We start from the raw sequence: 51,800 nt of genomic DNA on the forward strand, positions 1-51,800 counted from the left end.
GCCCTCTCCAGATTTCAGGAGATATCATCAATATTGATATATGGTACCAAATCAAACCATCTTGGCCAAAGCAGCTCCAGATATTGAGACATCTTCTCTCTGTAAAATGAACTAACACATACTGGCAAACTGACACCTCAGAACAATTCCCTCATTCCTGCAGATTCAGAATACTCTTTTTAAAATGTTCTGTGGAAAGGAAGAATGAAGTTGTACGATGATCTAACTTGGTAACATCAAGTAATTACTCCACCCATATTCTGTTTTACGTAAACAATAGGAACTTGGGTTTTATACATGCATGTATTTACATCAAATATGTATCTGTGGTTTCGTGGTGAGTTCAGTTATCTTTTGAATTTTCACAAAACTTTTCAGAAGTGAGTAGGCAGCAACTTTATTCTTCCATCTGTCTAAAAGAGTATTTTCTTAAACTAAACGTCAAGAAACAATTAAAAAATATAATCCCCCAAAATTGGATCTGTCAAGAGATATAAAATTTGACTGTGCCTTGGTAGTAAACAGATAATCTAGACCGATCTGACATGCAGAAAGATAATTCTGGGTACAACTTGCTATTGTTAAAATGCCACATCAATAATGCACTGGATTTGGGATCAGTCAGCTCTTCTGGTTTTAATCATTTGTCTTATTTTCTTCCATTTCGTAACTGAACTGTTGCTGTAATCCTACCCCATGTGAATGCTAAATTCAGAGTTTCACAATAAATGCCATCTAGACCAGCATGGAATAGCCACACAATGTAATCTAAGGTGCCCACAAAAGTTGGAAGAGGAGTGGGCTCCTGATGTAGCCAATGGAGTCTCCAAGGAGCAATTAAATTCTCAGCAAATTGCTTAAATTTTGTGTCTGGTTTCTCTTTGCTTGCCTGAAAAAAATTAGTATCTTATTTCAGTAGTGAGAACATGGACTATTCAACAAGCATGAAAGCAGGAGATATGCTTGGACTGGGTGGTTTCAGGCTCCTTGAACTGAGCTCTCGGTCATGTTTTCACCAAGAAAGGCCAAAAGGAAACATTAGGTGAGCTGACTGCTTAGAACAGCCCAGGAAACTTTCCAAAGAATTTTCTTTATCAGAGTATTAAGCTCAATTTGAGAACTAACTGTCTTTTAAACCAGTCACTTGACAATCTAATGGCTGCACCTTGAGAATCTGTTTCTCAGTTCACATTCAAGATAAAAGCAAAACTCCTGGGCAGCATCTGTACCAGGGAACTAAACTGTGTCATTTTGTCTTCTAAACCAATGACTTTACTGTCTACTGGGAATGACCTGGAGCCCATTTTAGCTGACCTGTTCCTGGGAATGACTTAGGACAGTGCTAGTTGGCCCAGCCCAAAATGGTGCCAGTAAATGTTCTGTGAGTTTAACAAGGTGAACAGATGGATTCAGTCTGGATTCAGACTCTGGAGAGAGTCCAGTGAAGGGCTATCAAGATGATGGAGACAAGAACATCTCTCTTATGAGGAACAGCTGTGACACCTGGGGTTGTAGTCTGGAGAATGGAAGCCCTTCCCTTGAGAGAGGAGGATTCAGTTAGAGACCTATTAGGCAAGCTGGACACTGACAAATCCATGGGACCTGATGGGAGTGCTGAGGGAGCTGGCTGATGTTATTGCTAAGCCACTCTCCATTACTTTTGAATGATGATCATGGAGGACTGGTGAGGTGCCTGACAACTGGAGGAAGGCGAATGTCACTCCAGTCTTCAAAAAGGGCAAGAAGGATGACCCAGGAAACTACAGGTCAGTTACTTTCACCTCCATCCCTGGAAAATCAATGGAACAACTCATCCTGGATGTTGTCTGTAAACACATAACGGAAAACATGGTTATCAGGGGGAGTTAACACAGATTCACCAAAGGGAAATCCTGTTTGACCAACCTGAAAGCCTTTTATGAGTGCATAACCAGCTGGCTAGATGAGGGGAAGAGCAGCCGATGTCATCTACCTTGACTTCAGCAAGGCTTTTGACACTGTCTCCCAAAACATCCTCATCAGAAAACTCAGGCAATGTGGCTTGGATGAGTGGATAGTGAGGTGGATCGAGAGCTGGCTGAATGACAGAGCCCAGAGGGTGATGATCAATGGCACAGAGTCGAGTTGGAGGCCTGTGGCCAGTGGAGTTCCACAGGGATCGGTTCTGGGGCCAGTCTTGTTCAACATCTTCATCAACAACCTGAATGAGGGGACAGAGTGTACCCTCAGCAAGTTGGCTGATGACACCAACCTGGGAGGACTGGCTGATTCCCCAGAAGCCTGTACTGCCATTCAGCGGGATCTCCATGCACCAGAACAGGCTGGGGTGACCTGCTAGAGAGCAGCTCTGCAGAGAGAGACCTGGCAGTTCTGGTGGACAGCAAACTGAACATGAGCCAGCAATGTGCCCTCATGTCCGAGAAGAACTGCACTTGCCCTTGTTCAATCTCATGAGGTTCCTCTCTGCCTGTCTCTCAAGCCAGTCAGATACAATTTGTTCTCTCTCCCTCCAAACTTGTGACTTAGGTGTGGAGCAATCCAGCTTCAAGTAGAGGAAAACACCTTTCTGTTATGGCATTTTCCTCACCCCAAGGCATCTATGTACTGCAGAATAGAACACTCACAGCAAATATATGTATTCAAGCCTCTGAAACCAGAAAAGGGAACCAGCTTCTCCATTTCAGGGAGAATGGCTAAGCTTCTAGGACAAATGTGCTCTGAGTAGGCTGTGAAAGCACTGTACTATAAGTGTTGCATTGCATGTACTTGAAATTGCTGAATTAAACTCAAAGTCTTCAGTGCAGGGATTTCTGGTGTGTAAATCCCAGGCAGCTTCGCAGAGAACAAGCACAGAGACATGCAGCAATGCTAAGGTGGTAGCACAGAAGTGCAGGGCCACTTGTGCTTTTTGGTGAAGCCTAAAGATTTGGAGGCTCAGAGATTCCTAAGGATTTCAGAATGTAAGTTGTTACTGCTATACTTAAGCACTTAAATTCCTACCTAGACTGCACATGAGATGCCTACATGCTCTTGGAGATCTTAAAATTCCCTGTGTCTGAACAGATTCAAATAGGCCAAGAAGAGAACGATGGTAATGCAGCTTAGCATATTGTGCTGGCTTTGGCTGGGACAAAATTAAATTTCCTCACAGTAGCTCGTATAGAGCTGTATTTTGTATTTGTACTGGAAACAGTGTTGATAACATGGAGATGCTTTAGTTAATGTTGAGCAGTTCTCATACAGAGCCAAGGCCTTTTCTGCTTCTCACCCCCTCCTACCGGACAGTGGGCCAGGGGTGCACAAGGTGTTTGGAGTGTACACAGCCACGGCAGCTGACCTCAGCTGATCAAAGGGATGTCCAGACCATATGACATTATGCTCAGCATATATATCTAAGGGGAAGAAGGAAGGAGGGGAGAACATTTAGAGTGACGGTGTTTGTCTTCCCAAGTAAGGTGTGATGGACCCCCACTGTCCCAGAGATGGTGAGCATCTCCCTGCCTATGGGAAGTGGGGAGCGTCCTTGTTTTGCTTTGCTTATATGTGTGGCTTTTCATTTACCCATTAAACTATCTTCATCTCAGCCCGCAAGTTATCTCACTTCACCCTTCTAATTCTCTCTTCTAATTCCACTGGCAGGGAGTGATTGAGTGGATGTGTGGGGATTAGTTGCTGCCTGGGGTTAAGCTACGGCACATAACTAGGTACTGAATTAAGTAATTTAGAATAGGTCAGTTCTTCAGTGTGCTGGCTGGAGGCTGCCTAGGCTAAAAATCAACTTAATGGTATTGCAACTGCAGATATAAATTGTGTGGCACCAAAATCAAGGCCTGCATATGTTAATCGAGAGAGGAGCCTGCAACACGCATTTGGAGCTTAGAGCAAAACTTAGCGTTGTTTATAAAGACTGAGAGAGCATTATGATGTTTTTAGGCTCATATATTGTAGGGAGAAGGTAAGCCTGGATGTGAGGACTCTCTCTGTCTGCTTGCCAAGCAAAACCACTGGAGTGTGCTTGAAGTGACCTCAGGGGCTGATTGTGCTGTGGTGCTCTGAGGCTGCTCACACTGGACTGAGCATCCCTCAGAGCAGCTCTGGATGTCCTGCCTTCTGATCATTCCCACCCTCTGCAGCAAACAGCTGGCCTATAATACTTCAACAGAGACATTCCCCCGTCCCAGTCTCATATTTCCCATACTCAGACATAAAACCGGGGAACAAAACTCCTGTCCTTCCTTTTCCTGCCTGGTCCCTCATCCTGCATTTATTTCCTAAGGCTGCCGACAGTTGAAGGACAATTGTTTTTGCTCAGCAATGGCAGTCTGAGGGGATTTGCATTGTGAAGTCTCTTGACAAGCCAAGCAGCAGAGCGGTGTGAGAGGAGAGGGTGGGTGGAGAGATGCTCTGCCAGCCAGGCAGGCGGGATTGCTCTGGCAGTGGTTTTGAGATTTCACTCTGTCTCCCCAGGGAGGGAGGGAGCCTTTCTCTCACTCCAGGCTTCCTTTCTGCCACACAGAGGGAGGGAGAGAGGAGAGAGCAGAAGGGTCCCTTCACTATCAGCACCCAACTGCCTGACTCACATCTGTGGAAAGCAAACCATGAGGGAGAGTCTCTTTGCCTCTACAGTCACTTCACCTTCAAATTAAAACCTTCACCCACTGCCTCAAGGGATGATGGAGGAGCAATACATTTCCAAACTCCACCCAGTAGCGGATTATGGAGCTGGGATCTTTCTCCTGATCATAGGTGAGTTCTGTCTTCACAACCTGCTTGCTTGCTTGCAGCCTGGGAGTGGGCACATCGGGGCTGCAGTCAGCACCCACAGCTCCAGAGGAAGCTGGAAAGGAAATGAGAGAAACTCATTTTGCATACATGTTCCTGCTTATTGCCTTTGAGTCGGTTGGATTCCAGGATTAATCTCCTCTCTCAGATTTGCAATATTTTATCTCGATGCTGAACACTTGCCAGCATAAGTTTGCCTCTGTGGCGTCACAAGGATTCACCATAAGTTGTCTGCCACCTGTTCTGGCACCTTAGCCCCATGAAGTGAGAGATGAGGGAGATCATGAGGCCGACCAGGGCAGAGCAACTTTGGTCTGACCCTTGCAGAGGGGATGTTTATTATACATGAAGAGCAGCTGTGTCTTAGTAGAATAAACTGGTATAAAATATTGAAGGGTTTCCAAGCAGGACTTCTGGGTTTGTACAATGGCCTATTTGCCCTCCTGAAGGCAGATTTGCAGTGAAATATAAATGGGGATGTGTACCAGTCTGCTCCAGCATGGCTTTAGCTAAGTGTTTTCTTCCTTGTCTGGTTGTTGCATGTACCCAGGTGGTATGTTTACTGTCAGTGTAGATTTGGAGAGAGATGGAATTGATTTACGTGTACAGTCCAACTGAATTTTGCTGAAATGTGAGTACTTTCCTCCATTCAGCTCATTCGAGCAACGCTGATTGAGATGCATTTAAGAAAGACAGGCGTAGGTTTTCGTGTGCTTTAACAGAGAGGCTTTAGGGAGTGACTCTGGGCTTTAGCATTTCACACCTCGCTCCTGTTCCTGCATGCTTTCAGTGCACTGCACTGCGCTGTCCCCTCAGACATGCTGACAGCAGAGAATGTAACTCAGGGTGAGAAAAATTACTATCTGAAAAAAAATGAAAGGGTTTGCTTTTAATACAAGTTGGGATGCCAGCAGTTTTCTCACACAACAATACATAGGTGCAGTTCACAGTTTTGTCTTATGCCATTCAGTAGCCCCACAGGCAGTGGGATGAAGAGGAATAGCATCTGTCAGAGCAAAAGAGAGGATGGGCCTGGATGTCAACCACTGACAGCAAGACAAAGAGCTGCTTCCTGCAAGATGGAACACAGGAAATTGCACTTGAACATGAGAAGCTTGTTTTGTGTTGAGGTGAGGGAGTCCTGGCACAGGCTGCCCAGGGACAGTGTAGAGTCTCATTTGGAGGTTTCCAAACCTGCCTGGACATGTTCCTCTGCCCCTAATCGAGGGGAACCTGCTTTAGCAGGGGGTTGGTTTGAATGAGCTCTGGAGGTCCCTTCCAATGTGCACCATTCTGGGATTCTGTGGTATCTTTTGTGTAGTGGTAGAGCTCTCACAGTAGAGGGTGAACTGGGCTCATTTTCCTCCCCAAGCCCTAGGATGTCACAGCCTGTGGCTGTCATTTGGCAGGAGACTGCTCTTCCCACCAAGCCACAGATCAAGATCTGTCAGCAAGCAGTCCCACGTCAAGCCTCTGTGTGTGCAGATGTACAGCTCTTGAGAGTGAAGTGCCAAGTGAACATGTGTGCTTAGAAAGTCAATGAATGAGGGATGTGGGGTCTCAGATCTGTACCTCTGTTTCATTTAAGCCTTTTCTTGCCACCTCTGCCCATTCTTGGATTTATGCCAATTTATTCCATTTTATTTCTATTCCATTATAATTTTCTTTATTACATTTTGTTAATTCTTTTATTAATTCCTTTGTGGGCACTTTAATATGTATGTGGGCACTTTATTATCTGTGAGCAAATGCAGCTCTTCTGCTTTCACAGCTACAAGGGAAGGAAAAGGAATCCTTTTCTATCGCCCTATTTTAATTCTGACTCTAGAATGAATTATTTTTCCTTCTCGGGAAAGCCTTCAATCAAAATGCAGCTCCAACACACTGTTCACTTGAAAGAAAAGGGAAAGTGAGTTGTTTGCTATATATACTTTTGACACTGTTGTCATGAATGTTCTGAAACCCCTATGGCATACCTGAATAATGTATGTCTGACAGGTCCTATTGCAAAGCAATTTCTGGCCTCTGGCTAAACTATTTCTGTGGTCTGTCTCACCACACTCAGAGACCACCAGAATAGTGTGATTCAACAAACATAGTTATTGTGGTCCTTCACAGAAATCTGAAGCTCTCTCTGCTCTATTAGGAAACACAGCTGACAGGGAAATTCCTGTCTAGAAGGGAGAGAGGAACTGAACCCCAGAGGTGGCTGAGAGTGGGTGATGAGGTGAGGATGTCAAGATGTGTAGAAGCTCTCAGAAATGCCATCCAGGTGGCATTTCCAATCTGCTATGTAAGAGAAAAGTTTTCTTGCCAAGATACAAAGAACAAGGATTCATACCAGGACATAGCAGATAGATACCAGCGTGTTTTCAAAGCATCAGAACAGTTCTCTGTTGGCATGGGAGGTGCTGAGTTCTGTCTGTTTCTCAGTTTGTCCTCTGTTCTTTAGTCCCAGCCTCACAAACGGCATTTTCACATCCTTTTTATAGACATAGAATCATAGAAACATAGAAAGGCAGGGGTTGGAAGTGAGCTCTCCAGAGCTTATCCAGCCAAAAAACCTGCTAAAGCAGATTCCCCTTGATCAGGGGGCACAGGAATGGCAGGCTTAGAAACCTCCCAAGAAGGAGACTCCACATCCTCCCTGGGCAGCCTGGGCCAGGGTTCCCTCATTTGAACAGCAGAGAAGTTTCTCCTTATGTTGCAGTGGTGCTTGCTGTGTTCCAGCTTGTGCCCATTACCCCTTGTCCTGGCACTGGCAACCATGGGAGAAAGACTAGTCCTATCCTTTTGACACCTGCCCTTTAGGTTTTTATCAGCATTGATAAGGTCCTTCCTCAGCCTTCTCTTCTCCACGCTGAACAGCCCTAGGTTCCACAGACTTCCCTCATACAAAAGATGCTCTAGTTCCCTGATAATTTTGGTGGCCCTTGTGCTGGCCTCTCTCCAGCAGTTCCCTGTCTCTCTGGAGCTGGGGAGCCCAGAACTGCACATAGGACTCCAGATGAGGCATCGCCAGGGCAGAGGAGAACCTCTCTTGACCCACTGCCCACACTCTTCTTAATGCCCTCCAGAATGCTATTGGCCTTCTTGGCCACAAGGACTCATTACTGGCTCATGTTTAGTTTGTCATCAACTGGTCAACTGTGTGATACCTATGTGATATCATTGTCTGTGCTGATTCTTCTCTTTCAGCCATCCTGACAATCCTTGGAAACTCAGCTGTCCTTGCTACAGCTGTGAAACGTTCTTCCCTCCTGAAGTCACCAGAGCTACTTACAGTCAACTTGGCAGTGGCAGACATTGGAATGGCCATCAGCATGTATCCACTGGCCATTGCATCTGCCTGGAACCATGCCTGGCTGGGAGGAGATGCCTCCTGCATCTACTATGCCCTGATGGGTTTCCTTTTCGGTGTCTGCAGCATGATGACCCTGTGTGCCATGGCCGTGATTCGATTGCTTGTTACCAATTCATCTAAATCTAACCGTAAGTAATTGCATTTCTGGTAACTTTGCACATGTGCATTTGGGCTATGACCATCAGACAGGTAGTTTGTGGAATATGGCATGGACTGTCACTTCAGTTACTATAGGAATATGCCTTAACTTTTAGTCCAATATCAAGCCCTAACATTCCTAGAAGGATATGATTAAATTCCTTATTAAAAAATGGGGTTTCTCACTTCTCAATAATATCAAGTGAAACTACCTGAGAGTAGAGACCCCAAATGTTTTTCTGGACTAGACTGTCCTGTCTTCCTATTTATGTGAAAGCAGACACACTGGAGTTTGAGAGGAAGGAATATTCTCCTAGCATTCCTGGGCTGGGAGCATGGATCATTTGTGGTCAACTTGATTTTGTAAAGCTCCCTGACTTGGTACACTTCAGATCGGCACTAAGGGCTGCACTCAGGTCTCATCCAATCCTTGGACACTCTCTGTTATATTTCTCAAGAAAACTAAAGGCTGAGGAACTTCAGCAGCAGTGTAGCCACCATCCTCATGTTTGAGAAGTTATGGCAAAACTCATGTGGCTGAGATGAGGTCCATGTATGCTCTCTTCCTCTTTCTTGCAGGTAACAAAATCACCAAAACCACTGTTTGCATCTTGATTACTTTTATCTGGCTCTACTCTTTGCTCTGGGCCATTCTGCCCTTGGTAGGCTGGGGCTACTATGGGCCTGAGCCATTTGGCATCTCCTGTACAATTGCCTGGAGCAAATTCCACAACTCCTCCAATGGCTTTTCATTCATCCTCAGCATGTTCCTCCTGTGCACAGTCCTGCCTGCTCTGACCATTGTTGCCTGTTACTTGGGAATTGCCTGGAAGGTTCACAAAGCATACCAAGAGATCCAGAATACTGACAAGATCCCTAACGCAGCTAAACTGGAGAAGAAGCTGACATTGGTGAGTTACCCCAGTGATGAGAAGACTGTGCAGCATCAGGAGCTTGCAGAGCTGCCACCGCTCATGCATGGCTCATGTTGACCTTTCATTGCTTTGGTCTAGTATTGACCATAGATGGAGATGTGGTAATCTGCAGTCCTCAGAGAAGCAGGGGGCTCCTGGAATCCTTATCATTTCAATAGCTTGATTGGGAGAATGTATCATAGGTACCATGCAGCTTGTTAAATCTTTAGGCAGTTGCATCCCAGTTTTTCATAGGACATACAGATTTCCACTCATGCTGGAATAGCGACTGAATCCTTTCATTTTGTAGCTGGGGTGGAGGTCTTGTTTCATCATTTATGTATTTTTCATTGGCTGAGAGCTACACAGAAACATGATTTTTAATTGTTTTTTTTTTTTTTTTTTCTTTCAATAAACACCTTTGGTTGCTCATTTCTTGTAGAAAGGTAGAACTGTCCCTTTTCTAAAGTTTTCTAAAGGCCGGTCTATTGGCAAGCTGTACTATCTGCTTGGGCTGTGTCTCCCGTGACATACTGCAGCCAGAGACAGGGAAAGAGATTAAAATAATGGCCTCATAAGAAACCCCTAGTGTAGATCTGCAAGGTAGGAATAAAAGCATTATCTGCACTATGCAGTGCTACCTGTGCTCATGTCACGCAAGCATAGGTGTTCAGGTATACATTTTGTGATCTGGCCAGACTGAGGTGATGGGACAAGGGCAATGGGATGAGGTTTAACAAGGCCAAAGGCTGGGTCCTGCCTTTGGGCCACACGAACGTGAAGCAACGCTCCAGGCTGGGGCAGAGGGGCTGGAAAGCTGCCCGCAGGGAAAGGGCCTGGGGGGTTGGTGCCAGCGGCTGAAGATGAGCCAGCAGTGTACCCAGGTGGGCAAGAAGGCCAGTGGCACCCTGGCTTGTGTCAGCAGTGGTGTGGCAGCAGGCCCAGGGCAGTGGCCGTCCCCTGTGCTGGGCCCTGGCGAGGCTGCAGCTCGAGTGCTGTGTTCAGTGTTGGGCCCCTCACTGCCAGAGGGACACTGAGGGGCCGCAGCGTGTCCAGAGCCGGGCAGCGGAGCTGGGGAAGGGGCTGGAGCACAAGTGTGCTGGGGAGGGGCTGAGGGCCCTGGAGGTGTTCAGCCTGGAGAAGGGGAGACAAGATCACTCTCTGCAATTCCCTGACAGGAGGCTGTAGCAGTGTGGGGGTAACAAATTACAGGACAAGAGGAAATAGACTGCTCAAGTTGCACCAGGGGAGGTTTAGATTGGAGATGAGGAAGAACTTTTTCCCTGAGAGGGTTGTTAAGCATAGGAATGGGCTGCCCAAGGAGGTGGTGGAGCTCCCATCTCTGAAGATATTGCAAAGCCATGTAGCTGAGGTGCTGAGCGACATAGGTTAGTGGTGGGCTTGGCACTGTGAGGTGAGGTGAGGGGTTGGACTTGATTTGCAACAGAGAAAGGATGCTGTGGTTCTGTGACTTCAGCTGGTTCAGGTGTGGTTTCACCAATGTGCCAGGTGCCTGAGTGTCAAACCTGTCAGAGCAAGGTGAGAACTGAAACCCTCTTTCCCTTTCAGATGGCTGTGCTCATCTCGGTGGGGTTCCTGAGCTCGTGGACACCATATGCCGCAGCCAGCTTCTGGTCCATATTTAACTCCAGCAATTCCCTACAGCCCATTGTTACATTGCTGCCCTGTCTGTTTGCGAAATCATCAACAGCTTACAACCCTTTTATTTACTACATCTTCAGCAAAACTTTCCGTTGTGAGATTAAGCAGTTGCAGTGTTGCTGTGGCTGGCAAGTGCACTTCTTCAGCTCTGACAGCACTGCTGAGAATGCCGTGTCAATGATGTGGAGTGGGAGAGACACCGTCCGTCTCCCTTCAGCTGCCAAGGTGGAAGACCAGGGAGCTGCAGCTCGCTGAGGTGCAGTGATGGTTTCACAACACAGGTCGAATCTTGGACTCAAACATGGGTCCAAATGAGTAGGAATGCAGCATGTGGGGTCAAATACAGAGGTTTAAGTGTGTATTTTAAGCAGCTCAAATATTTTCTTTAAGCTACACAAGAAGAAAAAGAAAAGCTTTTTTTTCCCCCCAAATTTTTCCACTTCAGAAGAAATATATTTATATACTAAACATAAAAACATGTAAATGAAACTTATTTTCAGGGCATCAGCTATAATTAAAAGAGGAGGGTGTGGTGGTTTTCTGGTTGGGGTTTTTTTTTTTTTTTTGACTTCTTAATGCAATCTACCTGCAGACTCTTGGCTCTAACCCGTAGGCTGAAGACAAAATGTTATCAAATAAATACAGCTGAGCGTGTAGCTTTCCAACAGTACAGATAGAAAACCATACGCATAGCAAGAAACATTCACTGCCAGGAAAAGATGATAAAGTGGCTGTTATCAAAATGTGGAGAGCCACAGTTCATTCTTCTGTTAGAAGCATAGCTCCAACTCAAAACACACACTTGTAAAGGAGTCAAGCAGCCTCAGTCTGAAGCAGTTTGGCAGTGAAATATGCCTCCTGCATATGACAGATAGCATGATGAGAAGTGAAAGGATCTCTTAGCAAAATGAGCCTGTTGCTTGCTGACGTATCACAACTTTTTTTTTCTGAAGGAGTACTCTGTGTAGATGGCAGAAGACATCCCTGGGATAACCTGCCTGGCAGTAAGCAATCCTGCTGCTCAGTGGGAGCTCCTGAGAGGCAGAGTTCCCCACTGGAAGCACTGACACTACTGCAGCTGAGAACAGAGTTTGCAGATTCAGGTTAAAGCATACACACAACTTCAAAGTCACTCTGCCAGGAAGTTTTAACAAAAGAGATTCTGAGGTGTACATTATGAGCTCCTACAGTTCAAATCTGTCTCTCTCTGACTCACTGTTTGTGATTTTAAACACATATATACATCTCTTCATGGTCCCAAATGTGCAAATTATAGCCTCATAGCTGCAGCAGTTCTGGTTTCCCCTGTTTGCTCAGCTGCCCACATCTACCTTTGCATTTGGTTCAGTGAAGACAAGAATTAAATCAAAGGCAGATTTGGCACATATTTTAAACAGCAATCTAAAACAATAGTGAATTGTTGAAAGTGAATAAAAAGCTAGAGAAGCACTTTTTACAAGGGCGTGTAGTGATAGGACAAGGAGTGGCCTCAGTGTGAAAGATGGGAGATTTAGATGAGGTATTAAGAAGTTCTTCCCTGTGAGGGTGGTGAAAAGTTATTGCTGCCCCATCCCTGGAAGTGCTCAAGGCTAGGTTGGATGGGGCTTTGAACAACCTGGTCTAGAGGAAAATGTTCCTGTCCATGGCAGGGGGCTTGGAACCAGATGACCTTTAAGGTCCCAACTAACTCAAACCATTCTATGATTCTATGAATGGACTTAGAGTTCTTGAAAACTTCTGCCATACTCAAACACAATTAATTAGTTTCATTTTATAAACTACAGATAAAGCCAAGAAAAGGGACTAAAAGATAGGCTGAAACACTTTTGTGGCTGTGAGAATTCCTGTTCCTGTGGAGTATGGTTTGCAAAAGAACAAACAAAATGAGACAAGAGCTATAACATATGCTAAGGCCCAAACTACTAAACTGGAGATTAGGAAACTTTAGGAAGCTTGCCTTTCCCTGGACTCCTGCCACTGGTACTGTAACCAACTCTCAGAAGTATTCCACTAGATTAAGCTAAGTTTATTTGTAAACAGTGAAAAAATTCTAAATTAAGTTGGCCTCTGGGGTGATATTTTCTTGTCCTGGGTTGTCTGTCACCCACAGATGCTCCACAGGGAATGAGACTGCATTTCTCTCCCAAATAGGAAAAGGTGAAGCATCCTCTGGGAAAGAGTCACTTCCACCAGGCCATGGCACAGGAAAATGGGAAAAGGGAAGAGGAATGTGTTGAGCAGGAGAAAACATCAGTACCTGAGAGAAAGGCATCTGAAAGCTGAAGGAAAATAGATGGGGAGAGAAGAGGAAGGAGAGGGTTATTCAAGCGTTTTTGTAGAGAGGAGAGGAGGTTGCAGAGAGAAGTGCAAAAGGGACACAGTGTAGAACAGAAGAGGGGTCAGAGCAGCATGTCAGCAGGTACAGATTTTGAAGTACTGCAAAGGGAATTGTTAGGGTATATGTCAAGTCAGCACTTTATCAGCTTTAAAAAATAACCTGTTAGGAAAATTAAACTGTATTTTAAGAACCACGTCAGAATTTTTGCTTTCACTTGCTCAGTTGCTTGATGATGAAAATAAACAGCGATAGATAGATATATATATATTCCCCTCTCCTAATTGCAGGTTTGGGATCAATAAGATGCACATTAATAATGTAATGTAATGTGAGCTTCCTCTGTGAAAAATGTATGAGCGGAACATCCACTCGTAAATGCCTTTGAAGTGCATGCAATATGAAAATATGCCACACTACAATAGAGACAAAATCTCTGTAAAACCAAAAGATCTGTATATTGTTAACGTTTAAGTACAATGCTTTGATTCATTACCTGTTTATGTACTTTGTTTTTAAAAATCAAGGTCTAGGTGTTTGTGCATCATGGAGGGGTGCCTAGGGACGGTCTCTTTCTCAGGAGGTTTCCAAACCCGCCTGGACACGTTCTTGTGCCCCTTGATCCAAGGGGAACCTGCTTTAGCAGGGGCTTGGGCTGGATAAGCTCTAGAGGTCCCTTCCAACCCCAACCGTTCTATGATTCTGTTGTCTATACAAAGGATGTGAAAAATGCCATTTGTGAGGCTGGAACTAAAGAAGAGAGGACAGACTGAGAAACAGACAGAACTCAGCACCTCCCAGGCCAAAACAGAATTCTTCTGATGAAACAGTTCTGTTTAAAAACAAGCTGGTGTGTATCTGCTATGTCCTGCTTTAGCAGGGGGTTGGGCTGGATGATCTCTAGAGGGCCCTTCCAACTCTTGCTGCTCATCATTGTAACTGATTGAAGCAACAGTTTAATACAAGTGTAAAAACCACCAGTTCTGAAGGCTGGGAAACACTGAGAATCAAAGACAGATTGTCACTTCCTCAGAGAAATTTGACCACTGTAGGATCCATCTACCATGCCCAGGTAATTATTTTACAGCTGAAAATCAAGTGGAACATTTGGTTCATTGTTAGGGCACTGCCCTGAGATTTGAGGCCATGCTCAAGTTCTTACTTTATCAAAGGTCCTTTCAGGAAAGACAACACGCCGCAGTATGTTAATTCCTACATGTAAATTAGGATCTCCACATCTCCAGCCGTTTGTCCTATCTGTATTCCTTTGCATATTTCCAAAACATATGCTGCCTTTGAGAAAAAAAAAAACAAAACAAACCAACTATTTTAAACTTTTAAACACTGTTCCAGGCTGCCCAGGGAGGTCCAGGAGGAATCCCTGGGCCTATTGCAAAGCCATGTAGCTGAGGTGATGAGGGACAGGGGTTAGTGGTAGGCTTGTTAGTGTGAAGGGAGGGGTTGGACTTGATGATCTTAAAGGTATTTTCCAACTTAATTCTATGACTTAGGAACCTCCTAAGGGATGTGACTTAACCTTGCAGTAACCTGCTGTACCTGGCTCATTCCTACTGGAAAGGCCTTAGTGCCTAGTTACACTATTTATAGTTACCATTTTGTCCTGGAACATGCCAAAAATACTCATATGGAAACAAAATATTTCCGTACATTTGCAGAGTATCTCCTTGATTTTGCAGTACAAAAGAAGAGCAGTGTGTTGTAAAGCAGTCAGGGTGATGAGGACTGGGTGCAGCTCCCAGCTCTTAGTTCATACCGTGTCACCAACACAGGCTGATACCCTCACACCCACTTGTCAGGGAGCACTGCCTTCACTGCTGTGCTGCTCTGGCAGCAAAGAACAGATACAGATGGGAAAAGCACCTTCCTTCAGAGCTTGCTGTCCTATAAGGAGTCTCTACTTAGGCAAGGAACTGACAACAAGCTTGAAGGAAAGGCCGTTCACTTGAGTATCTTCTTTCCTTAAAGGGCCCAATACAAATGCTGTGTGCTGAGGGAGAAAACTATTTCTTGCCTAGTCTCACCATTTTGTTTTCCAATCTTGATATCATAGGATCATAGGATGGTAGGGGTTGGAAGGGACCTTTAGAGATCATCTAGTCCAACCCCCCTGCAGAAGCAGGTTAACGTCATCAGGTCCCATAGGAACATGTCTAGGTGGGTCTTGAAGACCCCCAAGGAAGGAGACTCCACAATCCCTTTGGGCAGCCTGTTCCAGAGCTCCCTCACCTGAACAGTGAAATAATTTTATGTTTAAGTGGAACTTTCTGTGTTCCAGCTTCATCTGATTACCCCTTGTCTGTTGCTAGATACCATAGAAAAAAGGATGTCCCAACCTCCTGACACCCACCATTTAGATATTTGTAAATATTAATAAGATATGACAAGAGAGAATCAGTGTACATTACTCCAAACCAATCCAGAGCTTTAAAGGGCCTTCCTCAAGCACCAAAAGCCTGCAGGAATTCCAATTGAAATTGGTGGGGATTGTTTTATTGAATTCAAGAGAACAAAATGCAGATCTTAAAAATTATTACTTTTAAAAAAACAGAATCTGTAAGGCAAATACAGCTAGATGAAATACATTACCACAGAGCAGAGAAATCTTTTAATAAAGTATAATGGGGCTGAATTTAATCACATCTCTGCTGAACTTCAGTGATTTTGCCTGAAGACTTCTATGTCTACACTGACTGCCAAAAAAAAAAAAAAACAAAGTAAGTTCTCTGCATGGAAGAGAAATCAACCGAAGAGCTGCAATGGGTATTTTATTTATCAGTATATCTGGGAAAAAAAAAACCCAAACCAACACACCCACCTACAGAATTCCCTTCATTCTCTGAAAACATAGCTCTAGAGAGAAAATTTTCTTGTGGGTACATATATAAATTCTCAAATAGAGCGAGCAGAGAATTGACAACTTTCTTAGAAAGCACAAAACACCAGGCCATGGGGCTCTGGAATCACAGGCTCATGGGTGGCCGTCCCTTGCTGATGCTTTACCCATTCTGTAAGTGATGAGCGTAAGGCAGGTGGTACTGTGGGAGACGTCAGTATCACATGGACTGCTGCCTCTTCTCCAGGCACTTCTCAATGTCATCTAATACTTGGACAGCGGCTTTTGGAATACGAGTCCCTGGACCAAACACGTGGGCGACACCAGCATCGTACAGGAAGTCGTAATCCTGTGCAAGAAAGGAATTTCAGATCTATAGTGCAACACAAAGTTGATAATGGATTTGTAGTTGCTGTGTGCTCTATCCTGTAGGCTGTGCCTGAGAGAGTATATGTAACAAGTCCCAGAGAGAAAGCACAGCACTAAGGGAAATGGGAAAAATATGTTGGTTAAGAGGTAGAAAAATCAATATTAAAAACCCCCACATCCACTGGAAAGGTTTTATTTGTTTAGAATCAGACTAATGTCAGATCCTTGGGAAATATTCAAAAGACAACTGGATGTGACCCTGAAGAACCTAAATATTGCTTTAAATGAGGGCTTAGGCCAGATAATTGCCAGTGGTCTCCTGCAATCTAAGGCACTCTATTTTATGATTGTCCTGAAATTTCAAAGATTTCTGAAGTAATTATGCAGTCTCTCCTACCTCTACATATATGTAGGACATATACAGACATACATATACATACATATATATATACATATATACACACACGTAGGATATATATTTTCCAGCCACAGGCGAGGATCATCCCATTGAGAGACTGAAAAGAACACAATTTTACTCTTAGAAAGAGTTTTGTTTGTTCAATTAAAAACTTAATTGGCTGGAGAAGGAAGAAGTCGAGGAAAAGGGGTAACAGGACACTTATATGCAAAATCAGTTTGAATCTCTCTAGAAAGAACATCACCCTAAAGGTGATACAGCCAGGCACACTGTGGATGAACTATGGAAAATTTAAAGGCAAAAGCACAAATATTGACTGCCAGGGAATTCAACAAACTTAAGTGGTTTAGGAGTGGCAGAGGGAGTGACAGACAACACTGAGGCCCGACAATGGAGAACATGAGGAGAGGCTGATCAGTGAATGATATGTGTAGCCTATAGGTGCTAGGACCTACCACGTCTTAGTCACTAGCTGTGGGTCTTCTGAGATATTATTTGAAATCATGCAGTCTCTAAAGACAACTACTACTCCATCCAGGAAACACTGTAAGTGAAAACGAGGATACAACACACAGAAAACCAGATCAGTGAGACCTGCTAGACCATGCAACCATCCTGCAAATGTGTGCTGACCTTGGTGACTGTAAACAGCAGCCTTCAGAGCTGTAAATCTACAGAGATGTAAATCCCCTCTGGCATTAACAAAATACAAGAAACAGCTAAAACTAGCACAGATATAAATAAAGCAATCTCCTAGTCTTGATGGAAATGTTGTTGACCCGTACCTGAGGTGGGATGACACCTCCACACATGACGAGAATGTCTGGCCGGCCCAGGGCGTTGAGTTCTTTGATGAGTTCAGGCACCAGAGTTTTATGACCTGCTGCTAGTGTGCTCACACCAACACAGTGCACATCTGCATCAACTGCCTGCTGGGCCACTTCTCGAGGTGTCTGCATGGAAAGAGGATGATGTGGCAAGTGAGAGCCCCAGCCTGGCTACTGAACAAGCACAAGAGGGAAAAATCGCTGTAAGTGGAATACATTGGACACTGCTCAGTCAGTCATACCTGGAAGAGGGGACCTATGTCCACATCAAAGCCAATGTCTGCAAATCCTGTTGCAATAACTTTAGCTCCTCTATCATGGCCATCTTGACCCATCTTTGCAACAAGTATACGAGGCCTTCGCCCCTCACGATCCATGAAGTTGTTAACTCTGATTGAAAACACATACTTGTATCACTGTAATGCACTCAGACACATTAGATGTACTCCCACAAATAAAAAAAAGCACTGGCTGCAAATGTGCATCAAATTTACACCCATCAAATAAAAAGGCCTGTGTCTATGCAGTCCACACACCATGCATATTCATAACATATTCATGTTATATGGTCACTAACTGATTTCTTGTATTTACTAGCCTCAACAATAAAATATTCTTTTTAAAGAAAAACACTCCTTTTCCACTGATGGGCAAACCACTGAATTTTCTGAGGGTTTAAGGAGCTGAATTACAACTAACTAAACCACTATTTTAGATTTTAATAATTATGACCAATTATTTCAAAGTACTTGCATGTCACACAGGCTATAGAGACGGGTCCTAGACATCATGCTGTGCATCATGGCCTGGTTTTGGCTGGGATAGGGTTAATTTTCTTCCTACTAACCTATACAGGACTATGGTTTGGATTTATGCTGAGAGGATTGTTGGTAATCCAGGGATGTTTTGGTTATTGCTGAGCAGTGCTCACCCAGCAGCATCCCTGTAAGTCCTTCTGGGTAGGGCTGCTCTCCACCTCTTCATCCCCCAGCTACTGGTACTGGGGGTTGCCCTGACCAAGAGGCAGGACCTTGCACTTGGCCTTATGTTAAGGAGTCTTGAAGAAGCAGACTGAGCAAGTTTCTGCTTGAGGATGTATAGTAGTTGGGTTGCTTTTTCTGTTCCTAGACTGCTGACAATATCCATGAAGTAGGTATCTGAATTGATTTGTAATATCTTAAAATCCTTTTCTCTTATTTCCATATTTTTCTTTGCTTCCTTACCCACCCACAGGCTCCCTCCCAGGAAGAGCAGCTCTCGGTGCTCTAAGGCTGCCAGCCTAAGACCACCTGAGTCATTACAACTCAGGGACAAGTGTGAAGTCACACTTTTTAAGACTGGTGCAAGGGTGATATGTAGTAAATCCAGTTTCATTACCATGTTTACCAACTGGTAGATGTGACTCTGGGCATAAAGGCAGGTATGTCAAAAAGGGAGCTACTCTCGATTCTCAATGAGCCAGTCCAGTTAAATTTCAAGTCAATGCATAATTACAAATGCTTAAATTTACAGTAGGTATTTAAAATAAAAAATAACAGTGACATTCCTCAGCACAACTACTTGCAAGTCAGGCTAAACATCACCATTGAGAAGCCTTCAAGTAATTCCCTTTCATGACAGCCTGTAACTCTTTAATCTGTAAACCACAGCACAGCAGGGATTTACAATCATTGATTCCTACTTCATCACCACCCACTACAGCAATTCAGTCTTTTTACCCAAGGGGAGGGCAACAAAGGCAGAAGCTGACAAAAGACACAAGTGGGAACTGGTTTTTTCACACATCTTGGGATGTTTTCTCCTTTGTGATATGAATAACACCCTTAGACTGGAAGCTGTACGTGCAGATCCAGGCAGATTTTAGCCTTACCATTTTAGGAACAATAGAAGTGAAGTTGCGGGGACACCATATGAGTTTTGCAGAGATGAATTGCTGGAATATATTAGAGATTGCTATTACACAGTCTTCAAAAGAAGCAATCCAGTGCCTGGGGATTTCAGGCAATGTTTCTCAGCTTGTTAATAACTACTATAGTTGCCTAGTCTGTTTGAACAAGATCCTCAAATAGTAACACTGCCTCAGTGGATTTTGCTTGCAAGTAAATACAAGTTCAATTAAGTTTTGACTATTCTCTCATTGCACTTATTTGTTCTCATTCCATTTACTTGCTTACAGGCACAAGAGTGTCTACACAGGCTGTTGTTTTGTCCTGGGGATGTCATTCAGCTTGGGGAAATGCTTTCTAAGGCAGAGTCAGTAGCACATACATCTAATGGATTGAATTTGAGACTGTGTCCTGCTTCCTGGGAAGCTATTCTCACCTATTGATGGCATGAAGAATTTCATCACTCTCTCCAAACTCCTGGCGATAAGCTCCACTCACCATTCGGTCACTGGCTTTGTGCTCCCCAAACACCTTCTTCATTGCATCTGTTATTTCTCCAACGGTGCACCTAAGATACAGAAACAAATTATTAATGCTATCAGGGGGCTTACAGGAAAACAGAACATGGAAATCACTGACACAGGCCCAACTATTTGCCTTGCTGCAGGACAAATTCAATTACATTCATTTTCTTTTTGGTGCTACAACTCTGAACATCTGACTTAAACCAGTGTCACCCACTAATGGAATATGCAAGAAGTTTTGTTGATGTGAGGAGTGATTTTGTAAGTGACAAGTCAATAGGGACCACTGCACAGCAAAATACTGCAGGAAATTACATAAAACTTTATCAACCTGGATTTTTTTGGGGGCTCAGACTGCAAGACTTTGCATTTGCACTCAGACTACAATTCAAAATAGAAATCAAGAAAAGAAAACCCCAAACCTAACTATAGGAATAAAGCGCAGCACGTATAGATATACTTGTGGTGTGCTTTTCTGGTTTTATCATCTAAATGTGTGAATCAAGTTTCATGTAACAAGTGAAAAATAAATGGTTGGACTATCAAATTTTATCACAGTATAATCCAGAGGCTGGGATGAAGTTCCTGTGTACTCCACAGAAAATGAAATATATTTATTTATCCTATAAATACTGCTACTCTTCTGAGAATTCTGCCCCAAGTCTCTGCAGCCCTTCAAATCTTAATTTCCTAAGCAATAACAGGAGTTTTGCTTTTAACCTACTCATGAATGCTTTCCTGCTATTTACCAATACACCTTTTTTTTTAAGTCTCTGCTTAGTTCTTAGTCCTGCTGCATCAGTGGGTGCCATGTATGCATTCCAGTGGAACAGCTCTGTCTGGAGCCAGGAATACAGCCTCTTTTCTTAAGAGGAGAGGAAAAGTATACTTTCAATAACAATTACACTTTTCTTTAATCTGTTAGACATAACATTGGACAAATTCTTCAGAGTCTTGACGTATAAAAACCCTTCCCATTTCTGTTTATCTTTATAGCAAAATTTTGTCCTGGAGACAACTGTTTTCATCTCACTATTATAAAACACTTGAGTAGCATAAGTAACAATTCTTACTATTGACAGACTTTTTTAATGCATGCTGATAAAAACCTCCTAGACAAGTATGCAAAACTGACCTCACTTTGCCCTTGTTGTATAAATTTGCATTTCCTTCATAGGGCTGTCATTCACATTTGCCTTGTGTGGAACTGCATGTTTTGGTAGCACCCTTTCTTTTGAAGAATAACAGGTATTTTACAACTTAAATCTGTAGTTTTAAATAAACTTAATTTTGAAGTAGAGACCAAAAGATAGCTGTATTCTCCATTTTGTGTTTTATTAGTCTACAGCACTTACAACATGTCTCATGGCAAGGACAGCATGTTTGTACATGAAATGCTGCCTGCATCTTATGAACTTCTGCACTGCTTAGGATTACTGTTGACCAACTGTGCTATACTAGAGCCCACAACTGTTCATAAATTCCCTCAGCTTCCTGAAAAACAAGAGTTTTCGAAATAATAAGGACTGGCTTGGCTGTCTGTTCAGCCTCACACTGCTGCCACTGCCTCTCTGCATTTTACCAGTAATGAGAGATAGCACTGTGTAATCAAATCAGGTAACACAGAACCATGAAGACACAGGCTGGTCAGACAAAGAAGGAACATTAGGTGTGACATTGCATTTCATGCCTTCCTTTTCCATCGGGCATAGCTGGCACAGCAGGAATTGCAAATGTGGAGACACACAGGGAAAAAAGCAAGGTGGCAGAAGGAGGTGAGAAAGAACTTAGTATCATCTGTCTCATAGCCTTACCTAACTGCACCTGTTTTCCTGTAATGTGGCTTCTGATGAGAAATGACAAATTACTTTGGTTACGATAATAAAATTACTTTTCTACTTGGGTTTGTCAGCACTGAAATCTCTGTATTAGTCCACAGAGTTTTTTTCAATAGTTCACTGCTAACAATTCTGCACTATTCCTTTTATTTCAATTGAATCACATTTCTTGTCTTCAAGATCAAAAGACAGATGCACTTATTCTGAAGCAGGAACAAAAGCAGTGTTAAAAACACCTTAGGTGAAAAAATTACATGTTCCAGTGAACTCTAAAGGATGCCTCACTACTCTACTCAGGAGCATCTTTTACATCTTTGCCTGGCAAAGTAAATATACTTCTCTTTCAATCAAAAAAAATTGTTTTCACACCAATCTGTGGTGCAAGAAAGGATGAAGCAACAGACCATGATAAGATTGTGAATATCCATTTTCACATCTCAGACATTTCTTAAGCTCCCTGACCATAAAACAGGAGGGTGTCAGGGAAATCTAGTTATGTCCCAAAACAGGGAAGAGTCAGAGTTGTAAACAACATGTATGAACAACATAATTTCTTATGAAATTCTTTCTACCTGTAGTCTCTGTGAGAAATTAAAACATAGCCTTAAGAGACTGTAAAGTGTGATAGTTAATCTTAGAATGGCACACTGCAGCCATATTTTACTTTCATTTCAGAAGAAAACCACAAAACCTCTCAAGACATCAACTTCACTGACATCATCTTCAAGAACAGCTGAAAGATGAAAATGAATTACTAATTTTTAGACAGCAGTTAAATATTCATCCCCACCACCATACCTTGAACGTGCTGCTTCCACTGCAAGTGCGAGTAAGTTGCCTTCTCCAGTAGCAGCACATTGTGTTAGAGCATCGAGACATTGCTGGGCTGCTGCTTGATCTCTACTGGCCTTCACCTTAAGTGGAGGAGAAAAATATTAAGTTAAAAACAAACTACAAGGTGAACTGGGAAGTCAGATATGTCTAACTTTCTGATTTCAAATATTAATTCTGGAGGCATGGAATTGAAAATATATGCGATGTATTCCAAAGATATTAAAGTAAAAATGTGTCTCAGACCTTAAAAAGTATGTACAAGTCCATTAAAGAACTGTAAAACTATTTTATCTATGTTTCTACTAATTAGGAAAGTGCATGTCGATTGCTGGTTCTGAAACTCTGTCCTTTAATAGAACTTGGCAAGCTGCATCAAACAGTCTGAGTGATTGATGTTACATGCTTTCAGAGCAAAACATTACAAGATATTATCTATCTTACTACCAGAAAATATAAAGTTCTCAATTTTGAACATTCAGACATAGTCACCAGACTATCTGAAATACAGTGATGAAAACCAAACAAACTTAACAAAAACATTTCTGTTTGGATTCTAATACTGTGTTTCTTGAGATTTTCCATGAGCCACCACTGAAATGGAACAGAATTTTAGCTTCTGCACTAAAGACTAGAGTGCATTGTAAAAAATTTGGTGGTGAAGTTTCTGGAAGAACACCTTTCCTTAGTATTATGCAAGTTTTATCTGAAATGTCAAGAACTTTAAAGAAGGTAGTTCCCACCTTATTAATCTTCTCGATCTGCTTGCTACGGACTGAAGTATTATCAATAGCCAGAACTTCGACTGTCTCCTCTTTTTCTAGCTGATGCTTGTTTACTCCAACAATTACTTCAGACCCTATTTCCAGTGGAAACACCAGAAACTCAGAATACGTTTGCAAACTACTGTGAAAAGGCACAATATTAATAGGACAAGTAAAATTTGAGCAATATAATGCAACACTTTGTTTACAGCTATGTATATGTCAAATATCTTAAGTCTTCCCTGTAGAAAGAAATTTTAAGTTTGTACTTTGCATGTATTATGATAATTAGATGCATGGACATTTCAACATAATGAATCCTGGGCCAGAAAAAAACCCACTTGAAATAGAACAACTTAATCTTACAAACAGATTTAGTAATGACTTACTAATACACATGGGCCATTTTTATCTTTTTAAGTTTACAGAACTGAATCTTACAGAATTAAGCAGAAGTGCTGGTCTCCCGCACTGCTCTGCATTTCCTTTTCTGATTTACCAGATAAATAAGAAAGAAAAGTTCCTACCTAAAACTCCTCCATGTGAATAAAAAATAATTTATCGTGTTGGAAAACTGCATTTTAGTTTTCAACAAGTATGGACTTTACAATCATTTTTACTTACACTGCCTGAAACATTACTAAACTCTTGAAAGCAACATGAAGCAATTCACTTTGGGAGAGAAAAGACAGAACTTTATTGATCTTAAAGTCTTGCTTAAAACTCATCCTGTAACCAAAAAAGCTCTTCTTTCACATTGTAGTTATCCCTGCTTTCTGTTACTGGATTGCTACTGGAATGTATAATAAAGCTGTAAGCACACATGCATATACATACCCATATATACTTTCTATGTGTATATATATATATATATATATATATATATATACACACAGACATATCTACATCTCACAAAGAAACAGCTGTATCACCCTCTACTCTGAGATGACTGCAGTTTTTGTGGTCTTCAGGAAAATTAGTGGTCCTGAAGCAAATCCAAAAATTTGGCTAGACTATTCAAGATTGCCATCTGCTGGCGGTCATGCTTTTAAATTCTGGAGTCTCATTTTAAAGGTGCTATCAGAAATTGATTTAACTACTGGAAATAGCCTTTCCAGTGCTTTGTCTAACCTAATCTGAAATATGCCAAGTGAGACTGTTTTCATACTGATACTGTGTTTCATACATACTGATAGGTCTTTCTAGAAGCTTTCACTGACATAAAACTAAAATATTACCATTTTATCACTTGCAATCTGCTTATAAACTAAGAACAATTGAAAAACAATGAAAATGTGTGTGAAAAACCTTTATACAAAGGCATCCTATTGGCAGTTTTCCTTTCTTTCATCTCCCTGCTTCCTACCGGAGTCAATCCTGGCTTGTCTTCGAGCTGCACATTCTTCAATACGAAGTTTGGGAATTCCCTCAGCAACAGCTTTGGCCATTCCACCCATTTCTTCAATCTCCTCAACAAGCTGAGAAAGGAAAAGGACTGAGAAAGTGAGTAGTAGCAAGGTTCACAAAACAAGCTTTGACTTGTACTACCATTAGCTTTTTTTTTTTTTTAAAGCTATATATACAGTTCTGTGCTCTAAAAGTCTGCTTCCTATCTCTGTGTCTTGGACTACAGGTTTTGATATAAATTAAGAGACATGTTAAATGAAAGATAATTTTCACTCTCACAACTTAATGAATTCAGAAACACTGCATGGCGTATTATTCTCTCAGTAACATCCATGGATGAAAAGTCTTAAAATTTGAGACCCTGCCTGCAACTCTGATGGCTACATGTACACAAATAAATTGAAAAAAGCCAGGGTTAGTTCTCTGCTCCTGAAAAAAGTGGCATGGCATGGTTCAGCTCCCACACAGCTGTCTCACTCAGCCCCAAACAACGGTGACTGTGTGAAGTGGTGTTGGTCTCTTCTCCCAAGTTACAACGGATAGAGCAAGATAAAATGTCCTCAAATTGCTCCAGGGGAGATTTAGATGGATATTAGGAAAAACTTCTTCCCTAAAAGGGCTGTCAAACACTAGCCCAGACTGCCCAGGGAAGTGGTGTAGTCCCCATCGCTGGAGGTATTTAAAAGTTGTGTAGAGGTGCTTAGAGACATAGTTTAGCGGTGGCTGTAGCAGTGCTGGAATAATGGTTGGACTAGATGACCTTAAAGGTCTTTTCCAATCTAAATGACTCTGTGACTGCATTCAAACTGCCTCCTGAAAACAACCATCAGACCATGCCTGGCACCTGCTAGAAGAGTCCTAGTCGACAAGGACATAAAAAACGTCTGTCATTCACTGTGTCATGGTTTAGCAAGGAGCAGCTTTTGCCTGGTGACAGGGGGAGGGGGTTGCAGTGAAGACCAGGTAAAGAGTTTTTGGACTCTCCCCCTGGCTCCTGGGTTCAGATCCACCTCCGGCCCAGCTGGGCCAATATGACACCTCTGCAATCACTATTTAGTGATGAGAATTTGAAGTGCTTGCAGGAGGTGTAAGAGTGATACAAGATGGAGGTGACCACACAGACCCCGTAGTCAGAGAAGGAGGAAGGAAGGCAGAGCACCAGACCAGAGACCCCACTGCAAGCCGTGGTAAGAATGCAGGCAGTACCCCTGCAACCTATGCAGAGCCATGGCAGGACTGAGAGCCACCAGCAGCTCTCTGTGAATGCACCTGGACTGGTGAGAGACTGTGTGAGGAGGTGGCCATGGCGCAGGCCACGCCGGAAAGCCTGCACGCCGCAGAGCAGACCCACATGAGAGGCAGAGAGGAGCTGTAGTTTTTGGAATAAATGCGTGTTGGAGCAGCCTGTGCAGGGCTGCTGTGTGTGAGGGGTACCCCATGGACTTGCAGGGAGGAGGGGTGCAAAGCCCACCTGCCCTGAGGAGAGACAAACAAAGCCTGGTCTGTTTTGTCCTGGACCTTACGCGGCAATTAAGCTCTCCCTGCCCTTTGGCAATCCTCAGGTCTTTGGTACTTGAGGCTAATCGTGGTCTTTTGTTCCCCAATGGGCCTAAACCAGGACACACTGTTGTGTCTGTACAGTTCCAGGCTAGTGTTTGAGCCTATATTAGTTTATTAATGTGGGACTTTGCATAATTGATAAAAAGGAAAACCACTGGGTTTAGATGGACACCTAGGCATCTATCTTTATGCAGGATTGCCAATAGTCAGACTACTCCTACATAGTACTTTCCACCTGCAAGTAATGACTAGCAGCTAAAAACATTATTACAACAAATATTCCGATCCAAACAAAAAAATTTCTCCTAAATTCTGCATAATACTCAAGTAGGGACAGACAATTGTCTGCCTACATTTCTGGCTGTAAAAAATTGCTTTCAATAATCCCTAGTTTTAAAATCTCAAGCAGATCACCACAGACGTGAGCAGGCATGTAACTAAGTTGGTTGGTTTAATTTTTAATTTTGTTGAACTCATTTATTTTCTTACATATAAACTCAGATCACATTGAATTGGGAGTCTTCTGCATACAAGGGACTTTGTAGGGTTTGGTTACTTGTTTTTACACTGGAATATTACCTTTTGAATGTAGTCTTCTAGAAGGCCAAAATCCCTCTTTCTTTAAATATACAATGTACTCTGTAAAGTTCCTTTACCAAGAAATCACTGATGCATATGTTAAATAATTCTCTTTAGAAGTTACTGGTTTCTCCAATAGTCTCTTAAAGAACACTTATTGAAAGACCTGCACCTAAAATTTTCTCACAAAACACAAAAGGTGATGCAAACTGACCTTTAAAGCAGCTTGATAGACATCATCGGTGAGGCACTCCATGAGGTAAGAACCCCCCCAGGGGTCTGCCACTTTTGGAATACCCGACTCCTCTTGAATGATGATCTGTGTGTTCCGAGCAATGCGAGCACTCTTCACTGTAGGCAAACCCAAGGCTTCATCATAGGAATTGGTATGCAAAGACTGTGTACCTCCAAAGACTGCAGCCATCGCTTCAATTGTAGTACGAATGACATTGTTAAAGGGATCCTGGAAGGAAAAGGAGAGCTCTGAATCTCAATGGTTCTGCCATGGGGCTGAGGCAGATTAGTTACACACATACTACTGCAGTGAAATCATACAATCATTACAGTTGGAAAAGACCTTTAAGATCACCAAGTCCAACCACTGCCAAGCATACCACTAAACTAAACCAAGTCCCTGAGCATCTCATCTATGCATCTGTTCAATATCTCCATGGATGGTGATTCCACCATCTCCCTGGGCAATCCGTTCCATTGCTTAATAACCCTTCAGTAAAAAGTTGTTCCTAACGTCCAACCTAAACCACCTTGGTGCATATACATGAAGATACTTAAAAGACATGTAGATGTGGCACCAAAGGACATGGTTTAGTGGTGGCCTTGGCAGTGCTGGGTTAACAGTTGAACTCAATGATTTAAAAGGTCTTTTCCAATCAAATAATTCTATGATTCTATGATACTGGAATTCTTTTTGAATACAGCCTCAAGTCTTTAGTTTCCTTAACCTGAGCACTACAGGGCAGTTCAGAACACTGAAGTATCTTGTAAACTTGCATTTTAAGAAGCAATGCTGGTGGTGCTCAACAAGACTTTTTGTGTTATGTAAGCAAAAAGAGGTATCCAACGCCAGCATGTGCAGAATATGCATTTGGCAGTGAGACAGGTCGTTTCCTTCAGAAAGCTGCATCTTTGAGTAAAACCAGTAAACCCCCTTTCAGATATACACCACGAGAACACATTTAAATGAGGAAGTTGTTGAGAGTCCAATTTCTAACCTGCTCAGTGAGTGACCAGCCTGAAGTTTGACAATGAGCTCTCAGCAGAAGAGATTTGGGATCCTTGGGCTTAAACATTTTCTCTATCAAGTAAGCCCATAGTCGCCTCCCAGCTCTCATCTTAGCTATTTCCATATAGAAGTTCATGCCAATTCCCCAGAAGAAGGAGAGCCTGGAATAAGAGCACATGAACAGGATAAAACATTCAACATTCTAATAACCGTTTCTGTGAAGAAGTCTTACAGCAAGGTATCTGATTAATTTACTTTCCTACATATATTCCAGACATAAGATGATAGAAACGTTCCTGGACACTGACACCAGTTGCTACAGAATGATACACATTTATGACAATAAACTGATTTAGCCTCAAAACAAGAAGACTGCAGGCAAACTGCCAGTGCCAATGGTCCCTGGAATGGCTAAACTCTCCCCAGGGTCTGTTTTGGAAGAGCCTTAGGTTAAGCTGTATTCCAGCAAGTCACTGACAGAGACAATGACACTTCAGGGCCAGGAAATGCTCCCAGAAACAATCTACTAGTTTAGTGACACTCACAAACTACTTATGAGAAGACATGACATACAAATAGGATGTTTTCATCCTTTTCCTGATCACTTTAATCAAAATCCAAATCAAACATCAGTTCAATATTGGATAGTGTATCAGGTAGCAGACTGACTAACCTACTTTTTTCTGTTTAGAACTGTTATGATTTATAAACGTAAACGTGCATAGTTATAGCCAGTAAAAGTCATTATACTAAAGGTGCACTTTTTAAACAGTGAATTAGCTACTGAAACAATTTGCTGAAGGCTCTTTCTAGTGATTTTGCATCACTAGAAATTCTGAAAATGAGGCTGTATCTTTTTTTACATGATCCATTTTGATTTTGTCACTGACCTCAACGACAAATTAATTCAGCTGACCCCTATAGCCTGGAGAAAAGAAGGCTGGGGTTACTTTATCACTCTATACAACTGCCTAAAAGGAAATTGCAGCAAGGCAGGGGTCAGTCTGTTCTCCCTAGTAACAAGCAATAGAACAAGTGGAAAAGGCCTCAAGTTGCTCCAGGGGAGGTTCGGGCTGGATATGAGGAGGAATTTCTTTACTGAAAGCGTTGTCAGGCATTGGAATGGGCTGCCCAGGGAGGTGGTCGAGTCACTGTCCCTGGAGGTGTTTAAGAGAGTGATGGATATTGCAGAGGAAAATGGTCTAGTGATTGATAGGGCTGGGACAAAGGTTGGACTTGATGATCTTAAAAGTCTCTTCCAGCTGAAATGATTCTAAGATTCTACAGTCTCAATGTGCAACAGGCTACATGAATCACAGCTTTTGTTTTTTAGACTTGTATAGTTACAGAATCTGCAAATCAGCTAGACCACTGAAACTGTGATTCTGCTTACTTTAGCAGTAACTATACAAAACCACAATATTCCGCTCAAAATTAAACTGTATTTTTAGGAAATTTGAAGCTGTTAATTGAACTACTCAAACTTCTCCTTCCCAGCTATCTCAAAATACTACTAATGAAAAAAACCTAACAGTAATACTACAGCATAAAATAACTGCAAGAGCTCTTGCTGAATTCTGCAGTCCTAAAGCTAAAACTGTATTAGATACAACAGCTCAGAGATCCTCCTTCTGACCCTGAGACCAACTGTCACAACAGACCTTGACACTGCTTACTCGGTTAACTGGCGCAGATGTAGCCCAAATGTCTGTTGGACCAGATGGATTTTCCTACTAAAAGACACTCAATTTGATATTAAATTCTAAAGGTTTTACCAAAAGTGAGTTTTATACTTGCAGATTTCTTTAGCTCACCTTGGTGCAAATTCATCAATGGTAAGGCCAGCTTTAAGTCCAGTTCTGCAGTACTCCAAGCCATCTGCTATAGTGTAAGCTAACTCCAGAATGGTGTCAGCTCCTGCCTCTTGCATGTGGTATCCACTGATTGAAATGGAATTAAACTTAGGCATATGCTGCAAAAACAAAAAACAACTGAGCACAACAGTAGAAGAGGGGATCAGATAACTGTTCTATCAACATTCACAAATAATCTATTCTTTGGAGACTGAAAATGCAACCTATTGTATTGTGTTTGGAGTGTTTACTTCACATGCTTTTACCCTTTTGCACTATTCATTGTCTTTAAACTATTGCTCACCATGGTAAGTATCTTTCTCAATTACAGGCTGCATGCCACTCCTCCAGTGAAAATGCAATGAAGAAAACAAATGGTAGTACTGATCTTCCAGTTATCAGTTCAGGACTTCACTCCTTTCAATACCTCCTTCTCATTCTTAATTTTAAAGCAGAAGTCCTTTGAGATGCCTTACCTCTTTCCTCCTGCTTAGTACTGTATAAAGGTTCTTAACTACAGGGCTTCTTACTTTGTATACAAGGAATAGCTTTGCCTTCAAGCTTCCCGTCATCCTTTCAGTCTTAGGCTCATCTTGACCTGACTTTGCTTTGGACTGACTTAAAACTTTATCGTAAAATTTACGCTGTAAGTGATCCAGAATCTCATCTCCCCGCTTTTTCCACAGCCACGTCATTCTTCACTATGACAGCTCTTCCCATCTTCTGCTTTGTTTTCCAAAGTGTCTCATAGTTAACTACATATAATAACAGAAGTAGATCCATTTAAAGAATGGATACCTTTGAGGTGTACTGGAAGATGTCAGCAATAATCCGCATAGATGGCTCTGGGGGGAAAATGTACGTATTTCGGACCATGAACTCCTTCAAGATGTCATTTTGGATTGTCCCTGTCAGCTTGGCCTGAGGCACTCCCTGTTCTTCTCCAGTTACAATGAATGTTGCCAATATGGGGATGACTGCCCCATTCATTGTCATGGAAACAGACATTTTCTCCAAAGGGATTCCATCAAAAAGGATTTTGGTGTCTTCCACTGTATCAATTGGAACTCCAGCCATTCCAACATCTCCTCGAACTCGTGGATTGTCTGAATCATAACCACGGTGGGTGGCTAAATCAAAAGCAACAGATAATCCCTGCTGGCCAGCTAAATGAAAGAAAAGGAAACAATAACAAAAAAAACAACAGGGAGAGAGATTCAGAAGTACTGAACATTTTTGCATTAGAACTAAATCTATTAATTTTATTTTACATGTCCCAGACTTGGACAACAAATCAATTTTTGATTGTTAAATGCTGTCCCTTCCCCAAACTTGTTCAAGGTCTTCTTAATCTTAAACACTAAATGAAAAAGCTTTTAATTGAAAAAATAAATATTGTAGTCCCAGCTCAGCCACAGTCAGTTTATCATGCTTAACAAATTACTGAGTAACAGTTTAGTCCCAAATTATAAATGTGCACAGATAGGATCAGGGCTTACATGCAAGAAACTCAGCTTAGCTGGAAGCAAAAGCATGACACTACATCCAATCAATTTCTCTTTATCACAAATTAAACACATACATAGAGATTGTTACCCTGGATTTTGTGACTTATGTCCTTTATTTGTAAAACAAAGTGATAAATTACTAACTCTGCAGTAGGAGAAAAATATTCATATACAGCAGGGAATGGGACAGTTAGAGCATTTGGCAGATTTGTTGCTACAACCTGAAAGTAGTACCAGAAACTCTGCTACCCCTAGACACTCATCCTCTAACCAGCACCGCTGCTCACAAAGTAATTCTACTGCATTTGCAAATCCACTTCTTCACATCACCAGAGTTCTTGTCTGAAACTAGCTATCATCTTTTTGATCTAAAAAGGTGTTGCCTCTGAAGCACATCACCAAAAATTCAAATTTCTGCCTAGTTTCAAGCAATAGACAGTTCAGTAATTATGGGAATGGATAATTAATTCTTTTTCAGCATTCCTTTAATTAAAGAAATTTTAATTGAATTATTAAAGATGCTTTACAAATAATTACTCCAGATTCAGAATCTATGCTAAATAATTAAATATTAATACAACCATTAACACAAGATAAAATGAAAATAGCACAATGTCAAAGCTCAAATAAAGATGAAAAATTACTGACAGCCAACGTTCTTGAGTAAACTGAGCTGTGCTACCAGCTAACTCAAGTGTTAGCACTTCTGCTTCAGCAGCAACATTCAGCAGTACAACACAGTATATTCAGAACAACCTTTCTATTGAAACATCAGTTTGCAAACCTCTAATACCCTTTATTTACAATTTCTTAAATTTGCTGAAAGTTTTATAAATGGAAAAAAATGAAGAATACTTCAAAGGACAGTGCAGTAGCTCATATTGCTTCAAATTAGCTAACCATGATATCACAAAGGTAAAAATCCCCCAAATAACTCCTTCCTGCCCCTTCAAACAGTTAAGTTTTGAGGAGATTTATGGCTGGTGTAAAATTAATACTTCAGTCTATCAACAACAATCTTTTAGTAGTGGTTTTACAATATCTAGCTTAGTAGTGCTTTATGATGACACTCCAGCTATTAGCTAAACAACTGGCTGAAAAGCACAATACTCCAAAGAAACGGTGGACAAATTAGTCTCAAATAAGGAAAATACCAGTAGTTTTAGGACACTGGCTTTACTAATATACCACAAATGGCACTATTCAGATCTATTTATGAATTCATTTAACATTTATGAAACAGCAACCCAAGATATCGGAATGCAGTAGCACCAGAAGTTTAGCTAAGTGACAAAGTTCAATATTTTTTTCCACTCCAGTCTCCCCTTGTGGTTGCAAACTGTCAAGTACTCCATGACCTCTGCTGGCTGGAACCTCGCATACAGCCAAATTATATCTCCAAGCAGAATTACCAAAAAAGACATTTAACACATTTAATTTTTCTATTTCAATAGCAAAATGGAACAAAGGCAGTTTCAAAAACGGTGTATTTTCCTAGTAATAAAGACATGGAGTGCCACTGGGAAGACCCTTTTAGAAACCAAAACTTGCAAGGCAGAACAATCACATTTGCCATGTAATTCACCATACAAATGTTCCCCACTGCTTTGCAAGGCAATGGTGTTTTCCAAATCATCTGTCTCACCTTTAATGTTGTCCTTGTAGAACTTATTGCTCTCCTCCACTGTACTGAAGCCAGCATATTGGCGGATAGTCCATGGTCTGTATGTATACATGGTTGGGTATGGTCCTCGAGTGAAAGGTTTCACACCTGGCAGCTCCTCAGGGAGGTCTTTTGTGTCCCTTTTGGAGTATAAAGGCTTGATGTCGATCCCCTCTGGGGTGTGCCAAATTAAATCCTTTGGATTCTTGCCTTTCAGCTGCTTTTCAGCAAGGGCAGCCCACTCAGGGTGCAGTGGCTGCCTGTGCAGCGACCGCCAGGCAAGCTGCCAGCCTGGAAGTCGTGCCAGGCATTGGCAGTGCTGAGGCTGCAGGCGCAGGGCAGCATCCTTGGCTCTCAGCATGTCTATCCCACTGGCTGATGCGTTGGGGGTAAGCTGGAGAAAATAAAACCATTTTTTGAGTGACCATACAAATCCAACAGAGAAGAAGTGAGCATAAAGAGATCAAACAGCTTAAGTCAAAACAATTACTCACAGAAAAACGAAAAGTGTATTTATTCACTTATTCATTGGGCAGACACACATCACCCCCCTTTCAAACAGAAAATGGGTTTGTGTGAAGCTCCTTTTTGCTTGGTAACTGGGGCAGGGGGCTGCAGTGCTGGTGGAAATAAGCAGTTCTTGAAACATCCCCTGGCTCTGACGTGGACCCACCTCCAGCCTGGCCAGGTAAATCTGGTGCCTCTGCCATCATTATTTAAGAAGGGAAATCTGAGTCAGAAGAGGAAATGGAGGAGTGGTACAAGATGGAAGTGACCAAGAGAGGACTGCACAGGCAGAGAATGAGGAAGGAAAGTGGAGTGCCAGACCCAAGACTCCTCTCCAGCCTGTGGTAAGAAGGCAGGCTGTGCCCTTGCAACCCATGGAGGGCAATGGCAGGACTGAGAGCCACCAGCAGCTCTGGGTGAGTGTGCCCAAACAGGCGAGAGACTGTGTGAGGAGGCAGTCATGGCGCAGGCCGTGCTGGAGAGCCTGTGGGCCGCAGAGACCTACACAGGAGGCGGAGATGAGCTGCAGCCCTTGGGATGAACACAGACTGGAGGAGTCCTGGTGTCTTGCCCAGCACCAGGGCTGCTGCACTGCTTTGGTGCCTGGTGTGCACTGAGCCCATCCACACACAAGAGCCAAGATGGGGTTTTACCTTGTGTCTGCACAGGTACAGGGGCTCAGGGTGACCCCACAGAGCAGCACACCCAGCAGCACATCCTACTGCATTCAACAGCTGATGTAATACCGACTATTATTCTGTCTAGTGAGTGCTCTACCTGGCATGTAGTCTGAGTAAACAACCATCTGTCTTCCTGCACCTGGCAGGGCAGTGGTGGTCCATCCTTATCAGTCTCATAGAACCGTGGAATAATTTCAGTTGGAAAAGACCTTTAAGGTCATTAAGTCCAACCACTGCCCTCACACTGCTAAGTCCACCACTAACCCATGTCCTTCAGCACCTCAGTTACACGGCTCTGCAATAGCTCCAGGGATGGGGACTCCACCATCTCCTTGGGCAGCCTAGGACAGTGTCTTAACAACCCTCTCAGGTAAAACATTCTTCCTCATCTCCAATCTAAATCTCCCCTGTGCAACTTGAGCCCATTTCTTCTTGTCCTACCATTCATTACTGGAGACAAGAGATTGACCTCCATCTCCATTCACTTTCAAGCAGTTAATAGACAGCAATCATGTTTTCTTTCAGCCTCCTCTTCCCTAGACTGAACACCCCCAATTCCCTCAGCTGTTATTCATCAGACTTGTGCTCCAGACCCTTCCCCAGCTCCACTGCCCGTCTCTGGACACGCTCCAGCACCTCAGTGTCCCTCTGGCAGTGAGGGGCCCAACACTGAACACAGCACTTGAGCTGCAGCCTCACCATGGCCCAGCACAGGGGGACAATCGCTTTCTTGGTCCTGCAGCAGTGTTGATACAAGCCAGGATGTCATTAGCCTTCTTGGCCACCTGGGCACACTGATGGCTTCTGTTAGCCAGCTGCCAACCATCACCCACAGGTCCTTTTCCTCCGGGCAGCTTTCCAGCCACACATCCCCAGCCTGGAGCGTTGCCTGCGGTTGTTGTGGCCCAAATGCAGGACCCTGCACTTGGTCTTGTTAAACCCCATACAAATGGGCTCAGCCCATAGAGGCCACATGTAATGTGACGAGCACAAAGTCGCACCAGAATAGCACACAGTTCCCTGCAGAGACATGACCCTGCAGCCAGCATAGAAGGCAACCTCCGCCTCCACCGCCGCGTGGGTCTCAACGCCATCCTCCTGGCCCCGTACTCCGAAAGAACCACAATGCTGCTCTGTCACCCTCCTCCGCATCTCTCCCTTCACCCCTCACACCACAACAACCCACTGCCGGAGTTGGGCATGACCCCGAAAGTCTCGTCCGCCCAGACGGAGCGCCGAGCACCCAGCAGCCCCCGCCGCCACAGACCGCCCCCAAACACGCCCCCTCAGCAGCCAATACGGACGGGAGGCCGCTATGGGGTCTGTCCTGGATGGTCGCGGCCCTGCCTGGCCGATGGACAGGGGCAGAGGGTGGACTGCGGGCTCAGGACATGCCCCTGTCCCCATCACGTCCCCAGTACCTCTATTCGGCTCGTCCGCCGACACCTACAGCACCGCGGCACTGCGCACGCGGCGAGGCGGCATGGCGCATGCGCCCTGAGCCGAACCGCCCTGCCCCGCTGGAGGCGGGAGCTTATAGTGCGCATGCGCGCCGGTGCGCGGGAACACGATTGCTCTAACGGCTGGGCAACCTGATGCTGAATCAGTGGGAGTGTTGAGCTGCTGCTCTGGGCGGTGAGTCTCAGGGTGGGATGAGCTGATGGGGGGTTCTGTGGAGGCACGCGTGGTGTTATTCGGCAGCAACGAGGAGCAGGAGTTTGGGGGTACGGGGCCCTGTGGGTCGTGAAGACTACACCTCCCAGCGAGCATTCCGCTCGGCAGGCCTGCGGTGCGGGGGTGGTGGGCAGCGTTGCATGCTGGGAGTTGTAGTTCGTGAGTCACATCCTGAGGTGCGCTCCAAACTCTGTCCCACTGATCAGTAGTGACAGTGGGAGAGGAGGCGGGGCTTATTGACCTGGTGTCGGTCGCGACTGTCGCCTGATGAGCCGTGACGAGGGAGGAGGAAGTTGCCCGAGGGGAAGAATGAAAAACTGACTGCGTCCGAGTTATGGAATCACAGAATGGTGGGGGTTGGAAGGAGTTATCCAGTCCTGTCTGCATCTAGAGCAGGTTCCCCTCGATCAGGGCGCACAGAAACATGTCTAGATGGGTTTGGAACCATCCCGAGGAGGAGACTCCACACCCTCCCTGGGCAGCCTGTGCCAGGGCTCCCTCATCTGAATAGCAAAGAAATTTCTTGTCATGTTCAAGCGGAATGTCCTGTGTTCCAGCTTGTGCCTGTTACTCCTAGTTTTGTCACTGAGTACTACAGCAGATGTGTTATCTCATCCTCCTGACGTACACCCTCTAAGTACTTTTTAAGTGTTAATGAGATCACCTCTTAGTCTTCTTCAGTCTAAATGGCCCCAAACTCCCACAGCCTTCCTCATGAGAAGGATGCTTCAGTCCCCTTGTCATCTTGGTAGCGTTGTGCTGGATTCTCTTCAGCAATTCCCCATCTCTCTTGAACTGGGGAGCTCAAAACTGGACACATGATTCCCAATGAGGCTTTACAGGGCAGAGTAGAGGGGGAGGAGAACCTCCCTCCATCTTCTGCCCACACTCTTCTTAATGTACCCCAGAATGCCATTGGCCTTCTTGGTTACGAGGACAAAATGTTATTGTGCTTAGAAAAGAGAAGACTGGTGGGATATAATGATCACTGTCTTCTTTGTGGCTTCTTTTGCCTCCATCTCTGTAGCGAGTAAGAAAAGAAACTATGGGTTTAAACGGCATCAAGGTCCATTATGGGTAGGTGCTGTCTGAAAAATTCTGTTAACAGGATGAGTGAACTGAACTTCATTAGAAAGATAAAGAGTTTCTGTTGTTGGAGGCTTTTAAGAACAAATTAGATTGTTGTCAGTTATGGTGGTAATTCCATTGCTGCTGTTTGGCATACAGTCATGCTGGCTTTTGACTTTAGAAAAATGCACAGTACACAAAAGGTTGTCTAGAAAGGAAATAGTTTTTTTAGTGGTTCTACACTTAAAAAGATAGCTCTTTTTGACAGTCTTGAACCGTATAAATATACAAGATTTCAGCTTTGGGTTAGCAAGCACGCAAATATTTGGGCTTATTTAGTGCTGTGTATTTCAGTCTTTTTGCTTGTTAATTTGTGGCTTGTACTGTATAGATCATAATTACTGGATTTTAATTTTGTTTTCTCCTGTTCCATTTGTCTTTACAGATAATGAAACGCCACCATGTATCTTCCAGTAAAATGGGAGAGACTACTGGTGGGAGATCAGGAAAAAAAACATCTAAGTCACAAAATCACAAGTCACAAATTGTGCCTTCCAGCACAAAAAAGGGACCAGATGGAGAAGGAAGAAAACAGGGGCAAAAAGGAAAGGTAATCATCATTTTGGATTAAGCAAATTTTAAACATAACCAAATGAAAAAAAAATACAACTTTTTTTTTTCCTATTTTTTGCTGAAATATTTATAGATAATTTTTCATTAACTAAATGTAGTCCTCTTGAAGAAGTATCTGCAGTGAACTTAGTGCTCCTTGGTAGAGGGAAGCATTGCCTGGTTATTAATAAGAAGGCAAGTTGACTGTGCAGTTTTGAAGAGCTACATAGCATCTATTTGCACAGAGTGGTAACGTCAAGTGATGCTGATTCAGTTTTGGATAAGATTCTCTGCATGTCTTGGGCTTGGCCTAGGCAGCTTTGTGTTGGTGAGAGCTTGCTTAAACATTGAGCTTATGAACAACAGGACTCAAGATGTGTCTAGATAGCCAAACATCTTGTACATTTCTTATTTCATGACCTCATTCTTGGAATGGGAGGAATTAATATTCTTTAACCGGCTTGAGGTGAATTATTGCTTCAGTTCAAAAAGCCTTTTTTGTGGTGAGCATCTATAGACCATTATGAAACACTGATGTGCTTTCACAGCCTCTTTATAGTGGGTTGCTAGTACTCGATGAATAGTTGCACAGAAGAGGATGTTTCAAAATTACCACATTTGCTGTAAATTTTTTTTTCTTCAGCAGGTCACACAGACAGTCAAAAGGAAGGCTAAGGAAGACAGGGACTATTCCCCTGCAGGTAGGGCTGTATTCTTTCCTTATATTTGTCTTATAAAAATAGCAGCTGCTATGTTGAAATTGCAGATGTCTGAGATGTCACTGAAATTAGTTTCAAAGTTTTGTTTCTGAAGAGTAACAACGAATATTAGCCAGTGTGCATTGGTGTCATATGTGTTGAATGTGCACATGTTAATCCTTTACTTTTGTTTGCAAGTGCAAGTTCTTTTCTAAAATTCCACTGTGGTTACACAGAATAGTTTAACTTCCTCTTCAGAAGTTGTGTGGTCTGTTACCTTTCTGTTTTAAGACTCGTGTTGTTTTGAAGATCCAAATGAGATGAGGCCCCTGCTACATTGAGTTTCTTGTTTATATATATCCTCACTCTTTTTTTTTTTTAATTTAACTCTGCATTTTCTCACTTGTATCCCCAGTGGTTTTGGGAAGGTATCAGTTTAGAAAGAAAAGGTTCCTCCTTACAGTAATTTCTATTTTGTACACTTTAAAATTGCAAATAATAAGCACCACCTACTGTGGATAGATTTGCCCTGGTAGTTTTGTAACATGAAAAAAAATCTTAACAGTGTCTTTGACTGTGATCTAACTGAAATGAATCACAAAGTTGTCTATCCAAGTTTGACAAATTTTGTCTTTTTTCCTTCATGTTAACAGAAGAAAAAAGTTCTTCTAAAAAGGTGAAGCTAACCAGTGCTAAAATAGGATCTTGGCAGACTCTCTCAGAGAGCAGTAGGCAGTTTCTGGAAACTGTAATGGACTCAATAATACTGTAAGTTCCAAATATCCTAATAGTTCTTTGTTTCTACAAAGAAAACAAAAATCATAAGGTTGTTTGAACTGAAAAAGCTCTGGAACTTTTTGGGGCAATATGGTTGGCTGTGTATATTTTGTCTTAGTATAATGTACCACTTTCTCTCTGAAGTTGGACATTTTCTGTTAGAAAAGTTCTGTGTTCTCTATCCTTGCAGGCTTTGACATGAAAATTCTGCCTTTGTTTTCTTTCCAGATCTGTTTTAGCTCAACAAAAACAGAGAAAAGATGATGTTCAGAAGCACCTTAATTTGCTGAAACAAAGGTCAGAAATTATAACTTAAAGACAAAAAGAGGGAGACAATGGCTTTAGTTTACTCAGTTGTTTTGTACCATGCTTACAGAATTGCTCCTACAAGCAATCACATTTAGGAAATATTGGAAGAATTGATGCAAAATCAAGGAGGGAAATATCTTGATAGTATATTGATTCAAGTGGAGAAGCAAAAGTTGTTGAAGACCCACTTTAGCTACTTTCATATGAGTAACAGAACCTAAGAAATATTCTTTATGATCGTACTGAGAACAATTACATCTAAGCTTTCTTTTTGTGTCTGTTGAATTTACTTCAAAGAGAGATTAAATTTTGTGCTGAGGCATCGCTTGTAGCATTTTTATGTCATTCTGGGAATCATGTGTGCTTGTATGTCTAAGAATTTTTGTGTGTGTGTGTTCGTATACCAGACTCTTACCAATATATGGAGCCTGAGCCTGTATGTTCCTTTCTTTGTTCGTATGATACCTCTAGATTCAAACATGAGAAGCTAGTTTTTAATAAATGATTGGCTTTGTTTTTTTTTTTTTATGTGTAATTTGTGGCATGTTTGGTCTGATTTCTGAGTTGCCAAACTCCTGCAGTCTTGTTTGAGATGCATGGAAATTGTTAGCTACACCAAACTGACACAGATCCAACTGGGAAGAACTGAGGTCTTCCTCAGAATCAGAAAGACCTTTTGATAGCAAACTAAAATTTCCTGTGGCATAAAACTATCATGTTTCACAAAAGCAATAACAGATTTTACTAAAGGTGATCTTTGTTTGGAAGCAGTTAAAAATGTTGCTTTTTGAACTAAGGCTTACTTTTGGAAAGCAGGAAGTTCAGAACAGGGAAAATATTAGTTAATGTCAATTTACATTCAGAGAGTCTACTGGCCAATGGGATAGAAACCACACAATGTCAGTACAATAGCAAAGGTTAGAATGGTGGCATTTCTGTTCCTGTTTCCTCCATTAGACCTCTATTCCACTTGATTTTGGAAAAAAAATCAAGACAGCTTTTCCTTCTGTCTGGATCCTTTTACTTCACTGGTAGCAACTGGGATAAACCGAGATGTGGGTTTTTTTTTTCCCCAGGGAAGTCATTAGTCAGTGGGGTTTTTTTGTTTTGTTTTATTATTTGATTTGGGTTTTTTTTTGCAAATAACTCCAAACAAGTCATGCTTTCCTTTTCCTATCATAAAGGATCCTGAGATTTTTCAAGACTTTAAAGGTGCCTCCAGGGAAGCTGGGCAACCTGAAGAATATCCCAAGACTTCAAATGGAAGAAAAACAAATGCTTGAAGCAAATGAAGAGACTTTGGTACAACTGCAGGTATGAAAGGCAAAAAAGGGAAGAAAATATCATATAATCATAGAATGGTAGGGGTTGGAAGAGACCTTTAAAGATAATCTAGTCTAAACCTGCTGCCAAGGCAGCTCCACCTAGATCAGGTCACACAAGAACGTGTCCAGGTGGGTTTGGACCTCCTGAGAAGGAGACCCCGCACCCTGGGCTGCCTGTGCCAGAGCTCCCTCACCTGAACAGTAAAATAGTTTATTCATACTTGTAAGTGGAACTTTTTCTGTTCCAGCTTTTGTCCATTACCTCTTGTCCTGTCACTAGATACAACAGAAAAAAGGGCTGCCCCAACCTCCTGACATCTATCATTTAGATATTTGTAAATATTAATGAAATTTCCCCCTCAGTCTCCTCATTAGACTAAACAGCCTCAGTTCTTGCAGCCTTTCCTAATAAGGAGGATGTTCCAGTCCCCTGATCATCTTGGTGGCTCTGTGCTGGACTCTTTCCAGCACTTCCCTGTCCCTCTTGAGCTGAGGAGCCCAGAACTGGACACGGGACTCCAGATGAGGTCTCACCAGGGCAGAATATAGAGGGAACAGAACCTCCCTTGACCTGCTGGTCACACTCTTCTTGATGCATCCCAGGATGCCATTGGCCGCCTTGGCCACGAGGACACATTGCTGGCTCATGGTTAGTTTATTATCAATCAGGACTCCCAGGTCTCTCTCTGCAGAGCTGCTCTTCAGTGGTTCGACCCCCAGCCTGTCCTGGTGTATGAGGTTGTTCCTCCCCAGATGAAGGACTCTGCACTTGTCCTTGTTGAACCTCATGAGGTTCCTTCCTGCCCAACTCTAGTCAGTCGAGATCCTGCTGAATGGCAGCACAGCCTTCTGGGGAATCAGACAGTCCTCCCAGTTTGGTGCCATCAGGGAACTTGCTGAGGGTACACTCTGTCCCCTCATCCAGGTTGTTGATGAAGATGTTGAACAAGACTGGCCCCAGAACTGATCCCTGTGGAACTCAACTGGCCACAGGCTTCCCGAGGGCCAGCCTTGTCTGTAAAGACCAAAGCAAAGATGGCATTCAGTGGTTTGGCCTTCTCTGCATCCTCTGTCACCCATCTGCTGCTACCCACTGTGTTGTCATTTTTAGTAGGCAGATTGTCGGCTATGCCTCTGCTGTTGTGCAGATATCCACTGTCATCATTGTCACCCACCTTAGCTACAAAGCAGTGCATCTTTTTGGATGATATTTCAGTGTCTCAACTGAAGCTGATTATCAGTATCATGCAAAAGGCTTACTTACATGCAAAGTAAGGGGTTTTTTTTTCTGGTTTCGTGTCTGTTTTGTCTTAGGAAGAAGTAATTCAAACTGAGCAAGCAGCAGAAAACATTGAAGAAACTATACAGCAACTGCAGTACCAATCCCAGGTGCTCAAGAGACAATTAGAAGAAGACGAAAAAGAGGCCAGAAAGGTATTTTGAATAGATTTTGCTGCACTTCTCTGACCTGGAGGAATGGGCTAGCTTCCTGAGCTGCCATATAAGCTGTTTCTGCAGAGAATGTCATATGAGGAAGACATTGTTTCCCTTTATGAATGTATCTTTTCAATCTTTCCAACTTCAGTTGCAAAATTAAATAGTTTAGTCTTTAAAAGTTGCATAATGACAGCTAGTTTATATTCCTACTTGGGTACCTGACATTTTGTATTAGATTAATTTTTCTTTCTCTTTTTCTAGGTATTCCAGGAAAGTGGCAGTGGAGCACTTCACCTTCCGGAACTCCCCAAGTGTAGTTTACAGGCACCCACTTTGCAGGTGAGCATAGAACATATTTTCAGAGACACCTTGGCTATGAGAAGGAAGGGGACAGAATGCATTTTTATCACTTAACTTCTGCCGAAGAGGGCAATAGTGACAATTCTGAAATATCTGAAAGCTTGGCACTTTTTTTTTTTTTCCCTTTAATTGAAAACTTAATGTTTTAAAAATAGAACAAAACTCTAGAAACCTTGCCATTTAAAGGATCACATGCCTTTTCCTAGGAACCCTGTGGTCCTAGGGAGCCTGTAATGATTTCTGAAATCTCTTTAACTGATGGAAGAAAGACTGTCTCATTCTTTGTCTTTGAATCTTTTTTCTTTCAGCTGCCTTTAGGTACAGCAACGCTGTATAAAAATGAAGTTCTTTATTTGTTGTCTCTTATTCTTTCTTTTCTTCTTTAGGAAGAAATTTTGAAGATAAAAAACCAGAAAGGTCTTTTAAAGGACATGAACGCTATTCAGCAGTCGTCTGACTTGAAGAACATGTTAACTCTCATTGAAAAGGCATATGAGAAGGTGGACTTCCTTTGAGAAATATCTAAAATATCTGGAGCCAGCACTCTATGTTAATGTAGCGCAGCAGGATGCTGACCACGGAAATAGTCTTTTCTTCCTAATGGCTTCACTATTGTGACTGCTGAATTTCTATTATAACTTTTTCTGTTATATGAATCTGTAGATGCATTCTAGGACTCTAGGGATTTAAGTGATCAGTCCGAAGTTTTGAGATTTGTTCCTTGTTTTGGTCCTGCAATGACTTCTATGATATATATTTTCTTAGGAGAGGGAAGGAAATGAGTCCTGGGTTTATTTGTGCATCTTTATAACGATACATATTTAATTATATTTGGACTTCTATATCACATCTGTCAATGAATGCCATATCTCTTTATTTTGGAGTTAAATCCTCTTTACACATGGAACACATTAAAAGTGTGATTATCTAATGCTCAGTTGCAAGGTCCCTGTTTAACTTTCTTACCTTTTTTTTTTTAATTAAACACCTCTATGTGTTTAATTAAATTGAATAATTCTTATCCAGATGTACAGCTTTTTTTTTTACATTTTCATATTCACTGCTTAAAAAGACTTTTACACCTGATTTATCCAGGTGGTTGGGATCACTGAAATTGTAGTTTGAAGGTTCTGGAAAAGGACTCTCACCACTCCCCATGCAGAAGCAGCCTCAAAGTGGATGCATTTTATTGTCTCCTAACTTCACGTTTATCATTGCACTTTGAAAGGATGAGGTACAAGACTGAAAGCAGGTAAGGGATCAGGTGGCCTAGTGGTGCAATGTTTGTTTTCAATCCGAAAACACTTTCAGGCATAAAGGTGTATAAAGTGCCTTATGTAAAAGTAGCTGTGTATTGAAACATATATCAACACTACCTTTAGATAGAGTTGCATATATCCTGATGCACAGTGACACAGACATCATTTTCCTCTTGAAAATGAAATGAAGTATAAGCTTCCAGGAAGGTAAATATGCACATGTATTCATAGGACGGGCTAATTTTTATGTTTGATGAAGCAAGACGAAGAACAAGGGGAAGGCTTGGGACTGATAGTGGATTGCAGGGATGTTGTAAAATATTTTCTTATCTAAGGCACTTGTATCTTAGAGCTTCACTGTCTTGCTCGGTTCACAAATCTCTGCCTTGACCTGGGGAGTAGATTGCCTGTGGAAGTGTGTTGTTTAATGCCTTAGTTTATCCAACTCTTACTCTGTCTGCTGAGGACAAGAAGAAGAGGCAGTTATTGCTGACTGTTGTGTTGTTTATATGCTAAACAAAAGCCTCGTCACTTGGAAACAGGACTGAATGTTTGAAACCTAAATCTAGCCTGGAAGGGACGATTCAAGTTATGAGATGCAAAAACCTTTCAAAAAAAATACATGCTGTGTAATCTGTAGAGTTAAAACTAAGAAAATGTCCAGATTGGCAAATTGTATTAAGAATAAGTGAAGAGAAGCCTTTTCTATGGGTAAGAGATCAGTCATAGCAGTGAGCTTGGAAAGATTCCTTGACTAACTTTCAGTAGAAGATCAATTATAAGGTTAATATGTAGTGCTGACAAGGTAAGTCACCGATGCTAAGCCCTTCCAAGATTTGTAGTATGTTGATACTTTTTATTTCCTCTAAAAACTTAGGAAAATTGGCTTGAGTAACACCTGATTGTTTTCTTGTGATCTGTCTGTTAGATCAGTACCTTTCCAGTAGCCATGTACTGCCTGATAAGAGAACATGGGAGCTGAGAATGGGTGAGCACCTAGCCCGCTGTTACAGGATTTGTTGCTCCATCTGTGATCCTGAGAGGTTGCTGCTTGTAAAGTGTTAGTAGTAAGGTAGACACCTAGTGGCTGCAGTAATTCGTAAGGTATGATAAGATTTATAATGGACTGCAGCAGAGGGAAATGCTTTTGAGACTAATTGGTGCACATTTAAGAGGTAAAATAGAGGATGAAGGACGTGAGACTTCTGAGAAAACTTAGGATGTAAATTCTTTCCTTGAACTTTTAAAAGGAAGATACATTTTTATTTCTTAGGAGTTTTTGGGGTTGTTTTTTGGGGTTGGGTTTTCTGCTGCTTTTTCTTTTATTTGTTTGACAGACTGAAACTACATTGTTTTGAATTGGTTAGTTTGGATTTCCTGCAAAAGTGGAAAGAAAGAAAATTACCAAGGCAACTGTTTCACAAAGAAGATTTATAAGCCGTCATTCTCACAGGAACTCCTCTGCTGAAGTGTCCCAAATCATAAAAAGTTAAAGGATGAATTAACATAGTGCAAATAACTTGTTAGTAACCAGTAAGAGAGGTCAGTCATTTCTAGGCTTAAAGAATCTGGTGGTAAGAATTTATTTTTACAGTTTTTACCAGCAAAACCTGACATTTTTAGGGGACTGATATGAGAGCCCTCTTTTTGAACCTTTCCGTAAATGACCTTTCTGCTGTTGCACAAGAAACCTGGTCTGGAGTGACAAATTAAGCCCAGGATTTTCGGGCTCCAAGTTGGTCTGCCAAACACCTGACATCTTGCTGTTCTCTGCACATCTGTCTATTTAAAATGAAAAATTGTTCCCAAAACGCTTTCTGTAGGAAAATACTGAAGCAGAGCACTTGTGGGAGCTATTGTATTTTATAAAATTAGCAGTTACACCATGTGAATTGCTTCACATTCTTCCCTTTCTGTATGACTCCTTATAACATGTGTGTTCTCACCAAGGAAGATGCTGGTGCTCATCTGCTCCATGAAGCTGCAGATACTGGAGGTAGTGCTAAGGTGGAGTTTCTCAAGATCAACTGTCATTTTCTGGGGTGTTTGCAACAGTGAATCAGGATGTTTGTCAGACAATTAAAGCTATGGAGAGAGGATTGTGCTTGTTTTGGACTGATAGTTGCTGTTTAGGTGACTACATCTGAGATACCCATTTAGCACTGATTGTCAGCCCATAGTTAAGAAAAGAATGAAACAAACTGGTCCACCTCCTCTCCAAAGTAATTAGGGTTGGCATAATTAGGCAATGATTTATCTTCATGGTAATGTGCCTTACTGATGTAGGTATCAACTATGTGGGAATCTAAATGTGTGCTTTCAGCTCCATGTCACTGATTCAGCCTATGGTTTATAACACAAGTGACAGTGTGTCTCAGACTGTCTCTCTTCACTGGGCTCTTCATCCTGCAAGTTTATAGAGCTGTGATGAACGTCAACCAAGGGAACTTCTTCAAGAAAGAAAAGGTGGGGGACTCATGGCCCAACTTCAAAGCTGTTATTTCTTGGGCACAGAGGTATATTGACTTGGGTTTTTGTCTTTGTTTCTGAGAGCTGGAGACTGGGGCCTTCCTCTCAGCTTTCAGAGAGCTTTATGGATGGGGCTTACTTCATCTGGGAACTGTGGACAGGGAGCAACAGAAACTGTACAGGTTTAGGACATCCCAGTGGGTGCCAGCATGAAGCCTACTGTAGGGAGGGCTTCCCTGAAACATTCTGCCTAGAGATTATAACATAAGCAAAGTTATTTATGAGTTACATGTTCTAATTGATTGTAATTACCTTGGTTGCACCAACTGAAGATTAACTTGCATATCTTATGCAGATACACGTTTTATCAGCAGTCATGCCATTTGACCAAAGTTTCCAAGGGTTCTTTGGTCTTTCTAGCCCTTGTACAGCCAGACAGAAAAAACAGCCTTAGTGAGCTTGTGATGAAGCAGATATCATCTTTCAGTGCAAGGGGAAGGCCCCATGCCAGAGCAGTTTGTGAAGAACTATGGCCTGTGGGAAGGACCCACGCTGGAGAAGTTTGTGAGGGTCTCCCATGGGGAGGGACCCCACACTGTAGCAGTGGGAAGTGTGAGGAGGCCTCCCCCTGAGAAGAAACAGCGGCAAAGTCCATCTGCAATGAACTGACCATAACCCCCCATCCCCTGCACCACTGGGTGGGGAAGGAAGGAGGGTCCTGGGAAGAGGGAGGGGTGGGGGGAAGGTGTTTTAAGATTCTATTTTATTTCTTATTTCCCTGTTTTGTTTTGATTGTTCATTAATAAATCAAACCATTTCTCCTTCAGTTGAGTCTGTTATACCTGAGATAGTTATTACTGAGCAATCTCCCTGTCCTTGTTTTGACTCACAATCCTCTTGTTATATTTCTCTTCTGGTACCCAGACAGGGCTAAACCACCACACGTTGAAACAAGATTAGGTCAGTGTCTATTTGAGAGAGTGAGCCATGGACTTCAGAGAAAGGACTGTAGAGAACCAAGAGGTTCTGAAGAGAATGGGGAAGAACCATGGGCCCGTTCATGATATTTTCTGCCTATTTCTTCTGGTACTGACAAGAAGAGTGTCCTTAGTCTTATATAAAAGCTAAGTAATTGGTTCCATTGCTGTGAAGGTTTAATACAAACCACATATGCTCAGAGGTATCTTATAGATAACAAGAGAGCAATAAATGCATTATATGCAGATTCAAGTCAAAAAGTAGATTATATATTGCCCAGGAGACTGTTTCTTCATCCAAGATTTGTCTGCCCTCTAAGCTGCTGGCTTGACTTATGTCAACATTGTCCCTCAGATCTCCTTTGATTCAGACAATGTGGACTAGAAGCATAGTAGTAGCATACTGCTAGCCAAACAGCTGCTAGAGAGTCTCAGAACAGCAGTCGACAATCTAGTAAAAATTCAAATAATGAGAGCTCTGGCTTCACCTAGTCTCAGAGCTTCATGCAGTACCTAACTGATTGGCTTGCTGGTTTTTTTCCTTGCATCCTTTGGCACCACTACCAATGGAATCTAATGGGCTAACTAACAACAACCCAAGTGATTGAAGAAAGTAAATTATATCTGTACGTAGACCTTTGGAAGGACTATATGTGAGCTGGTCTTTGAGGAGTTGATGTTTGACACATTCATGATCTTATTCCAGGGCAACCTGACTTGCGGTGAACACCTGACAGTGATACTAATGAAAGGCAATTCCTATTGCTAAACATATGCTGGGAGCAGAGTAGGAGGCAAATGTACCTTTAGGGCGCAAAGTATTTTGAATTATTAGCAGGAGCTAGACTAAAGATTACAAAGTTTTTTAGAAAGACAAGAAGGTGGATTGACACAATTTCACTAACATTCAAATATTCTGTTATTATTTTAGCTTTGTGAGTTTCGTACTATGTTAATGTAGTGGTTTTGCCTGGGCCAGGTTTTGGTAGCAGAGGGGCTACAGGGGTGGCTTCTTTAAACAAAGAGCTGCCAGAAGCTTCCCCTGTAGCTGATAGGGCTAATGCCAGTCCATTCTAAGATGGACCCCACAGCTGACCCAGACCTGGCCAATTAGTGACTGAAGTAACACCTCTGTCAATCACATATTTGAGAAGAAGTTACTGTGAAGCTGCTAAACTGCAGCAGCAACAGGGAGTGAGAAAGTGAGAACATCTCCACAGACATCAAGGTCTTCCTTGGAGATCTTATATTTATCAAGAGGGAGAATAATTTTCAGTTGACTACATCTAGTGGTTGTTTGATTTGAAGACAGAAAATAGCTATCTGATGAACAGATCATCTGATCAAAAGCCTAAGGTGGTCATGCAGTGTATGATCCTGCCATATGAGAGACAGAATTTCAGGCTGCCTGAGTGAATGAATGTCCTGGAGGAAAGACCAGGGTTGGTTCAGATGAGACTGATTTTTTAGTTGAAAACCCTAATGTATAGCCAGTGTAGGGAACTCAACTCACTGAAGCACTATTATGAGCTTTGCTGCTTCCACCTTCTTGCCTTTGGAAAGGTGTCAATAAGGAGAACTTCACATTCTCATAGAAGTGGATTTATCCTCTCCAACTACTTCTAGAAGTATTGCCAGATAATGGAAGAGCCTGAGGATTCATCTGCTATGTGAAAAGAAGATGGTTTTTCCTTTCTGAAAATAAAAGTAACATCCTGGAGTCTACAGGCTAGGTACTGTAGCAGGCTGTGGCCACAGTCTAGATATACAGATGTCTTTGCAATGGATTCTCAGAGGCATGCATAATCTTGTGCCTCTCCATAACCTCTTTTTTTTTCTGGTCATGTTTTGTATATTATTCACAAAATTATAAGAATTCTTCATAAATGGGATGATCCCTTTTAATTGCAAAAAGTTTTTTTGAGAGAAATCAGAAATTACACAATGATGTGTTAGAAGGGCATCTATAGTAAAGATAACCAATTATGTAGTATTTCAAGTTTTCATCCTATTACTCTTTTAGGTGGAATTTGGTTTAATACATGTCATTCCGCTCCTGGGTTGAAGTATAGACAGAGACCACCACCACCACCAAAAATGCTTATTGACTACACAGTGAGACAATAGGAAGAAAAAGATTTACACAAGCAATATCTGGTAGGCCCCCTTTCGCTCTGCAATGAGCCAGTGGTGTGTAAAGACTTTAGTTTGGAGAAAATTCTCTCTCCAATGTCTTGTCCAGAAAATTTCTATTTTTTTATAGTCAATAGAAGAGTCAGGACAAGCAATAAGCACATAGAAAAAAGGTGACAGTCGTCATGGTTGGTGAGAGAAGGGTTCCCTATGCAGTCCATAGTGATTGCTCAGTAAACAAGGTTCTTTGCAACAGCACTTGGCCAATTAGCCCTGATGTGTCTGAGTGGCACTCTGAGGATGCTGGGTTTGAACCAAGAGTACCACTCAACTCCTACACTGTCCAAGGGAGAGAGCAGATGAGAAGGCTTGAAGCAGTAGCAACTTAGAGCTATTTTGGCTCTCACTCAATTTTAACTTCCTTTTACTGTTGCAAGCAGATGGAAGCCCTCTGCTAGCTGGAATTTGCAGATAGCGTTTATGCAATATTTAATAGCAAGTCAGAAGGTTCACGACAAAAGCACCAGCTATTTTGCCACTTTATTTACTTAGTTATCCAGCTACAAAATATTCAGGAAAATTGTCGATGACCCCCTGAACGTGGGTCAACTTGGCTTAATTTTTTTCCTGAGAAAAAGTATCTGCTATAACAATTACAGAAGTGTTATTTCTTTGCATATAGTAGGCTGTGGCAGATGCATATATATTTGTGAAATAAATTTTCGGTGCTGTTTGACTGTCTTATAGCATTTAATCATTGGAAGAAGATCAACAGAAAATAGCAGGGAAATGAGAGAGAAATAACAATTAAAGAAGAAATTGCCACTTTACAGGTGCAAGTGTCATGTTATGAAAGGAGGATTTCTGTTTCTTCCCAGGGTAAGATGCAGTCAGATGCACTGGTATGACTTACAGTAGCATACCCAAACTGTTCAAGCCAATTAGGCAGACCAGCTAAGTGTTCTTGTAATTATAACCGTGGACCTTTCTAGTAAACATTACATATGAGTGAATGTCCTGTTTCTAGTACAACTGGGTTCTGCCTTCTTCTGAAGTGTGTGACTTTCACCTAGAGGAATTACAGCCTTCATGACATTGTTCATCCTGGTGACCTTGCAAATATCAATCAATTGTGCTATAACTCACACATAATCTGTCATTGCCGTCTTTCAGATGACATCCACATCCTTCTTAACTAGAAAAGACCTAGAAATGGAGATTTTGCCTCTCCAAGGCTGGTGGCAACTGCTGGCAAGAAGTAATGGAGAGTGGCTCGTTTCACTCATGAAAAAATAATTTCATAATTTTGAATCCAAATTTCTAAGTGAAAAATCAGTCTTTAAACTGAGTAGTTTGGGGTTTTTTTTGTTTATGTTTTTGTTTACTTGTTTGTTTGTTTTCCTGAAAGGTTACAATCCCAGAATCCCAGACGGCTCTGGGATTCTGGAGAGTTCATCCAATCCAACTCCCAGCTAGAGCAGGTTCCCCTCGATCAGGGGGCACAGGAACATGTCCACTCAGGTTTGGAAACCTCCGGAGAAGGAGACTCCACATGCTCCGTGGGCAGCCTGGGCCAGGGCTCCCTCACCTCAACACCAAACAAGTTTCTCACATTCCAGCAGAACGTCCTGTGTTCCAGCTTGTGCCTGTTACTCCTTGTCCTGTCACTGGACACTACCAAAAATAGACTAGCCCCATCCTCTTGACACCTGCCCTTTGGATACTTCTGAGTGTAGATGAGGTCCTCCCTAAGCCCAGGTTCTGCAGCCTTTCCTCGTCAGACAGGTTCTCCAGTCTCTTCATCATCTTGGCAGTCCAGAACTGCCCTCTCTCCAGCAGTTCTATGTCTCTCTTGAGCTGCAGAGCCCAGAACTGGACATAGGGCCCCAGATGAGGCCTTACCGGGGCAGAGTAGAGGGTAAGGAGAACCTCTCTTGACCTGCTACTGACACGCTTCTTGATGCACCTAGGATGCCATTGTTAGAGCTGGAAGAAGAGTATAAAATCCATCTTGATCTGATTCTGTCTTTGAAGATAAATACATGGAAAAGTCTCAATGAGTTAATGGAGGTCATGTGAATCAATAGGTACAAAGATTGTTTTGTAGAAACAGAAAGTCGCTCAGGAAAACACAGTGCAATTGTATCACCTCCCACCTCTTCATGCACTGCGACCATGCTTTCAATTATCACTTTA

General features: G+C 42.3%; 3 protein-coding genes across 6 annotated transcripts; 2 read left to right on the forward strand and 1 right to left on the reverse strand.

The window, feature by feature from the left end:
* The first annotated feature begins 4,673 nt into the window (after window positions 1-4,673).
* LOC104555472 (opsin-5) lies at window positions 4,674-11,115 on the forward strand. Its single transcript, XM_061989593.1, has 4 exons — window positions 4,674-4,746; window positions 7,981-8,274; window positions 8,864-9,195; window positions 10,768-11,115. The coding sequence occupies exons 1-4, from the start codon at window positions 4,674-4,676 to the stop codon at window positions 11,113-11,115; spliced, it is 1,047 nt and encodes a 348-aa protein (XP_061845577.1).
* Window positions 11,116-11,235: 120 nt separating this feature from the next.
* On the reverse strand, window positions 11,236-36,003 carry MMUT (methylmalonyl-CoA mutase). 4 transcript variants are annotated; one of them, XR_009818205.1, is made up of 15 exons: window positions 35,928-36,003; window positions 33,302-33,713; window positions 30,947-31,314; window positions 30,110-30,267; window positions 28,285-28,456; window positions 27,267-27,515; window positions 24,873-24,984; window positions 23,486-23,601; window positions 22,710-22,825; window positions 19,986-20,117; window positions 17,906-18,053; window positions 17,622-17,789; window positions 16,217-16,398; window positions 15,803-15,906; window positions 11,236-14,488 (listed from the first exon to the last, which is right to left on the reverse strand). XR_009818205.1 is itself a non-coding variant. In XM_061990392.1 (13 exons), exons 2-13 carry the CDS (start codon window positions 33,678-33,680, stop codon window positions 16,270-16,272), a joined length of 2,247 nt encoding a protein of 748 aa, XP_061846376.1. In that variant the 5' UTR covers window positions 33,681-33,713; window positions 35,928-36,003; the 3' UTR covers window positions 15,915-16,269. The 4 variants fall into 4 exon arrangements, 2 of the variants coding, with proteins under 2 accessions (XP_061846376.1, XP_061846377.1); XR_009818204.1 differs by lacking the exon at window positions 11,236-14,488 and having other exon boundaries at window positions 15,686-15,906; XM_061990392.1 differs by lacking the exons at window positions 11,236-14,488; window positions 15,803-15,906 and having other exon boundaries at window positions 15,915-16,398.
* Window positions 36,004-36,060: 57 nt separating this feature from the next.
* On the forward strand, window positions 36,061-43,711 carry CENPQ (centromere protein Q). The gene is made up of 9 exons (XM_061990172.1): window positions 36,061-36,141; window positions 37,694-37,858; window positions 38,504-38,561; window positions 39,212-39,326; window positions 39,564-39,632; window positions 40,829-40,958; window positions 42,284-42,403; window positions 42,668-42,745; window positions 43,153-43,711. The coding sequence occupies exons 2-9, from the start codon at window positions 37,697-37,699 to the stop codon at window positions 43,279-43,281; spliced, it is 861 nt and encodes a 286-aa protein (XP_061846156.1). The 5' UTR covers window positions 36,061-36,141; window positions 37,694-37,696; the 3' UTR covers window positions 43,282-43,711.
* Window positions 43,712-51,800: the final 8,089 nt, after the last annotated feature.

The sequence above is a fragment of the Colius striatus genome, chromosome 2 (assembly GCF_028858725.1).
Source record: "Colius striatus isolate bColStr4 chromosome 2, bColStr4.1.hap1, whole genome shotgun sequence".
Classification (NCBI taxonomy): domain Eukaryota; kingdom Metazoa; phylum Chordata; class Aves; order Coliiformes; family Coliidae; genus Colius; species Colius striatus.

Bases quoted from the DNA above. Each gene is read 5' to 3' on its own strand.
- LOC104555472 (XM_061989593.1), top strand. From the start codon at position 4,674: ATGGAGGAGCAATACATTTCCAAACTCCACCCAGTAGCGGATTATGGA. The intron at 4,747-7,980 runs GTGAGTTCTGTC...CTTCTCTTTCAG, and splicing joins GATCTTTCTCCTGATCATAG to CCATCCTGACAATCCTTGGA. The intron at 9,196-10,767 runs GTGAGTTACCCC...TTTCCCTTTCAG, and splicing joins TGGAGAAGAAGCTGACATTG to ATGGCTGTGCTCATCTCGGT.
- MMUT (XM_061990392.1), bottom strand. From the start codon at position 33,680: ATGCTGAGAGCCAAGGATGCTGCCCTGCGCCTGCAGCCTCAGCACTGC. The intron at 24,985-27,266 runs GTCAGTTTGCAT...TTCCTTTCTCAG, and splicing joins TCTATCAAGCTGCTTTAAAG to CTTGTTGAGGAGATTGAAGA. The intron at 18,054-19,985 runs GTGAGAATAGCT...GTTTTCAATCAG, and splicing joins ATTCTTCATGCCATCAATAG to AGTTAACAACTTCATGGATC.
- CENPQ (XM_061990172.1), top strand. From the start codon at position 37,697: ATGAAACGCCACCATGTATCTTCCAGTAAAATGGGAGAGACTACTGGT. The intron at 39,327-39,563 runs GTAAGTTCCAAA...TTTTCTTTCCAG, and splicing joins GTAATGGACTCAATAATACT to ATCTGTTTTAGCTCAACAAA. The intron at 39,633-40,828 runs GTCAGAAATTAT...CCTATCATAAAG, and splicing joins CTTAATTTGCTGAAACAAAG to GATCCTGAGATTTTTCAAGA.